Source organism: Mustela nivalis, assembly GCF_964662115.1.
Source record: "Mustela nivalis genome assembly, chromosome: 5".
Lineage (NCBI taxonomy): Eukaryota > Metazoa > Chordata > Mammalia > Carnivora > Mustelidae > Mustela > Mustela nivalis.
In genome coordinates, this window is record NC_139024.1 from 133,604,917 (window position 1) to 133,677,005 (window position 72,089).

At 43.5% G+C, this 72,089-nt stretch overlaps 2 protein-coding genes across 4 annotated transcripts; one reads left to right on the plus strand and one right to left on the minus strand.

Moving 5' to 3' along the window:
* Positions 1–3,263: 3,263 nt before the first annotated feature.
* On the minus strand, positions 3,264–23,671 carry LOC309864542 (uncharacterized protein). Of its 3 annotated transcripts, none has more exons than XR_014311597.1 (4): positions 19,121–19,187; positions 17,739–17,873; positions 5,000–5,082; positions 3,264–4,111 (listed from the first exon to the last, which is right to left on the minus strand). XR_014311597.1 is itself a non-coding variant. In XM_082730164.1 (4 exons), exons 1-3 carry the CDS (start codon positions 23,030–23,032, stop codon positions 5,053–5,055), a joined length of 465 nt encoding a protein of 154 aa, XP_082586290.1. In that variant the 5' UTR covers positions 23,033–23,671; the 3' UTR covers positions 3,264–4,111; positions 5,000–5,052. The 3 variants fall into 3 exon arrangements, 1 of the variants encoding a protein (XP_082586290.1); XM_082730164.1 differs by lacking the exon at positions 19,121–19,187 and adding an exon at positions 22,733–23,671; XR_014311598.1 differs by lacking the exons at positions 17,739–17,873; positions 19,121–19,187 and adding an exon at positions 17,905–18,503.
* On the plus strand, positions 18,601–24,647 carry FOXF2 (forkhead box F2). Its single transcript, XM_082730163.1, has 2 exons — positions 18,601–20,163; positions 23,730–24,647. The coding sequence occupies exons 1-2, from the start codon at positions 18,981–18,983 to the stop codon at positions 23,894–23,896; spliced, it is 1,350 nt and encodes a 449-aa protein (XP_082586289.1). The 5' UTR covers positions 18,601–18,980; the 3' UTR covers positions 23,897–24,647.
* Positions 24,648–72,089: the final 47,442 nt, after the last annotated feature.

Consider the following 72,089-nt stretch of genomic DNA (forward strand, 5'->3'; position numbering starts at 1 on the left):
TGCCATGTACCAGCTCAAACCCATTTGTGTGTTTCCTACTCAATGAGTCCTATGTCCCAAGATGCAAGCCAGAAACTCACCTTCCCAGCTTCCCTTAGCTGGGCTTCATACCTGAGAATTAGACTCTGTCAATCAGACTCACTCATGTAAGACTTGGGTTTAAAAGAGAGTAACACAAGAAACCAGGTGCCACACATGGAATGCAGAAATTCCTTTCTGGGGTGTAGGGGGGTTGGGAGAAGGGGGGTAGGGTTATGGACATTGGGGAGGGTATGTGCTATGGTGAGTGCTGTGAAGTGTATAAACCTGGCGATTCACAGACATGTACCCCTAGGGATAAAAATATATTATATGTTTATTAAAAAAAAAAAAAATTCCTTTCTGGCCAGGGAGGCCCTAGGGGCATTAATTAGTCAAGGAGATCCTGAAGTCCCACAGCAGGTATTAATGGTGTCCAGTAGTGGTGGTCAGTAGAGAAGGGTCTTTCCATAGCTATTTTGTGATGGGGTTTCATTTTGTTTTAGTGATGCAGCAAAATTGACTCTTCAGCCCTCCCAAATCAGAGTCCTTAAATATCTTTTAATAAGTTTATTTTCTGCTGAATCTAGCCAGTAAGGACTTTGTAGTTTCTATGTAAGAATTCAGACTAAAGCATTGTTTCTTTGGATTGTCTTGCTACTCTAATTCTAGCTTCTTGAGTTGAATCATTGGCTTTCTTGCTCTCAGTCTTTTTAAATTTCTGATAATTGATTTTGAAGCTATAAATTTCCCTTTAGGCAATGCTATTTATATTATAATTATGTTAGTCACCACACAGTACTTCATTAGTTTTTGATGTAGCTTCCTTGATTCATTGTTTGTGTATAATGCTTTATCTGTACTTTGGGGTAGAGTTCTTTGTCTGTCATCAGCTATCGGCATTTCATGATTTCCTTCTGATAAGCTTTTTAATTCAATCGTTATTTCATACTTTAAAAAATATACTCCCGAACATGTTTTTTTAGATTATCCTTTTTATGTCCTTGTTATAAACACCTAAATTCATTGTATTGCTGTGAGTGAATATGGCTCATAGGATACTAATTCTTTGGAATTTATTGAGACTTCCTTTGTGGCCTAGAACACGGTCAATTTTTGTGAATGCTCCTTATGTGCTTTAAAATTTTTTCTCTTTTGTATTCATTAACAGTGGTTTTCAAATGGAGCTCAGCTGACAGACCACACTACATTCATATGAATCACTCTTTAAAAATAAAGTGCTTTAGACCTCATTCTAAAATACTACATCCAAACCTCTGAGGTGAGACCCTCAAATCAGTGTTAAGCAGCATCTCAATTAACTCTAAAGTGGAAATTTTAGGAAGCACTCTCCTTTGCTCCTACCCCACTCTGCCCCCACGTTCAGATAGGATCAGAGAGATAATTTCAGACAAATAGAATCCTATAATTTTGAAGAGATTTCATGTCTTTTCATGGTACATTTTCCTAAAATTCAAAATTATCTACATTAGATTATTCTTCCTTATACTTAGCCTAAATGTTTCATGTATACTTTCTATTCTATATGCATTTCCCCCTCCTTCTTTCATAAAGAACCCAGATTTCATTTCTTAACCCCACGACACATGTGAGACCCACGAGATCATGTAATTTGGAGGAAAAGAGCTCCAAAGAGGTAGCCTGAGTAGTCCAAATCAACCCCATGGTACTTGCCTATGACTGACTTACATGATCTGTGAATGACATTCTGCTGGAGACTGTTACTGATCCAGAGAGATGCATGGACCCTAAATTGGCCCTAAAAAGATGAAGAGAGGAATACTTTCATTTCTCTGTGGGAAGAGAAGAGCTTTTTTCCCTATAAATACCCTTCTGAATGCACACCACAAAGCCCACAGTGCTAGCTGATGCTATCTTACAACCAGAGCATAAACAAGTTAGAATGAAGTGGATGGATTCTGTGGCCAGCAGAGTAGAAAAAAAAACAGATCACTGAGCTGATATGACTAGCACAACTCTCAAATGCTCCCTATACCAACATCTCCAGTTACATGAGATAATTCAATTAGCGTATTAGTAAGGCTTTCCGTTCCTTGCAGCCTGAACCATCCTAACAGATAACATTCTTGGTTCCCTTTCACTCTAGATTAAAAACTCAACAACCACTTTTGATTTTCAATGGATCTTTCACCTGAAGACCACAAGTAAAATCTCTCCTTTGCTTTTTTAAACCAAATGCTCCCAACCGTGTGTCATCTTTTTATCATGGGTGTTATCCCTCATCCTTTTAATCAAGGTCCAACTCCTCTCGAACCTACTCAGGTCCTCCACTAGCATTCTCAGTTCCAGATCTGCATGCATGACCAATATCATATGAATAGTTTCCTCCAATCTATCATTTACCTATTCTAATCCTGAAGTCAGACTTCAGTGCCTACACAGGTTATTAAGGTTCATGTGATTCTGTGACTAAAATGAGAACAATCAGCATACCTATAATCATCTGCCTCTAAAATAAACTAAAGAAAGTCAGGTGGTTGTTTTTGTGCTGTATTGTAAAATGTCTGCGTCAATGTCATCTGACCATTAACAGAATGGTAGTTATTGCAGGGATGAATACTTACAAAAAGAAGAACCCAGGTATCAAACCTGATCACTATTTGTTAGCGCTGTCTCTCTCATTCTGAACATCTGGCACCTAGAGTAAAGAATGTCAATTCAGGCACCCAACTCCTCTTGAAATCCATTAAGAGTCCCAAGATCATTCCTTTGTGCCATTATATCTTCTACTTGGTCTTCCAAGATCTTCCTACAGCTGACTACTCTCAGTCATAAATCTCAGACCAATGTCACCTCAAGAAGGACTTTTCTGAACGACCACCCAACATCCATTTCTCTACTGCACCTCTCTGTTATCATCATGTATTACTGAAGAGGAACAGAATACACCACCCCAAAATATGCCACTTTGACATAAGGATTATGTTGACCCAATTATTTTTAAGAAACAGCAGACACAGGGCACCTGGGTGGCACAGTCACTTATAGCCTCCAACTCTTGGTTTCAGCTTAGGTCTGATCTCAGCGTTGTGAAATCAAGCCCCAAACTGGGCTCCGTGCTCAGAGCAAAGTCTGCTTGAGATTCTCTCTCCCTCTACCTATGCCCCACTTCTCTCCTGCTTTCTCTCTCCCTCTCTCAAATAAATATCTTAAAAAAAAAAAAGAAGAAGAAGAAGAGAAAAAAAAACAACAAACTCAGGAGAGGCTCTGAAAACTGAGGACATTTAATTTTATAAGGGAAATCTCCATTTGTAGGTATCTCCTTTCCTGTATCAGGAAGAGAAGGATAACCTAAATCACAAGAAACTCTTAGCACCTATTTAAATCTGCATAACAAACTTATCCTTGTTTACTCTGTTTGCCCTGGTGACCTCCCACAATTGGCTCTAGCCCCCACCCCAAAATCTTTTTTTTTTCCCTTTAGTTTTAGATGATAGTTAAGGTGATGGCTGGGGCCATTTCAGGGAGTTACTCAGTTTTCCTAGGTCTCTCCCATGTATTAAGGAGTCATAGATGTTTTTTTGTTGTTATTGTTTTTTCTTTTGTCAATCTATTTTTTATTATAGGGAGGGGGTGGTCTCAGCCATAGAACTCAGAAGAGTAAAGGGAAAATTATTTTTCCCCCTTTACATTACCATCAGAAAGTTTCTCATTTATCTACTAACTTATTAATGGTCTGCCTTCATACCATTTTCCTTTATCTGAAGGAGGTTTTGTATACTTGTTTGTTGTCTGTCTTCTCCTCCCTCTTTCAGTTTTGAAAGAAGAGACTTTGACTGTCTTTCCCTGAATGTTTCCCCAGCACCTGGTACAGTGCCTAGTACAGAATAGCACTTGTAAATAGTTTGTAGAAGAGAGGAATTGGCTGATCAAAAGAAAATCCCAGGGCCTGGGCCATTCCCAGCCTCCAACAGTGTTGTCACCCCATACTCTTATCTCTTTTGCTTCCTTCTGGGGTTGGTTCTCTTCTCTTGTAAGTGGGCTTCTACCAAGGAGCCAAGGAAGTGACAAGATGGCCACAAGAAGTTCCATGGATGTTTCCTTATGGTTCCTGATCCAGGAGAGAAAAGAGTAAGCCTCTCTTATTATCTTTAAGATATTATCCCAGAAGATTATAAAGTAACTGAGGTTGAGCCCATGCCTATGCTTGGCCAAGCACAATGGCCAAAAGTTGTGCGATATAGACTGGCATAGGTTGCGTAACCATCCCAATCTGGGAGTGTCATAACTCTGTGACTGCACCAGCACAACAGTGAGTGGAAGCAAGAAGTTCTTAAGGATACAGAGAAGTTGCTACCAATAGAAGGAAGAAAAGATGCCAGGTAAACCAAAGAAACATATATCTAGAAAATTATCTAGATATAGCAAGCATTTTTTAAATATATTTTTTTCCTATTCTCTGATGCCCTGCTTTCTTTTGAAACTCCCAGTTATTAATGAAAGTGTTAAATTGTATTGTCCTCCGGGCTTATTTTATTCTTCTAATGACTCCATTGTCATAGTTTCAAAGAGTAAAGATATGTTTACCTCTCTTTAGAGGATTCATGGGAAGGTTAACAGACTTTCACTAAGTTATTGGAGTTCTCTAAAAAAGACAAGGTAAGTCACAAATAAATACAATGTAAGTTATCACCGAAAACTAAAAGTGAAACTTAGAATATTTTAAAATCATTTAAATTTTCAAAGCTTAATCATTTTCTTAAAATAGCATTACCGCCCTTAGAAGCAGATTACATGAAGGTAACTTTAATGATGCAAATGCACTTCTCTGCATTATTTGACTAAAATGATTTCTTCCACTCTCAACCACTAAAATTCCACTTTTAACTCAAAGTATGAAAGTAAATTACACTAAGTCATTATATAAGAAAAGGAGATGAAAAATAAAGGAAAAGTGTAAGTAATATAGCCCAGGAAAAATATTTTTAAGGGGTATTACCTCTACTACACAACACTGATCTTCACTTTGTAGAAATATCTAAAGTCCAGACATCAATCAAATCTTGATCTTGAAACAATTTCCTAGTAAGAAAGGGAAAAGGGATACATTAAAATGAATTCAAGGCACCTGAAATTATGTATTATTCTCACACATGTAAATTATATATTATTCTCACACTACTATGGATTTACGTATAAACCATGATGTTAGAAAATGAAAAGCGAAAAAACCACACACATACACACACACACACACAAATTCTCATCATACTTAACCTGCTATATGCATCTACATTCTTCTCCATTTTGTTAAATCTCTATGCTCATAAAATGCCCACCAATTCAACTACTTTCTTTGCAACTGATTTACAAATGGAAAGGACTTCAGGCTCAGATCTTCTCTGAGAGCCCTCCAACTGCAGAAATGTTCATAGGTAGAACCTACAAAACAAGTTTATTAACGTCCATTGTTTGCTGAGCTCAGCAGGGCCAATTCCCTCAGCCTGAGGCCAACATACACCCTCCATCTACACCACAAAGCAACAAGAGATACTTAAACCTACTTTTCCAGATGGAAAGTGCTCCCTACAACAATCTGTCACTCCCTACTCTCTTTACTTTGCCCTTACTCTGTCACCAGCACAGATTCCCAAATGCATGCCATCCCCTTATCAAGAACAGCATACTGTGTAAAAGACCTAATTGTCCCTGCCTCTCCCAGGCTTCTTCCCAAAATCCTGTCTGCCCTGTTGGCCTGTTCAATTCTCCACACCCATTTTGTTTCATGGCATGGGTCCTGGAGGTTTAGTTTACATTTTCCTGTCTTCAAACAGCATTTCCTTCGATAGGGGAAGAAAAAACCTTTGAGTCCCTCCTTTTTTTTTTTTTCTGGATGAAAAGTTGACAAATGAAAACTCACAGTTTTTCAAATTCTTAGCATTTTAACTCCAGAGACTTGAAGAGTAAATAGGTGAATAACTGACTCATCAAGTAGGTCAGTCTTTTTTAAAGCCAAGAACTAGTCACAGCTGAGTCTCTCATTAGGCTTGGTGCGGGGGAACACTCCACTAGCAACATCATGACCTAGCTAACAACCAACAAGAGCCAAACAAAAAGGACATTTGCTTTTTTCCAAAACTATACCTCCAGTTGGAAAAATAAAATTCTGAATCTATCCTAGATCCATGTTGATAGGGAAAGTCATGTGGATCGTTACAATTAAACAGACAGCAAAATTACATGAAAAAACACTTTGGCCACCAACCTGGACATTAAACCTTAGCTGCAAAGAACAGTAATGAAAAGAAGGAAGAAAAAGAACCAGAATAAAGAAAAACCATTTTTTGTGCCAGATCGTTTAAAGACTAAAAATTTATGTGAATGATTTGTTTAAATGGCTATTAAACTGCTAAGGTGTTTATATATGTAAAATATGCATATTGGAGGAAGTCAACTGGTAGCTTCACCCTCCTGGGGGAAAATCCAAAGTTCATTACCAATCTTCGGTCTACCGCAGAGAAGTCTGCAAACCCCAGGGGCTTGGAATTCTAAAAAGGCCATTCAAGCCTCAGGTGGACTCCGCGTTTCTCCATTTCCCTGTCCTTCCGCTTTTCTTTCCTTAAAAAATTTCTTATAGGATTTGCATTTGATGAGGTTCAAGAGGTCACTTCCCCTCTTACCCTCCCCCTCCAGGGCAGGCAGAACGCCTTCCAAGCCGCAGTGGCTCAGACCTGCCGCTCCGCCTGACGTTTTGCGCCTGGTATCCTGCGGCCGCTGTGGGGGACGTTTTAGCACTGGGAGAAGCCAATCCGCCCTTTTTTACTCAGGGTCCCAGAGAGGCCCCGGCCGATCTCAAGCAAAGGCCTGACAGCAGAGGAAGGGCTGTTTATTGTCTGCCTTTTTCCAAGTAGTATTTGGAGATAGGTCGTGGACAGAGACGAACCTGACCAACGATCACACCGGGGAAACGTCGAGGCACTAAAATGAAAATGACCTCTCCGCTTTCCACCCCCAGCTTCTGAACTTGTCGCCCTCTGTGCCCCGCGTTTCCCTTCCATTCTGCCCAGGATGGGCACCCTTCCTCTTTGGGGTCACAGTAGCGCACCGCCACCCTAGGGAGTTAGTACCCCCGCCCGCAAGCAGTCTGACCGCATTGAGCGAACCGAGTGGTGCGGCCGTGGCACGGAGAAGTAGCCCCAAACCAAGCCGGACGCCAGTCACCAGAGCTCGCCAGTTCCCTTCTCGCAGAGCTGGACCCGTCCCAACGCTCATTAGCCCAGGCTGTTCTCAGAAGCCTCTCCCCCTGGGCGCGTAGCTGTTCGGGGGTTGAGCCTTCGGCCCCAGCTTCCCATCAGGGCCTTTCCGTACTTTCTCCCTGCTCCGTTTTTAACTCTAAATTCTTAATCGAATCCCAAAGTAAAACAAAGCCCAAGAGTTTCGTTGAGGCTGGGACAGACGGAGGGGCCCAATTCGCCTTAGGCCCCCCGCACCACCACCTAAAGTCACCCAGGAGAAAACTCTAGGGCTGCGCTGGAGAAAGAGATTCCAGGTCAGAGGAATCGATGCGGTTTCTGGGCCATTGTTGGTGGAGCGCTTCCCACGTGCTGCACGCTGCTCTACAGGCTTGACTTGTATTATTTCGTTTAGTCCTAGCAACTCTGTGGGTCAGCTGTTATTATAATCCCAACTGCAGAATGACAGAATTGGGCGCCTGAGTGGCTCAGATAGTTGGGCTTCTGCCTTGGGCTCAGGTCACGATCCCGGGGTCGTGGGAGGGGACCCAGCTTTGGGCTCACGCCGGGAGCCTGCCTCTCACTTTGCCTCTCTCTCTGTCTCTCACGAATGAATAAATAATATCTTAAAAAAAGAAAGGAAAGGAAGAGAAAAAGAAAAGAAGGTTAAAAAGAAAAGGAAAGAAATGACAAAACTGAAGTCCGGATCAATAAAGTAACGCTCAAGGTCAGGTTAGCTCGCATGTGCAAGGTGTATGAACGAGGAGATATACGCAAAAATATTAAACGGAATGAAAGCATTTACGACCTCAGTATTTCAAATTGCAGGTTACCTTTTCAGAGTCAGAGCTTTGTGAGCCCAGTGGGGTGGAAAGAATAGGGGTGTCAAGCGGTGGCCCTTTCGTATCCCACACTTCTGTTTCTGGCGCGGTTATGTGGACCGCGAGGGTTTTTTCTCTGCCACTCCACCTCCCACAAGACGGTGCAGAGCCTGCGCCTGTCGCAAACGGGAAATGGGGGGGAAACGTGGAAATATCTGCCTAAAACAAGCAAATGCCACTGGTTGCTTCGCTGGCGGCCCATGACCGCGAGGAATCTGCGAGAAGCCCTTGAGCTCCAGCCGCAGCGCGCAAGCAAGTTTTTCTTCCGCGCTTTCACGCTTTTCCCTTGGGATCTTGAAAACCTCTAATGCCAATCAGCTGTAGGTGGCTGGACCCCCAGTGAGTCCCCCTAAGTCCCACATACTCGGGCCCCTGCCCGCGTACCTAACATTATCAGGCCGGAGCTTCCGCACGACACTCAGACAAGGGACTCTCTACCCTACTCGAGTGAAGTCCTCTGACAGAACTCAACTACACGCGCGCGCGCGCGCGTACACACACACACACACACACACACACACACACACACACACTCACCGCGCCCTGGTCACGTGCCTGCTCGGGCCACCAGGCATTGACCCACCGCACTGAGAGGGCGCGGGACCAGCCCCGATGCTACGAAAGACATTCCTCCAACGGCCGCGTGATCCAGTCCAAGGGAAAAGTCCCCCTACCCCCATCCCCGACCCCACCCTGAGTATTTGCCCTTCACTGTGGAGCCACGCAGCGCCACCCACAGCCTAAGCATACCCGGAGGCCTGAGACCCCAGCCCGCAGAGGCGGACTTAAACTTGTAGATTATGGACCCACCATCATTTCCTTATTAGGGGCAAAACCAAACAAGCTTTTAAGAGATCGCCCAAGGAAGGAAAGATCCCAAGTACTCATAAAATTTACAGAAGTACCTCAAAACTAAACAGCAATTTTGTTGGATTGGGCCAAAATATAACAACATAAATGTGTATATGTAAAAATGTTAATACTTATACAATTTTCATTTCATCTCTATAATCACTGCAGGAGGAGAATTATTTTTAAATTTTTATTATTACCTCTTTACCGGAAAAAAAGCAGGAATTGAAGCACAGAGACAGACATCATCAGGAGCAGGTGCAATTGTCAAACAAAATTTGAGGCTACTTAGATCACCACATCACTATTCATCTGCTCAAGGTTGCCCCGAGGGTGAGGGAAATGCTAAGAACAAAGGTAACCTGTATTACTGGGGAGGGGAAAAATAAGACAATTCAGTAACACATATTTCTGAAATACACAAAAAGTCCTGGTGTGAACTGGGGTTTGGGGATACAACTGGTAGTGTCTCCTGGTCTATCCCCCAGGACCTCTTTTCTCCTCCAGCCTAATCCAAAATCTTCTCACAAGAACTTCCAAATAGTATGAAAAATTATTTCCTGGCTAGCCACTATCTGGGTTAATGATTCAGAAACTACTATATAGTCCACATGGATAAACATACACACATATGCATCGGGATAGATATATTCAATGGTCACATATGCTCTTGCAATAAAATGAATTTTATATAGTGATCTGATATGCATTTATGAAGACAGTGTGGGGTTAACTCTAGCCACAGAACAAATGACTGAACCCCTTTTCACAGCTTACTGCTAAAACACCCACCCAGCCCCAGTGAGGGTGTGGGAGGAAAAGTTTGGGGAGGGAAAGTTTGTCAACTTCTTGACAGTTCCAGCAGCCAGGAGAAAGCCAAGATATTTGAGGCTGGAAGTCAGTTGGGAGGACCAAGTAGCAGGATGGAGAGTCCTATTTGTAGAATACTCCTCCAGAACAATGTCCCAGTCCTATTTCCAACTTCCCCAAGAAGTGTGCTTGTCTGCACCAAAATATAACTTTAGGTATGAGAGAGCTACAACTGGTGGGTGTGTTAAGAAGTAGTAAGTTGCACTTTTAAAACATGACATCTGGATTTATCCTAAAATATTTGAGCAAGAAATGAAAATAGAAAGAGAAAAGAAAAATGGAGCAAATCGAGCAAAATCTTAATAATTGTTAAATCTAGGTGAGGGGTATTGAAAGGAAGCCTTATTATATATCCTCTCTGCTTTTCTGTACTATGAAATTTTTCATAATAAAATTTTAAAAAGAAAAATAAAAGCTCAACCTTTTCATATAAATGGGTGTGCTTTATTGTATAGAAATTACACTTCAGTAAATCTAATATTTAGAGTTTTTTAAATGAAAGTCAGTTGCAGTGAAGAATGCCATACTTCCTAAAACACAAAAACTCAGTTCTTTTCATGACACAGAGGAAGGCCAATGGTTGACATCTTATTCTGGAGTTCCAAACCTAGTGCCTTTGGCCTTCTGGAATCCCAGGTCCACTCCTAGTCTACTTATCATCTGCCCTTCCTATTTAGCCTTCCCCAAAAGGCCCTCCAACGTTCCCTTTACCTTACAAACTTTCACCAGCATTTAGAAGCCGCCTGGCTTCTTCTAGTCAAAAGGATGAGAAATAATAAAAAGAAAAAAAATTATCCCTCTCACTGTAGACCCAGAAGACAACAAGAGGTCTGGGAGCCTCTTCGCGGATGAGAACGCTGAGGCAGAAGAAAGCGCCTTCTCCAAAACACCCGGCTGCAGAGCCTACTGGAACTGACTCCGCCAGACGCTCGGTGGTCTGTTTTCCACCAGACCTCAGGAAAGCTCCAGGAGTCTGCATGTGTACCTTACAAATGAAGACAGCCCTCTGCCCCTTGCTTACAGAAACCAAAATAACTGAACTGAACCCTGAGTTTCTTCAGCATGGCAGAAGCATGTTTGCAACGGAAAGAGCGCGCTTCAATAAAGGAGTATCAAGTTTGTGACTTATTTTCTTCTCTAAATGTTAACGGTGTGAGGGGGTAGCAAAAGCAGAATGTGCCCTAACGTGGCCAACCTAGTACGAGGTAAACGATCATTTTTTAAGTAATCTGGGGTCCGGACCGCGAGGCTGCGGGGACCCCGGACGGCGGCGTCAGGAGCGTCGGACAGGTGAAGCAGAGGGAGCCGCTCGGTTGGAGGCGCGTTGGGCAGTCCCGTCGACCCCGATTCCCGAGAGCCTGGCGCCACCCAGAGGAAACGAAAAGAATCCCTGCTTCTCCGGAGCCGACCACCAAGGAAAAGGGAAGGCGCAGCCCACAACACCGCAAAATCTGAGGATTTTCGGAGGGAGGGAAGGAGACATCATTTGACGAATCCACAGCTTCATGTCCAGCCTTCCCAGTTTAGCCCTTTCCACCAACAAGGACACTATGACCAGATCCCGAAAGCATGTTTTCCTTGAACCCCAAGAGGAGAAACGCTTTCTCCTAAAATGCAACCTACGCCCACGGAGAAGCTTTTAGCGTTGACCTTCAATGCAGAGCAGGGATGTGCGTTTGCCGCGCTGGCCGCGCGACTGCAGGCGCAGGGGAGAGTCAAAGTGGAGGGCGGGAGGAGAGGGCGAGGAGGGCCGCCTAAATCATTTGGAGAGATTTTTGGCCGCAGTCCCTGTTTCCGAAAGGTTGCGGGATGGTTTGACGTTGATTATATAGCTGCTTTCTTTTCAAGTGCGCGCCCCTCCCCACCGCAGCCCGCCTGGTGTTCGAGGATTGTGTTTGAAAGGGAGGAAGCATTCTTGAAGTGGTGGGTGATGGATTGTCTAAACCCTTCTGGGACATATTGGGCTGGGGTTTTTGAGGCAGCTCATCAATAAAGACCCCCCTGGAGAGAGGAAGGGGTGGCTGGAGAACAGCCCCCCACCACGCAGCCTGGAAGAACCAGGCCTGGAAAGGAACACTTGAGGCCAAGGGGGAAGGGCATGGGGGAATGTGAAGAGGATAAGGCAGGTGAAGATGTCTCTTTGCCTGGATACCCTCAGCCTAGGGAGCCTTTTATGCTTCACCGCGTGGATGCGACAGGATGATTCATTGGGGGTAGGGAGTGGTGACAGAAAAAGGGCTGGTGGGCTCCTAACACCAGGTTATCAGGGGAGCAGAAAGGGAAGTGGAGGCGTCAAAGCCACCAGCAGACCATCCTGATGCTTTGGGGGCATTCTGCTATAGACTTCCTTCCAAAGCCCCAACCGAAAATCAACCCACTTCTCCCAAATTGGAGAAGGGAGATGGGGAGGAGGACTGGAGAGGATGATGGGACTCAAGCCATCCCTTAGGTTTCACAGACCAAGACAAGGACAGGCCACAGCCTCTAACACTGAAAAGCCCCCTTCTTTGTCATGGGCAGCAGCTTTCAGAGATGTAGGCCCACATACATGGACTCCTCTGGGCTCTTCTCTAAGAGGAGGCTGCCCTGGGGTTGGGAACACCTATGGGGAACCCCTAAGCTCACGCTCCTTGGGAAGACTCGAAATCTCCAAAGCAAGGCCAGCTTGGAAGGACAGCTTTGGGGCCTCGTCTAGGATGGGTGGCCTCAGTTTCCAAAGATACATGGTCTTGGGGCTTTCCCAGTCTCCTCTTCTGTCCTAGCACTGGTGAGCCCTCACTTCCCCCTCCCGACGGCCTCGCGGGCCTTTGTCCTCTGCCGCCCAGAGCTGCCCTTCTCCTGCTACCAGCAGTCAGGCCGCATCCCAAAACAGGGATCGACTGCCAGACTGGAGGAGGGGCAGAGAGGAGAGTAATGGGGGATGGATGAGAAGGAAGACTCCCAAAACGCAGCTCCTCCAAGGCGGCGTCTGGGCGCCCAAGGTCCCGAGTCGGGCTCTGGGCGCCGAGCACGTTTTATTTATCCCCACAGAGGATGCTGGAGGACAAAAGAAATATTTGGACGTCAGCGCTGATTTATATTTTTGGAAGAGCTACGTTTCCTTTTCTGAAGAGAAGCAAGCGCGCACCATATCCTGAGCTCAGCAGGGAGGACAAGAGGGGAGTTTTGATGCTCCAGGAAGTTCATCCATCGCGGCGCGGCGCGCAGGGCCCGGCGCCCTGCGGAGTTCGCTGCCCACGGAGATATTTATTTATTTGGGGGGCGGGGGAGCGCATGGGGAGAGGAGACGAATCAGACAAGTGAAGAAAACCCAACTACGGCTGGGTTGGAACCTCCAGGGTGCCTCCCGGCCCGTATACCCCTAGCGGACCAACCTAGTTCCTCCGTCGGTGGGAGTTCGAGGCACGGCCTTGCGATCTCCCGGCGCGTTCGGCTAATGCGTTCAGCTGCCCTGGACGCGCACCCTCCTAAGTTCAGTGCCAGAGACTAACCCCTCCTAGGCCAAGGGCGCCTCCCAGGTGGGCCCGGCCCTCCCGCCGGCCCTGCCAGACGCTCAAGAGGCCCAGCCACCTTCCTCCAGAACCTGGGTATATAAGCAGAAGCAGTGGGCGAGAGGCCTTCCAAGACCAAGGCATGGGGCTGCAGAGGAGAGGCTGTGCTCCTGAGACACGCCCTGGTCCCTCCGTTTTCTGTCTCTTCAAGGGGGGCTTCCCTCCCAGCAGCACGAATGGATGCAAAATTAACGTGTTGAGTCAAGGCACCAGCAACCACACTTATTTCCGCCTTTTTTCTCCTATGGTTGGGTATGTGCGGTAGAAGCTTCTCTAATTTTCCTTCGTTACTGGAAACCCACTCATTCCTGCCCCCTTGGGGAACACACGGACTGTGTCTTTTCCGGCACTGCCCCTTTTCTCTCCTCCTTGCAATCACCAGAGCTGCCTTTTAGGAGAATTGCGATCCCTACCACGGAGCCCCTCTTCTCAAGCCCCACCCATAAAAGCAGCTGGCTGTGGACGATACAAAAGGACGGTCCACCGGAGCCCTCAGGATGCCCGGCCTGGTACCACTAGGCCTGCATCCGGGTCAGGTCCTGTGGGCAGTTGAGCCCTGCTCCAGGGAGCATCCCAAAGTCTCGTCCCCAACTGAAGAGCACCAGGGCCTTGAAATCTGAGAAGGGCAGAAATGGGTAGAGGGTTCCGGTAGATTGGATCCTTTTTTTCTTCCTCTCCAAGTACCTCAGACCAGGTCAAGCGAGGTACCCAATCATGACTACCGCCAGGCCCAGGAGAAGGGGGCTATCCGCGATATCTCAAGTCAAGAAGGTGGCTATATAAAGAGCCCTGCCCGGGAGAGGCGTTTGGAGGGGTGGGGGGGGGGGAGAGGCGGGGATCTATCCAAATAAACACTTGCAATTGCGTGGCTGGTGTTCAAACACGGAGGTCTGGGGGTTTCTGGACCGAAGAAGAAGAGCAGACGCCGAGAAGGGTGTAAAATCCCCACCGTTACCCCTCCTCGCCAAGTCCCCCTCTCCTCAGCGGCGGATTTTCTATATAAATTAAAGTTTCTAGAGGGGCCTCTGTGGCGCATAGGCTCTAGGTCTTCCTTGGTTTCCTCAAACAATCAGACACTCCCTCGGCCTCAGCACCGGAGCCCATCGTCAGCAACTAGAAAGGCCTCCCAGGAGCTGTAGAATCTTCTACATACGTTAATTTTGTACCAAAACACGGGGTGAATATAGTGGCCAGTTCCAGACTGATTTGGGAAGAGACTTTGCGCCAGCCAGGCTGGCGGAAGAAGGGAGGGGTAACCAGAGCGAGAAGTGCCTCGAGGAGGAGAGGTCTCGGATGGCGGTAAACAGTGTCGGTGCGGATGCGTCTCTCCGGTGGGTAACTGGTTTAGTCTAAGCCATTTCATGTAAAACCCACGAAGCAGAGGAAGTATGCTAAGAACATAAGATTTAAACCGCAATAATGAAGAGATTTCCTAGAATAAAACGCCGATTACAAAACAAATCGGAGAAACCGAAGCTTCCCGAGGTTTACATTCCCCTGCGCTGGAGCAGGGGCGGGGCCTTGAGGTTTGGAGCGGGAAAAGAACCCGCAGCCCAGACGGAGACAGTCAACCAAAGAGGGACAGAGCACCAGGGACGGACAGAGGGCGGTTGCACCCGACGCTGTGTATTTCTGGTTAAGCGAGGAGCAGCCTGGCCTCATCTATATTTATTTTAACGAACCATACCTTTCCTTCCAGTAAGAAAAAATAAATCAAGATTTGTGTTGTTTATAAGGCAATGAAAGTCAGTCGGGAAGAGCTCACCACCTTAAGAAAGGGCTTCCGAGAGAGGGAACCATCCTAAGCAAGGCTATGTATCAGAGACAACTTTCCTTTTAAACTGTTTTTTCTAAATAGAAATTCAGATATTATTGCCAGGGATAAAGAATTTGACATGCATTCTTACCCAGGAGATCTGTATAAATGAGTAATTAAAACAAAGTTGAGAGGTTTTGATGCAAGGTACTGGAAACAGCCCTAGACTGGGATCCCAGGCCCCCCAGTACAGGCCAGCTTTGTCACTTCCCCAGGTGTGACTTGCAGCAGGTCATCTGATGTTTCTGAGTCCCTGCTTCCTTATGGCTAAAGGGGAGATAACTGTATTTAGACCACGTGGTTGTGACATGATAAGAGTGGAAAGCCTTGTACTTGTGAAATCTATCAGGAACAAAATCGGACGTTTTGTATTTCTAGAACAAACTTTAGGTCTAGGGGAATTTCCATGGCAAAAATGGGGTCTGCAAGGAAGAATTTTAGAGAAGAGCCTCTTCCTGCTCGGATAACTAAGGTCATTAACCTCCATATTTTTGTGGAGTGCAGGGTAGTATTTAGACCCCTGGAGAGAGAGAAAAGCTTCAAGTCAACAGAAGCTGTTCCAGGCTGGGACTGTAATTCCAATGCCGATGGCCTTTTCAGGACTGTCTAGCCTCCTGGAACACTCAGCAAACTCTAGGTGGTATTTCTCTCAAGTCTGAAGAGTTTAGGTAAATGAATACCGTGGTCACTTGGATTGGATAGGGAATGGAGCCTCTAAAACTCCCTGGTATTTTAACCTGCTTAAATTTGAGGGTTGGTGCTTTTTATTCTTCAGTTGCTGGGTCCTAAAACCTTGTAGGGCCTGAAATCCAATATACATTGAATTCCTAGTGTGTACAGAGAGGGTTCAGTTACATTTACTTGCTTGCTGAATTTCCCCAAATTCCATTGTCTATCATCCCCTCCTTCAAATGAGATGATTGCCTTCGTTTTCCTTATTCTTCCACCTGGGCCAATTCTATTCCCACTAAACACACACACACACACACACACACACACACAGAGAGAGAGAGAGAGAGAGAGAGAGAAGGCTATGTCAGTGGGGCTCCTTTGAGTTATTATCTGTCCTCCTGACACCAGCTTCTATTGCATTTAATTATTTTTCAGACACTCAAAGCACTGACTTATGCACCTACTATATATACTTCTATATTTAGTTACTTACATTTAAATTGTCCCATGTAAAATGACAAAGAGGGGTTAGAGGGGAAAAACCTGAAATAAATGGGGACCCATCTCTAAAATATGCTCCCATGTCGTTCAGAAAGAAATTCTTAGAAGTAGAAGCAACTGCAACACCCACCCACCCCCCAACTCAATCAAAACATCCCATCCGGAAAAGACTGACTTGTTTCTTTTTTCTATTGGAAATGAGCGGTAAACTGAGTTCATTTTAGCCGTGTTTTCTTAGCTGACTCTCGGCTACAATCAAGCCATTTTCGGACACATTCCCATGTAGGTACCAGGGGTGCTCTGGAGGAAGCTGTCGACGCCTGTTCAGCTAATTTAGGTTTTCTTTGTCTAATTACTGTGGAGCTTAGGGAAAAGGAGCCCGGCTCAGGGCAGTAAACTGACACTCGGTCTCTGTGTGTGGTATCCAGGCAGGGTTTGATGGAAAAAGCCTGCTTCCACTCAACTTCAGGTCACTGTCTGGGGCCAGCCCCAGCCCAGCCCCCAGCTTCCCCCTTCCCACCCCTCCCTCTCCGCTGCTTCTACAGCCCCACCAGCATGCTTAGCCAAGAGCAGATACTCTTTTTGGTATCTCCAGGGGCACAGATAGCTAGTGCCATTCCTCCCAAAATCTGCTTCGGTTCTGATCCAAGGTTCTTTGCAGCTGGCCTTTCTCTAGATCCCTGACCGATCTCAGATTCTCTTATCCTACCCCCCTTGCCAGGCTCTCCAGCACACATACATGCACCTCAATCCCTTCAGAGTAGACAGAGAGGTGTGTCTAGCCCAGCATCCCATTTGGTCCTCTGGTCTACAGCACCTCCCCTTCTGGGCCTCCTGCATCAGCCCTTGTGTGGCCCAGCCAGCTCCCAGGCCTCAGGCTCTCCTCCTCCCACTTCCAGCCCCTGTCCCTGGTCAGACTACATTTCCTTGCACGTGTAATCCAATAACTAACTGTCGGGTCTCATTGGAAGTGATTCCTCCCGGGGGCACATCCTCTCTCCCAGCCTCACTCTTACTTAGAGAGGAATTAGCTACACTGTGTTGGAGTGTTCTCCTACATAAGGCAGCTTGGAGATGGCACAGCATTTTTGGTGGACAACATGAGACTGAGGAGGTAAATTTAGTGAGAGTTACACAGCCCTTCAGGCCTGAATATAAATACAGCTATCTCACTTCTCTCGCCCAGTGTCAGCCTTCTTTCTGCATTTCTTTTCCTTCCTTCTTCCTTCCTTCCTTTCTTCTTTTTTTCCCAAAACATCAAGTGGAAAACTGAAAGGAAGTGGAAACCAACGCAAACATGAATCTTATTCTAAATCTGGGTTGAATTTACTCTATCTATACCCATCTTCTCAAAGTTCCAAACCTGTTCAGGATCCTCTGGCAGCACGAGGCGGGGGCAGGGGGCGGGGGGGGGGGGGGCAGGGGGCAGGGAGAAGGGTGCTTTGCGGCGCCTCGGCTTCTTGCCCTCTACTAGCAACTGTTGCGGATCTTCCGGGCCCTGTCAGAAAGAGAGAGGATTGGCACTTTACCTTTGGGCGTTTGGCACCCTGGCGTGTGGCTGAGGGCTGTAATGTCTAAATGATGTTGACAGATGGTGTCAGTGCGGGCACGGGGGAAGGCAGCTAAGGAGGCTCCCGGCGACGGCGGCAGCCCCAGCACCAGCGGCAGCACCACTCGGCCCAGGAGGAGCCAGGAGGAGGAGGAGAACGGAGACGGGGTGGGAGACGGAGACGGGGTGGGGGTGGATTGAGGGGACAGGGGGTAGGAGGAAGAGAGGGAGAAGGAGGAGAGGAGAAGAATGGGTGGGTCCTCTCCGAAGGGGGTGGCTGTTTTCTGGGATGGGAGGCAGGGGTGCTGTAAGGGGAGCGAGAAAGAAGAGCTTATAAAGTTATATCGGTGGCCGAGTTTTGCTGGAAATGGGAGTCAACCTAGCAAAATGTGATTCTGTGGTCCCTCCGTTTGAAAGAGGGTGGGTAGGTGAGAGGGAAAGTGGTCGAGAGAAATTAAAAGGCCAAGGAAAACCGTGGAGAGAGAGGAGCGAGATAAGAGACGGAGCCTGCCGCCAGGTTGGGAGGGGGGAGGAGTGAGCACTGAGGCCAAGCGCGCCCTCCCCAAGACGGCGCGGAGCGTGGAGGGGGCAGGGCGGGGTGGGGGTGGGGGGAGGGAGCGAGGGAGGGAGGGAGGGCGGCCGGGGGAGGGCGCGGGAGGGAGGAAGTCTGAGAGACAGAGCGAGGAGCGCTCCTGAAGGGAGACGTCGGGCTCGTCCCCGGGGTCCCTGCCGTGGTCCCAGCTCGCGGGCGCAGCTGCCCGGCACGCAGCCTCTTTGGTTCTACGGGCCCATAGGCCATTGCGCAAGACAGGGGCCAGAGGCTCAGGGGAGGGATGCGCCGGGCGTTGCCTCCGGCCCGCTGCCGCCGCCGCCGCCGCCAGAAGCCCCAGCGGAGCTGAGGGAGGCGACGCCGAAGCGCTGGCTCGGAGTGGCCACCGCTGCAGCCCGGGCGGCCGAATAGGGCGCTCGCCCGGCTTCTGGGCCGACCCCGTTCCGGCGCCTCCGTTCCCGGCCGGGGGCCCGCCCCTGCGGCCAGGCCTCGCTCCCCGGTCCCAGATGACCACCGAGGGCGGGCCGCCGCCGCCCCCACCGCGCCCGCCGCCGGCCCCGCTCCGCCGCGCGTGCAGCCCGGCCCCTGGCGCACTCCAGGCCGCCTTGATGAGCCCGCCGCCCGCCGCCGCCGCCCTGGAGACCACCTCGTCGTCCTCATCGTCTTCCTCAGCCTCCTGTGCCTCCTCCTCTTCCTCCTCCAACTCGGCCAGCGCCTCCTCTGCCGCCTGCAAGAGCGCGGGTGGCGGCGGCGGCGGCGCGGGCGCCGGGAGTGGGGGCGCCAAGAAGGCGAGCTCGGGGCTGCGGCGGCCAGAGAAGCCTCCTTACTCGTACATCGCGCTCATCGTCATGGCCATACAGAGCTCGCCCAGCAAGCGCCTGACGCTCAGCGAGATCTACCAGTTCCTGCAGGCGCGCTTCCCCTTCTTCCGCGGCGCCTACCAGGGCTGGAAGAACTCCGTGCGCCACAACCTCTCGCTCAACGAGTGTTTCATCAAGCTGCCCAAGGGCCTCGGGAGACCCGGCAAGGGTCACTACTGGACCATCGACCCGGCCAGTGAGTTCATGTTCGAGGAGGGCTCGTTCCGCCGCCGGCCCCGCGGCTTCAGGCGGAAATGCCAGGCGCTCAAGCCCATGTACCACCGCGTAGTGAGTGGCTTGGGCTTCGGGGCCTCGCTGCTGCCACAGGGCTTCGACTTCCAGGCGCCCCCATCGGCGCCTCTCGGGTGCCACGGGCAGGGCGGCTACGGAGGCCTCGACATGATGCCTGCGGGCTACGACGCCAGCACAGGCGCCCCGGGCCACGCGCATCCGCACCACCATCATCATCACCACGTCCCGCACATGTCGCCCAACCCCGGATCCACCTACATGGCCAGTTGTCCCGTGCCCGCCGGGCCTGGGGGTGTCGGAGCTGCTGGGGGCGGCGGCGGAGGGGATTACGGCCCGGACAGCAGCAGCAGCCCAGTGCCCTCATCCCCAGCCATGGCGAGCGCCATCGAGTGCCACTCTCCCTACACGAGCCCCGCGGCGCACTGGAGCTCGCCCGGCGCCTCGCCTTACCTCAAGCAGCCGCCCTCCCTGACGCCAAGCAGCAACCCCGCAGCCTCGGCAGGCCTGCATTCGAGCATGTCCTCCTATTCGCTGGAGCAGAGCTACCTGCACCAGAACGCCCGGGAGGACCTCTCAGGTAACGCAGTGCGCGCCTCTAGGTTTCCAGGCTCCAGGGCTACTGCAACTTCCACAGGGTCGCCGCAGCCAGGGAGTCTGAAGGCACTGGGAGGAGTGGGTGGGTGCTGGGAGAAGAGGGAACCTTATTCATGGAGGGGAGAGGATTGAGGTCATACTGCCCTCTCTCATACCCTTGGCCAAGAGCTGGGCCTCCAGAATTTGCACTGCCAGGAGGATGGTGCGACTGACTTCCTGGGGTCCCAGGGTGTCAAATCTCAGGCCCAACTTAGTTTAGAGAGAAGGCATGTGGTCTTTGGGGAGCCTGGCTAAGGAGCTGTGTCTGCTTCCGTGTGTGTGTGTGTGTGTGTGTGTGTATGCGCGCCCGCTGGCGCACGCAGGTGTGTTTAGTTTGTTTGCTGTTGCTTTTCTCCCAAAGTAGACGTCAGAAAGGGACATGTTTTGTATGCTGAGGGTGTGGGTGAGGAGGGGTTGCAACTGGGCCAGAATTGAGGGGAGGGGAAATGAGGGAGGGTCAGGGAAGAAGGCAGAGGGGGGATCCAGGATTGTTCATAGGAGGGAGGTGTTACTAATAGAGAGGGGCACCAGCCTGTGAGGAGTCCCTTGCTTCCCAACTCATGATGACATGAGTCTGTCCTAGGCCAGGAGGACCTGAGGCCCACGTTGTGATTCCCCTGAGAAATGCTTGCCTCTTGGACTTCAGTTGTGTTGCTGGTGTAAATTTTGTTGGTTGAAGATTATGAAAATTTATTGACTTGCCGAAGGCGATGAAAGGTGGGAGGGAACAGATGGGGTGGAGGAGGGAATTTGAATATTTAACCAGGTTTCTCTCGGACAGTGGAGATAAATTCTGTCATATTAACCTCTCTGAAGCACCCACAGGCTTAAAATCAGGCTGATCTGTCTATCTAATGGTGTTTTAGTTCACATCCACCTTTCACCCCAATTAGAAAAAGCCTCAGAGGATGATGCACACGATATATGTTCGGGAATCAGCCTGTGACATGAACTGCAAGGGAGACGGGAAGCCCAGAAATGGGCAAAAGATGTTGGTTCCCTGGACGGTGAAATTTCCCAAATAGGCCTTTTAAATGCGGGTCTCAGAGGTTAACTAAACAAAGACAGTCTCGGCAGGACCACACGGGAGAGGATTTTAGCCTGACTTAACCCACTGAGAGCAGAGTCTTGTTCAATTTTTATGGGAATTTCAACAAGTAACCAATACAGACGACCTTTCCCTCTTCACTTTTTTTTTAATCCCCTGGGACTGGCTGTCAATCACCGCTCACCCCAGGCGGCGCGCACTCCCCCACTCTCCTGCCCACCACTCCTCTCCCCGCCCAGCCCGCTGCCCTCTGCTCTCTGCCCTCCTAGTGTTCCCCATTCCCCTTCTCCAAGCAGGGTCTACTCAGTTTGAACCCAGACTTCGAGGTTTTCCAGCTGCCCTGAAACAGTACCCAAAAATTTAAAAACAAAAGAACTCGCAAGAAAGAAAGAGACTTATGATTGTTCTTTGAGGCCGCCCTCGCCCTACCCAACACACCCAAGCTCACACACAGGTCTCAGAAATTCGGGACCCGGAAACACAAACTTGGAAAACGAAAACGGCAGAGCGGGAGCAGGCCGGCCTCCCGCAGCGGCCTTGCCCGGGAGCCTCGTACGACCTATGGGCAGAGCCTGGGAATCCTGGGGAGGCCGTCATTGGTGCCAAGGCCCGACCAGGACGCTCTGCCCCTTCTTCCCTCGTCCTCTGGCTCCCGTCCCTCTCTTTCCCCGTCCTAGTTGGCATCCCCCAGGCGGAGGAGAAGTGGGGGCTCAGCAGGAGCAGGCTGGGTGAGCGGGCCCAGCGGAGCCTGTTAAGAGTGCGCCGCTGGTGGACCGCGGCCCAACGAGGGACTATGGCCCAGCGAGGAGCTGGGAGGAGGAGCAGACCGAGGGGCTGGTAGTCCAAGAAGTTTCCCCGCAGCATACAAGCACGCACACACGCACACAACACACCCCCGCGGGCAGCGGAGTCCAGCTTGGGATGGGGCGTCCAAGGTCCGCGTGCTCAGGGAGGCCCCGCACCCGTCATTTATTACAGTGAGTCTTTCAAGAAGGAGCAGGGGCTTTTATCTCTCTCTGGTCACATCAAAGAGCTGGCGGCGGCCTTCAGTCGGTCGTAACCCAGAGCTCTAGCTCTAGCTCTGGGTCCTGCCTGGGCCCGCTATTTTGAGCTCATAGAACTGGCACTGAAAAGTGCTGTAACGCGACGGGCGAAGGCACCTGTATGCAGAGCAACAAGCACACACCGGGGCCGCGTGGACGTGTTGCTGCTTTCTGCGATCAATGCGGCGCGCCGTTGGCGACAGTAGGTGCTACAAGGCAACAAACGTGGCTCAAGTCAGCGACCGCTCGAAGCCCTGGGATGCTGCCAGGCCAAGGCGGTGGGAGCTGGGCGCGAGCGCCGCGGGCGGGCGAGTACGGTTTTCACGCACTCAAAATTCGAATCTGGCCTGACCCCCAACATGCAATTTATGGTCCCATAAGGCGCGGGTACCCAGAAAATACGCAGGCGAAGAGGCCTTTACCCAGCTCAGCGCGGAAAGAGACTCTGTCCGGGAGAAGACCCGGCCGCGGCGCGCTCCGGACGCCACCGGCCAGTTGCGCCCCGGGGCCGGGAGGCGCTGAGAAAACAAAAGCAAAAGTCGGCAGCGGGTTGCGGCCGGGCTCTGGGCCTCCTCAGAGCAGCGGCCGGGGAGGAGAGGAGAGGAGAGGAGAGAGAGCCTTCTCCGCCCTCTGCCATCCTGGAGTTTTCTAAGGGGCTCCCCGCGCTGCCTGACACCTCGATGTGCAGAAGGGTCTGCAGCTGAGCGTTTATCGAAGAGCATTATCTGCTCCCTGGAGAAAGGCTTCTCTAAGGGAAGTCTGAGACTTTACTAACTTAGGACGACCTGTACTTTCTTTCCAGGCCCTTTGTCTTGCAAAGGAATTGTTTTCTCTCATCTCTTTTTGTTGTGACCTGCTATTCTGACTGGGCCAGTTAATTGAGAAACAGGCAGGAGGCTCAGAAGAAGTGAGAGCGACAGCGGTGGTGTTTCTGTGAAGGGGGCTTGGCCTCTGCAGCCAGGCCCTGGCATCAAGGGCCAGGAGACCGGCGCTTAGGGAACCCTACAGAGAGTGTGGGTCAAACAGTCCCCTCGCGGTTGCACCCTCCACGATTAAAGCGTTCCTGAGGGTCCGGGAATAAAAGGGGAATTCAGGCGCTCTAGAACCCGGTTTAGAGGAGGATCGTGCTCTTGTGTGCGGGCACGTCAAAACAAAACATAGTGATTTCACAGACCTCCTATGACCCAGTTTGAAACTTTGAGAAACTTCTAGAGGTGGGTTTGCTCTACCCGTTTTCTAACGATAGACAAAAGGCACATCAACCCCTTTCTTACCCTGAGTCAAAATAAGGTGTGAGTTAAATTTAAATTTAAAAAGTAATATGCCTCATCGTAAAAAAAAAAAAAAAAAAAAAAAAGTAACATGCCTCATCGTCTGCTGAGTGACTATTTCTGAAACGCTTTTCCTTTCTTCTTTCAGTGGGACTGCCTCGATACCAGCATCACTCTACCCCAGTGTGTGACAGAAAGGATTTTGTCCTCAACTTTAATGGCATTTCTTCTTTCCATCCCTCTGCAAGCGGACCATATTATCACCATCACCACCACCAGAGTGTCTGCCAGGATATTAAGCCCTGTGTCATGTGAATGGAGGGAAGGAGGCCATGCCCTGGCCACTCTCTGCTCTCTCTTCTGCAGGGCAGAATGAACTGAGGTGGACTCCCCCACTATGCACGGCGCTAGCACTAAGTAGCACACCCGTCACTTAGCCAGAATCCCCAGGCCAGCGCTGTTCACTGATACTTGTCTACCATTGGTAGAAGGACAACCCTGGCAATACCCTAATATGAATATATGCAGGATCCCCACGAGGGAGAGAGCCAACGGAGAACTCAGCTTTTTAGCGGATGGTAAAAAGTCACCACATGAAAAACATAAACCTGTAACTCTGGGATCTTCATTACCTTCAGTCATCAGGGTCTGAAAAACGCAAGTTGTGTGTTTGTGTTTTTCTTTGTCTATGAAAATTTTTGTGCTTTTCAAAAAGGCAGTGCTAAGCACAAGACTTCAAGAAAGCCTCATCTTGTTGCCTAGCCAAAAGAGAGTTCTGTTCCGCCAAACACTAAGTTTGGATACAGGTGCCAAAGAACATTATTAAGAAAGTATTTAGAAACAATGTGTCTAGTTTAAGAAAGTGGTTTTCAGTATTGTGACAATACAACGTTTTTTTACAAGGTTGTTTTCTACCACCATATTTTAAAGATATTTTTATGATTTTCGTGTATACTCACACTTTGCTTGTATTTTAAAAGGAGGATATATTTGCACTTATGTATACTTTTACAGTTTGCCAAACTATTTTGATGTAAAATTTTTTCAATAAAATATATATAACAAATAGCTGTTTTAGAGACCTATTTCCTCCATGGGCATCCTGGGATCACCAGGCTCTCTTCTCTACCAGCCAGCAATGCAACTCTACACTGTTGGGGTTTTTTTCCCCCAAGTTGTATAATTGACGTGGTGTGGGGTCTGTGCCTTGAGTAACACAGGCCAGGTTCTGATTGTGGGTCTTCTCAGGAGAGAAAGAGATGAAGGAACTTTTTCTGTTCTTTTTTTCCTTCACCCTAGCTCCTTCTGGCTAAACAAAAACCAGAAGGTGAAAATAACTTAAAAGAAAACCAGGCAAGATAATGAAGGCAAGAGTCTGACTTGAGGAAACCAAGTTTTGTGCCCCTTTTGTTCTCTTTCCTGTAGCCAGGGAGAGTTTTACCTTTTGCCCCTTTCTCTTTTCCACCAGCAGGGAATGAGGGCAGGGAATAACAGGCAGAGTAGAAAGTCACCACCTTGGGCTCACTGAGTGGCCATCAAGGGATAGGTGTTCAAAGAACGGGACCAGCTTCCCCTTTGCAACTCACAGTTTGGTGGGCGTACTGATCACATTTTGTTGTGGGTGGTGGTCAGATCCTAAATAGTCCAGAGGGGGATGGCTGTGGAGCAGTAATGGTCAGTTTTTGACCATTTGGATCTTTTAATTTCCTTGGAGAGTAACAGAAGCAGGTACTCATCCTCATAAGGTATTCTGTGGCTGCTGTCTGTCCCCACCACTCCCAATTCAGAGCCTGACCAACCCTACTTAGCAGGAGCATTCTCAACCCCCACCCATCTCTGTCCAACTTCCTTTGTCCCCCTTGCTCCTTCCTTCCTTTAAACAAGCAATCTCCTTCAGGGATTCTCTCAGAGCCCCTTTTCCTTGCTTGATATCTGGAGCTTACCCAGTCTCAAATGCTACAGGCAGCTCTGGTAAAGCTCTAAGTTCAAAAGAGAGAAAATAAGCCAACCAGGCAGCAGGACTTTTTTTTTTTCCCCCTTTCCTTTCCTCCTTCTCCTCCTCCTTCTTTTTCTTCCTTCCTCTCTTTCTTTTTTACTTTTTTTTTTTTTTTTTAACAAGCCCTCCTCTGACCAATCCTTCAAAATCATGGGCAGCCTTGGCAGCAGTAGATCTGAGCATGTTCTCAACCCATGATCAAGCTGCGGGTTTTCTTTCCCATGTGAGGGCTGGTATTTTGGGGTCGTTGTTTGTTTGTTTGTTTGTTTTTGTTTTTGCTTTTCCTTTTGAAAACCCACCTTTGTTTCTCATTCCCTAAAAGGTCTCCCCACCGTCCCCCCCACTGCCCCATCAGTTGCCAGGCACTTAATACCGCTCAGTAGATATCTCACACAGAAGGTTTTTGTATTCCAAGTGAATTTAAATCCAAAGACAGTATCATTAGTAAAACATCTTGTTTTCAAAAGTCTGAACCATCTTCCTAATCCTTAGGTTTCCTTTCTATATTTTCCAAAATTAAGCAATGATTTAAACATGTTTTTTGTGTCTCCATTATCATATATGCAGTTAAATAGGGCTTTTTTCCCCTTTTATACTGAGCTACACAAGGGCCTGCTATAAATTATGAAGTCAGTTTCAGAGTTTGCTCCGACCACAGTGCTGTGTTTACATTCCTTCCGAGGCAGCCGGCATGGTCGTAATTTATATCCTAAACACTTGAACGTAACTTGTTTATACAGAGAATGACAGGACCTCAAAGACAAAAACGCTGAGTCTCTTGGGGTGACGGCTTTGGAAATGCTAGCGCGCCTCCTAGTGGTGCAAGTAGACACCAGCACGCAGTAATTCATGGTTGTTTCGAGCTGTGTAAGAGCTTGACCCATTTTAGGGTGCTTTTCCACATCTCTATAATGTGGAGGTGTTGATCCTATTTACAGATGTGTAGTAGGTCATGACTATCAAGGATTCAATCTATGCTTTCTGATTTTGGTTCATTTCACATCTTTCTTTTTTAAAGTAAGCTCTGTGCCCAATGTGGGACTTGAACTCATGATTCTGATATCGAGTCCCATGCTCTAGTACTGAGCCAACCAGGCTGCCCCCATTTCACTTCTTTTAAAGCCGACATCGCATATGAGAACTTCCATCAACATTGCAGACATAGGTACAATGACAGTCTTCACTCTGAACCAGAATAACTTGAAGGGCTTCATAAACAGACTGCTGCCCGCCACCCACCCCCACCCCCACCCACCGGTGTTTTACTCTGTCTGGGGAAGGGCTTAAAAGGTTCTAGTCCTAATAAGTCCGCAAGTGATGCTGATGATGTTGGTCCAGGGACCACACTTTAACAACCACAGGTTTAGAAAAACAGACTGAATTACAGATACAGGTTCAGATGTGTGGGTGTTGAGGCTAGTCCCTTAATTAGTTAAGGAAAGATCTAAAGGCTTTTTTTCTTTTTTTAGTAGTTTGTTCACCCAAATAGTTCTGTGATTGATTACAGGGAAAATACAACGCCTAATTTTGAGCCCTGCACCTGAAAATACAGCCTGAAAATACACCCAAAGTGATAAGTTCTCTTGTTTTATTCTAATAAACTTTGCAAAGACAAGTCAGGTGGAATTATTAAGGTCTACATGCCTTGGTGGAGCAATAAGTCTAGGGACTTACACACAGCATGATATTGGATTTTCCAGATGGAAGGAGGTGGTGCAGTCACCAAACAGGAAAAGATATCCTTTATTAGTTATAAAATCTTTTAAGGGTGGAACATAGAGAAGGCAAAGAAAGGAAGTTGTGATCTCCGCATGTAGAAATAGTGGTTACTAAATATAAATCAGGTGGAACCATGAGGAGTGGATCGAGAGAAGAGAGAGACAGAGGGAGAGAGAGAGAGATGGAGGGAGATAGAGGGAGAGGGAGGAAATAGGAGGGTAGAAGGGAGAGGAGGAGGAGGGGGAAGAAGGAGGGAGGGAAGGAGACAGAGTCTGGAAAGAGACAGACAGAGATCTGGAGAGCAAGAGTCTCTGAAAAATATTTCATGAATCCCTGTACCAAAGCTAGCAGAGCAGGCTTTGGAGCTGGATTCTCATCCTCGGAGGTAACTATTATCTGTCCAAATCTGCAATGCCAAGACAGTGACTGAAAGGCCCACGTACTTGTTTTACTTGGCTTCTGCCCGGATTCTGGGGAAGTAAGTGAGTTCTCTCATTGCGCACGCTCAAGTTTTCTGAACTGCTACCACAACTTCTAGAGAATTTAAGGAGAATAATCTTGAATTACATTTTAGAAAGTGGGAGTCTGATTTTTGGGAAAAATTTTCAGGTGCACTATACAGTTATGTCACTGTATAGTGTGAAATGGAATTAGCACATCCCTCCCAAAGGAAGAACTGTCTGGTGGATTCACATACACCTAATTACTGTGCATAATGGTGATTAATTCAAAATGGGCACCAACTTATTTAGAATGGAAATATATTTTCATGTGTTTTATCGGAACGGAAATACATTTTACCAAACCTGCCTCTAAGAAACACTATATGAGCAAGGAAAAACACTACAGATGTAGACATTGGGCCAGAGAGGGCCACAGCACAAGGATGTCTAGATCATTTGGGGAAAAAAATGAAAGTCCTGAAAGTCCTTTTGGAGTTCAGAATGCCCTGAGCCCACTGCAATCTGACTGATAAATATTCAGCTTTCCAGTTTCTGGGAGACATGACCATCCCAGTGCCGATTCGCCAGTCCTCTTGGCATAAGTGTCTGCAGGAAAGGGAGAGGGGAGGTCTGGGGGCAGCACGGAGGCTCTGTCCCCAATGACATTCCCTCTTAAAGTATCACATCTTACTCTTCCAGCTTGAGAGCTGCTCCTACAGATGGGAGAGCCAAGGAGCCTCTGCCAGAGCCAGTCAGTGGCTTGGTCCCCCAGACCGTACCATGTCACACCTCCAGTAACTGACAGAGCACCTCCAGCACCCCAGACTGCTTTGCATTAGATTGAGTTGGGCTCCAGAGTGTGTGGGGAGAGGAGGACTTTCTCCGTCTCCCTCTCCCTCTCCTTCATCATTGGGACTGTCATTTCATCTCCTACTCCCTGAAAGCAGTCCCTCATCTGCAGACAAAATAATTAATCTCTCATCACTGGGGCCTCTAGCTACTATCATTTGGACTTTATCTGGGACTTCCCACTCCCATTTCCTAAGTACTTCCCCGTGGTACCCCTCCCATGTCCCAGGAGGCTGTCTTTGTCACCCTCACTTTGTTTGTAGAGAAGATGGAGGCTTGGCCCAGGAGCAGTGTCTGGCAGTGGGCTCAGGAGGCAGCTGGTATGTGTCCCCTCTGCTCGGAGGCCCTGTCCATGTGCAGAGCCTCACACTCGGCTCTGTCTCCATGATCTCATGTCATCTAGGCTCCCCTTACTTAATCTATTCACCTCAGAACTAACCAGACGGAGGTAACCTTAAATCATGGTGTGTGTTTATGGGGTTGGGGGGACATAGTGGATGAGCCAGAAGATGATCTAGGCCAAGGGCTAATCTTCAAAGTGAAGGAAAGAAACTCCTATTAGGAAAGAACTGCTTTACTTGATTGAAACACAAGGTAACTAGGCCAGTATTTGGTTTCTGAATAGGGACTCCAAAGATATCAAATCAGCTAACATGCTCCCATTTTGAGGGCCCGCAGTTACTTGAAGAGGCATTTGCACACACTATAGGGCATCACTGCCCAAGTGCATGGTAGAGGGACATGGGCAGCTTTGAAAACCACCCATGGCCATCCCACTGCCTACCCAGCCAGCTGAGTTGGCTCCTTGGAAGGGGTCCTGGGCCTCAGGGTTCTTAAAAGTTCCCCAACAGTGCTTCTACCTCTTAGGCCAAGACTGAGAACCATGAATGAACATTATCTTATTTATGTTCTACAGAAATCTTTTGAGGAAAGTGTTACCGACATAAGCTTGCTGGTTTGCAGGTGAGAAAAGGCTGCCCCAGCTGTTTAGCTGGTGTCCTCACTAGTTTCTCTGTCAGTAAAGCATGTGGCCTACACCTTGGCATCTATCATGCCACCTGGACAGCTTTGGCAAATCACTTCTCTGCATTCTTTCAGCTGGTGATACCCAACCTTGCTCCACACGTCACACAGACTCTCTGGGTGGGACTGAAACCTCAGGAGCCTTGAAATCTGCACAGGTGAAGCCCCAGCTCTATCCTCCTGTAGGCTAGGCAGAATGGCAGTCTGTCCTCAAAGTCTTCCTTTGTGGTCAGGGCAGGAAGGAAGGTATAACCCAGCACGGCCATCAGATGTAACTTACTAAGGTTCTTTCCAGGAGAAAAGTTGAGTTAAGGGAAGGCACAGGGTGAAAGAACATGGACATTGGTTGGGGGAAGACACCAGGTCCCTGGGTTTATCACCCAGACGTCCTAAGCACTGTGAAACATTGCGGTGATGCTTTCCACAGGGCAGTCGTCAATATTCTAATTGGATGGTGGTAGTGTCGGTAATGATGCAGGGGCCCCAGCCCTGGCCCCAGCCCCGGCCCCAGCCGCGGCCCCAGTTCCATCAATATTGTCAGGTAGGAGACATCCTGCCTTGTGTGTAGGGAAGAGGCCAAGAACATCAGAGCCATTGCTTAAAGAAAAATAACACGAGCAGACATGCACACAAACACAGAGGCACTCGCAGACACATACATACACCAACACACTCACACACACAATCTTCTATTCAGTTGTGCTCTAATGCCCAGTAAGGAAAGGCTGACATCTTTCACACCTGCCATCTTTCCAAATCTCCAAATTCACTGCAACTGTGTAAAATTCACCTTTAGAGGTTTTGTTTGTTTGTTTGTTTTTCTAATGGTGGGACTTTCTTTACCCTCCTCTAATTCTAGAAATGTAAAGACAGCTGGTTTTAAATTAAATGGTGGCTTTTGTTTTCAGAAAAACTCAGCCCCTCTAGCCCACCCCAGCCATAGACAAGACTACTGGCTGGAAGCAGGGCAGAGTGTGAAGTTGTCCAAGACATGCACAACAGAGCAGTACCACAATGACGTATGGCTACTGATGGCATGGCGCTACGAGGGTGCTTGTGGGCAACAGCCATACCCTTTTCCTCGGGATGATCCCTTCTTTACAGGCAAATCCCAGGTCTCTAAAGGAACCAGACAGATGACCAGGAAATCCTCAATCTAGATGTGAATGAACCAATGAATGTCCAAGCCAGGAACACACTAAGGATGATGCACCAGCTTTGAGTCTTCCCTAGCAGAGAAATAGCAAATGAATGACCATGAACAGTCCACTCCAAGCTGTAGGGGAGAAACCCTTTCCTTTATTGTGTCCTGAAAATATCTCCTGCAGAGAGTACGTAGGCTCAAGAAAATGTCTCCCCACTTTTAATCCCACAAGTCTCTTCCAAGCAGCACACCCCGTTCCGTGAGCAGAGATGTCCGAGGCTGGCAGAGCTGGCTTTGCTGACATTTTAGCCCTGCCGCTCACTGCATTCCTTCAGTGGTGGTGCCTCCGTTTCCTAAACTGGCCAAGGGGGTTACTGACACCAACCTTAAATATTTGATGGGATCATTAAGAGCTACAAAATAGTTAGTTCCTGGCACAATGCAGTGGTCAAGACACAGTTCTTCAGTTTTCTGCAAAAGTAGAAGCAGGACATGGTAAAGCTGCAAAAAGCCTGATGTCATTTCATGTATGAACCAAGTCCCAACTAAATCCTAGGCAGAGGGAGGAGAAAGGTTACTGTTATCAGGGTATGCAGAGGGAGGAATTGAGGCACAGGTTAGTTAGAAGTGTAATTTTGCTAAGGCTGTCATAAATGGGTGATTAAAACAGCAGGAGTTTTTTGTTTTGTTTTTGTTTTTTTCTTTTCTCTCAGTCTCTGAAGCCAAAAGTCCAAAATCAAGGTGTCAGCAGGGATGGCTTCTTCTGAAGCCTCTCACCTTGGCTTGTAGATGGCCATCTCCTTCTTGTGTCTTCATGTCATCTTCTCTATGTGTGTGTCTGCCTCTGTGCCCAAATCTCCCTTTACATAAGGACACCAGTCATATTGGATTTGCACCCACCCTGATGACCTCACTTTAACTTGATGACCTCTGTAAAGACCCTATCTCCATATTAGGCCACTGGGAGTTAGGGCTCTAACATGTCTTTTTTGGGGGAACACAATTCAACCCATTACAATTATAAACCAAGCTCACAGCTGGACAGAATACATTTGATTTATTAAGGTCCCCCACACAGGGCTTTCTCCATTGTCCAAGAAAATTTAGAATAAATAAGCTCTCTTGAAGAATGCTTATGACAGTTGGGCCATTGAAGTCCCTCCTTTCAGCCCCTTGAGTGCTGAGTGGACTGGATGCTAAACTTTGTTTCCTTCAGCTAGAGGATACTCTGAAGTGGGTGTGTAGAAGAGCCCTAGCTCCTGGCTAATCTTAATTTTTTCGGAAAAAGCCTCCAAAGTACTACTCCACAAGTCCCTGGGAGGGGCTGGGGTTGGCCCTGAAACTGTATCGGACATTGGCCCTGCAAGGATCACACCTCCCAAAAGAGAAGGAAGACCAGCAAAAAGATTTTTTTTTCCCTTTTTGAACTGGAGAAGAACTAGTATTTTATTAAAATTGGTGTTATGAACATTGGGAGTTAATGAGAAACAGCTCTCTGTAGGGTTACTGGATGTTCAGGTTCTCTGCTAATCAGCATGCAAAATTTATAAATCCTTAAAATAGTCTTATAGGGTTTGTATTATTACTAAACCCATTTCCTAGATGAGCAAACTCATTCACCAGTACAAAGCTAGCAACTGGGAGGGCGGAAACCCCAACCCAAATCCATCTGACCACACGTGTCTGTATTGGGCAACTGGAAAAGGATGGGATAGCACTACAGTGGGGGAGACTTTGTTGAAGGGCAGGGATGCCCAGCATTCCAGGGTGTCCACATCGTCTACCCTAGCGATTCACAAGATGTCATGACCTTTGTCCAGGAAGATCATAAATCGCACGAGGCACAGCTGAAACCATGGCAGACATCACCCTTCCTCAACCCACGTGAAGAAACAGACCATTGAGGAGGTCAGGCAAAGGCAGCGGGACATCCAGGAGTCCTACCCTTTCCTGTAAGGGCCCAGCTGAAAACCCGCCACGCAGAGACAGCCCCCAGAGCTCACACCCTCGGCAGAAGTGTTGATTCCCTGGGATCCCACACAGAGCAGTCTGATCTGCCCTCTGGCCAACTTCCCACCCTGGGTATAAGCTGGTTCTGCCCAAAAGAAAGTAGGGTTCCCAGTCCTGGCCAGAGGCGGGTTGGGAGATGTGTTCCAGTATGAAAAGGGACTTCAGGGAAGCGTGGAGTAGAGGAGAGCCAAACTTCGATGTAAGGATTCAAAGTCTATTCCCACTGGCTCGTTGCCACTGACATCTCCTCCAGGGAATTGAAAGTCCCCTAAATGCTCAGGGGTCACAAGGTCTGTCCTCAGAGGGAGGCGGGGGAGAGGGAGCATAGCCCGGCACTTGCTGGAGCTGCAGTTTCCTGTCCTTCCATCTGCCTTCTGAAGCCCAGATTGTCTCTCAAGCTAGCTCTCCCGATAGTTCTTTGTTTCTCAGACCATAGCGGAGGCTGAGTCATTGAGGGATTTTAATTTGGAAAACAAGATTACCAAAGAAAGAAAGAAAGAAACCACGATTCTATTAACAATTATGTGCAGAACAAGACCAAAGTTACAACTTTCCTTTTTTTCCCCCCTCCAAATTCAGTGCTGACATTAGATGAGGCTTTTCAGAATTTCAAAGCAGGCTCCGTTCTCATAGAACCAGAGGCGACGGCAAAAAGAGCAGAAAGTTTGGTTCTAGAACTCTTATTTCCTTTAATGTCAAAGCCCAGATGAAAATGAGAAATCTGATTTAACTGTTGGGGCCAGGAAAGAGCACGAGGAGGCTTTTTAGAAGGAACCAGGGCACAGGGATACTCTCTGAGAAAAAGACACATAAACCCTGAAAGCAAATGTCAGTGGGGGATAAAAAATAAAAAAAAATAAAAAAAATAAAAAAACCTGATAAGCTTGTTCAAACCCTCAAGGCCACCCTGGCTTGTTATTTTGGACCCTGGAGGAAGGGTGGGACATCAGGACCCTCATCTGACTGTGACTCGAAGACCACCCTGCATTCTTGCCTCTGCAGTTTTAAAAGCAGCCCCTGCATCTCAGGGCAGAAGCTCAGCACGGGGTGAGCTTTGTTGTCCTGTCTTCCTGCCAGTCCTCTCCGAGCTGAGCTGCCTCTGTCATTGCCTTGTTTGATATTCTCAAATCCGGCCTGAGGCAGATGATGGGGCCACAGGAGGAGAATCCTTCAGGGTGTCTTGTTTGGTTTGGAAATATTTAAATGTCTGCTGCATTTCCTCAGAGAGGGGAAAAGTCAGGGCCTGTGGGAGAGCCCTGCACTCTGGCCGCAGCCCTGCAGGGACCCCAGCTCCTCTGCCCCTGACCTGGGACTGAAACCCCGGGGGGGCCCCCCCTACATTTCCACCCTGAGCACCATGAGAAACTCAAGACCATCCAGACATTCCCCACAACCTGTTTACAGTCAAGTGACTCAGCCCGTCACTCTTTTCAAGCCAATGTAGCAATTGTCCATGATTACAGAAACCTTCTCTGCTCCTGGAAAAATCGCCAACACATTATTAACCTAGGCAATGAGACACATGTTTTCCATAGATTTAACTGCTAGTGGTCACCGCAGATGAACAGAGCCCTTTAGGAGGAAGAGCGTGTAATTAAGATATAATCTATTCTGCTTTGTAATATATGAAGCAGTAAATGGCTACGAAGACTGATTAAATTCTGCAGCTTCCCTTTGGCACGTAAGCACCCTCGAAGCTGGTGGAACCCTGTGTGCTGTAAAGGTGGCACTGACTTCACAGCCTGCCTCCTCCTGGGGTTCTGGGAGCGCAGTAGTGGTCCATCTGAGACTCAGACTAACACCCATCTCAGGAACACAGCAAGATTGACAGAGCGACGTGGGAAAGCAGGATATGATACTGATTAACTGATACGGAGCAGGCTTTGCTCAGTCAAAATATTGATGGAGGCAAGGACTTGTGGTAAAAGGAGATTTGATTGTGTAAACACACAGCTCACCATCGAGGCTCCCAGCATTAGGCTCACTGCCTGCCTTTCAGGGATAAAAAGCACAACGTGGTTTTTTTCATGTTGTCAGGAGTCTTTTGAGGCCTGCCTTTGATAGGTTAAAAAAACTGAACACTTTTTACTTTATACCACTCCACATGAGGGGAAAATTCAGGCATTTCCCGTGGCTCTGTGCAGAGTGGATGTGGCCTGTGGCTAAGTTGTCCAGGTAGCTGGACCGGCACCTCATGTGCAATGTAGAGTCTGCACCAAGGCTCTTGCCAGAGAATCTAACCTTAATCTCTCTGCTGTTCGAGTCTTATCGAAAGCTCATTTTTAAGAAAGAGCATTCATGAGAGATTACCCAAAGATATGCAGTCCATCTGACCTACATTCCATCCTAAGTGCACAAGCCCGGCCAAGAGCAAAGGATTTAGGAAAGAACGTGGGACTCCCATCAAGTTGCCCCTGTGAATGGCACTTGGGTGTTAGCCTGAAGCCCACAATGGGGGATATTAGAACGAGCAGTGATTTGATTCTCATTGGTTTATTTATTGGGAAGGTTGTTAAGGACACTTTCCGTTTCTTCTGGGCATCCTGTAAACACCCATTTGCTTCTAACTTATGAACTTCAAATCATGTAAGTGATCACATCTCACTCTTGTCTCTGGTCACAGAAAACTTTCTGAACTCAGCCCCCACCCCCTCACCCCACCATGACTCTAGAGCTCTCCTTGGTAAGCCTCTTGCTTGCTGGGCCTGCGTGCCTTCCCTCGCCCCCGACTTCCTCTCTTCTGTTAAATATATCTCTGCAAGCTGCCTCAACCTTTCTTTTTTCCCCTCCTTATCTTGGAATGCTTTTGATTCAATTTTTAGTTTTTGATTTTTTTTTATTTTAAATTTTACTCTATTTTTTAACGACCACATGCACATCACAGATGTGCAATAGGGTCACTAATCTAGAGGCAATCTACCCCTCTGTGTCAGAAACAGTCCGTCTTCACTCTCTGTGTGTCTCAGAGATAGTCTGCACATGCACTACACTTGCACGTTGGAACGAATTCAACGTCTTCATTATAATTTTGATATGTACTGAAACTAAGCAAAATTTTCTCTAACTTCCCAGTGGGCTATTTCCTTTTTATTCTTATGCACTTCCTGATAAGACCTTGGAGGTCTTGCTGAAAAAAGCTGTGCATTTCCTTAAAAACACACACATGTGCACACAAACTGCTTTTTTCGTGTGTAGAAATGGGTAAAAAAAAAATTCTACCTGAACCGTTACCAAGCAAGATTCAAAATCTAGAAAGAGAGGAGAGGACCACGAGGCCAAGGAATTCCAGCAGCTGGTATCTCCTACTGTAGGTGAAGGTAGATCACAAAAGCAATTCCATCTCTGAAGGCTTAGTGAGGTTTCCAGCACCGGCAGAGGAAGTACAAGGACCTCTGTAGCCTGGTGCATCTCTTTGGGCTGCTGGCTCCCATCCTCAGGGACCCACCGAGAAGAGTGCAGTGATCTGTGTTGCTGCCTGTGTCCACGTGGTCCAACGGGAATGCGCTATGGGAGGGAAACCTCAAGTCATCGGTTTTGGAACTTCAAACACAATCTTGTGGCTTTGGATTTTCTTACAAGAATCAGAAAAGTAAATACACTTTATTTATGTGTAGAGGCAGAAACCATCGAACTGCATTATAAAATGGCAATCTCAGGAGGGTGTGGGGGTATTACAACAAGCATCATCTCTGTGCCCAGCTGGGGCTGAGCTCTGAGTCATCATGGTGACCATTCAGGTGAGCCCGGGCAGCAGTCCTCACTAAAAGCAGTCTGCCCTTTTAGAAAATAACAAACAAATCCTCTCAGGCTTGAGGAGAGAAGCGCTCTAGGGCGAACCAAGTAGCCAAGTTCTCAGGCAGGTTGACTACCTCCAAGTGGAGACAGGACACTGTTATTCTAACTGTTGTGCTTTAGAGAAAGCAGACGATCTTGTGGGGGAGCTGACCGGGGGATGTGCAAGAGACAGTATGACAAGAGCCCAAGCACCTGCAATATAGCCATCCGTTCACACAGATCAGCTCGTTCAATTTTCTTTTAGCCTTCTCAGACAGGCCTCCTGCTATTTTAGTAAAAGGACATGAGGCTAACATGGGTTAAGTGACCCATCTGAGGCCATAGGGCAGAGCACTAGAGGAATGGGAGAGGAAACCAGGCTCTGTGCTTGGATTTTGGAAGTTGCCCATTGTCCTTCAGGCATCCAGAAAGGGAACACACTTTTCCTGACTTACTTTACAAGTCCTTTCTGAGATCTTTGAAGACAAAATCTGAACCCTCTGGCAAAATTCAGAGATCTTGGGAGGTCTACAGCAGTGATTCTTAACCAGGGGCCATTTGGGGCCCCAGGGCACAGCTGGCCATTTTTGAGGATGGTTTCGGTTGTTGGGATGCCTGAGTGGCTTGGCTAGTTAAGGGTCTGCCTTTGGCTCAGGTCATGATCCCACGGTCCTGGGACCAAGTCCCAAGTTGGGCTGCTCGCTCAGCGGGGAGCCTGCTTCTCCCTATGCCTGCTGCTTTCCCCTACTTGTGCTCTGTCTCTGATAAACAAATAAAATCTTAAAAAACAAAAAAAAAAGTTTGGTTGTTACTGTGTAGGAAAGGGGAGTTGGTACTGTTGTCTAGTGAGTACAGACCAGGAATATTGCAAAATACCCTGTGTATGCAGGCCAGCCCCACAAGGAGGAATCATTTGCCCTAAGATATCACACAGATTGACAGAAGTGGAAAAACGCTGGTCTATTGGTATAAAAAAGTCAAAACTTGTAACTGATTCAACACTCTTTAAGAAGTCTTATAGATCTTTAAGGAGAGCATGCTTCTTTGTAGCCACATTGTATCCTTCTAATTAAATTTTTTGTGTCTTTAGCGCCTATCATTAAGTGGTGTTAGCTCCTATCACTGGAGATCTTATTGCCCAAATAAGTATATTCCAAGTAAAAATCTACCTAAAGAAACAGTTCATTTTGCTACAGATTTATACAATACAGTGGAGATGAGGCTTCGCAGAAATCTGGATGCCAAATGGACAGGAGAGGATATACACTATACAGGAAGAAAAAGGATGGGATACTTATGCAAGAGAGTAGGACACTTTTCAAAGGTATAATTAACATGTAAAAGTGTATGACATAATGATTTGATATTTACACACCTTATGAAATGATCACCACTATAAGTCGGGCTATCATCTGTCACCATAGAAAATTTTTACACTATTATTGACTGTATTCCTTATGCTGTACTTTATACCCCCATGTCTTATTTATTTTATAAGTGGAAGATTGTACCTCTTAATCCCTTCACTTACTTTGCCCATCCAACCCACTCTGGAAACCACCACCTTGTTTTCAGTGTTTGCGAATCTGTTTCGGGTTTCTTGTTCATTCTTTTTGCTATTTAGATTTTATATAAATAAAATCACATGATATTTCTCTTTCTCTGTTAGACTTATTTCATTCAGCATAATAGACTCTAGGTGTATCCATGTTGTCACAAATGGCAAGATTTCATTCTTTTTTATGGCTGAGTAATATTCCTGTGTGCATGTATCACATCTTCTTTATCCATTCATCAGTTGATGAACACTTAGGTTGTTTCCATATCTTGGCAATTGTAAATAATGCTGCAGTAAACATAGGGGTGCATATATCTTTTCAAATTAGTGTTTTCATTTTCTTTGGTTAAATACCCAGAAATGGAATTACTAGATCATATGATAATTCCATTTTAAGTTTTTTTTTAAAGATTTTATTTATTTATTTGACAGAGAGAGAGGTCACAAGTAGGCAGAGGGGCAGGCAGAGAGAGGGCCATGAAGCAGGCTCCCTGCTGAGCAGAGAGAGCCTGATGTGGAACTCACTGAGGTCATGACCTGAGCCGAAGGCAGAGGCTTAACCTGCTGAGCCACCCAGGTGTCCCCCATTTTAAGTTTTAAAGGAACCTCCATACTACTTTCCAGAATGGCTGCACCAATTTACATTCTCACCAACAGTGCCCCGATGTTCCCTTTCCTCCACATCCTTACCAACAATTGTTATTTTTTGTCTTTTTTTGATAATAACCATTCTGATAGGTGTGCAGTGACTTCTCATTGTGGTTTTCATTTGATCCTCAGCTCATTTGGGTTTTTTAATAGTGAGTCCTGTGATTTTTTTTAATATATTTTGAATTTTAATCCTTTGCCAGATAGATTACTTACAAATATCTTCTACCATTCAGTTGGTAGCCTTTTTGTTATGTTGATGATTTCCTTCACTGTTTTTAGTCAGGGCACTCCTTGTGCATGAAGGGTATTGACTTTGAATACATCAAAACCTCAAATGATAGCAGTTGTTAGGGACTCTTGATGAAATGATTTTCCCAGAGTTCCCTGAGTCTATCGTGGATTTTACATCACTTCCATGGCAGCTAATTTATCATCATTCCACATCTATCTCAGACACAGATGCAGCTCCCACCAGACAACCCCACAGAGGACACAAGAGGAGTCCCAGCACAGTGACGACTCATCCTCCCCCAGATGAAAAAGGAGATGTTTGTAACGTGGCTGCTTCCCCGCCTCTTCACTCCAGGGCATTCTTACATCTGGCAAGACTAGAAACCACAAGTCAAACACAGAATAATTCAACTAGCTAACAAAGAGATGATCAAGAGAGCTTTTGGCAATCTCTATTGCTATCATTTCACTTCTGTTCTTCTTTTTCCATTCTAAAATGTTTAGTAGTTCTGGAAGCACGATGACTAGAGAATATGCATCTATAGATCAATTCTTAAACAGATAGTGTAAGTTCCTCAAAAGCTACTGTTTTTTATTCATTGTCATAACAAAAGAATTGAAACAACTTTAATTAAAATTTGAAAAAGAAGCAAATCATCTGTAGTCCCACATTTTCAGAAATTTAAGCAATAGACACACAGGGAGAAAGGAGGGCAGAAGTGGACCCACAAAATGCAACAGTCACAACCTATGAAAAGCCATACTCAACTGTAGCCAGTTGTGGACAGACAAGATATGCTGATTTCCCACAAGCCCAGATTATTATGTAAAATCTCTCAGTTTTTAAATATTGACATATTTTTTTAAGCACTCTGCCAGTTAAAGAAAAACACATCTGAGTAAAATTCAAACAATAGGCCACCAGTTTGAAATCTTGGATATATAATTTTGCATCCAAACGAGGGTGAACAGAAGAAATTGGTGTGAGTTTATATATTTTTACAACTTTAATGATCATGTCATTAATAATATAATCATATTATTAAATGTACATGAAACTATATTCTCAATAATATTAATGGGCTTTAGGCCTCTGAACTTGAGAAGTCTAAAGTGGCAAAGAAAGATGTTGGTGAAACTTCTGATTTTTACCAGGAAAACATGCCTTGGTCCACCATAGTTTCTTGCATATAACTTAGAACTCATCTTTCTGAGAGAGAAATCTACTAATAATATGAGTGTGTAGCAATTGAGGATGGAACTGAGAAGATTCTGGGACAAGTAGTGAAGGCGCTCTGAGACCATAGGGCCAGGGCTCCTGCTGCCCAACACAGCTGGAAGGAACACCTTTGAAGAATCATTAAATTATTAAGAATATGAAAATTTCCTTTTCAATGCCCAATTCAAATGAACTAATTTGTAGCCCATATCATATGTGGATGTAACTGTGGAGCATTGCACACCTACTTCCGCAGAGTTTTCCATCCTTACAGGAAGCGGGGGAAAGGTTGGCCATTTCAAGCATAAACAACAGAGTGTATCTGCCATAACTTGGAATTGGAAAAAATGATGAATTTATTCATAAGTCAACTTCACTCAGGTGTTAATATTTATCTATTGCTCACTCTTGAGCATCTTAGACCCTAGAAATATAGAGATAAACAAAATTGATACTGTCCCTGCCCTCACAGAGCACATGTCCTGGTGGAGGGGACATAAAATAAATACAAGTATCCAAATGCTCATATAATTGTAAAAAAGTGGCAAATGTAATGAAGGCATTACAAAGCCCCTGCAGGGGTGCCTGGGTGACACCTGCATTAAGCATCTGCCTTTGGCTCAGGTCATGATCCCAGGGTCCTGGGATTGAGCCCCGCATCGGGCTCCCTGCTCAGTGGAAAGCCTGCTTCTCCCTCTCCCACTCCCCCTGCTTGTGTTCCCTCTCTCTCTATATCTCTCTCTGTCAAATAAATAAATAAATCTTATAAAATAAAATAAAATGCTCCTGCAAAAGTGCTTGTGTGTCCTGTCTTGTGTAAGCAATCTGAAAATCAATGGGCGGGGCAACACAACCATCTACTGGGGCTATGATGGGCACTAATCCACAGCCCAGAATTCTCGCCTGAAGCTCTTCAGGCAGCAAACCTTGAAAGTATGGAGGTGAAAAGTATTATGTGAATTGCTTAGATGCTGTCATTAAAATTACACTATTATGTCTTTGAAAGAAGTAACTCATTACCACAGGAACACAGAACAAGGGTACCCTAATCAGATCATATGAGGGGCAACCATTTTTCATAGCAATAAGCTTGTACATCAATGGCTAGAGGCAGAGTCACTTTTGCTGCTGGCCCTGGTAAACCCAAATGTAGACTGGTATTTTACCACTAGTCCCTGAAGGATACCGTGAAGACCATCCCCCACCCCAGACTCACTCAAGGATGAGGAAACCTCCATCCAACCCCCAGACGATTTATTAAGTATCTGCTCTTCTGAAGCAATTTCCTCTTGAGCTTATGACCCACCATCACCAAAAATGATTTGCTATTGAGGACATACAGACAACCAACCCTTGATTGTAAAACATGAGCATCTCCAAATAAAGATTTATTTTTGTTTCCTGCTGTGCAAGCTTTGAGTAAGAGATTGCCAATGAGATGTTGCAGAGTGTGTGACCAGCAGAGCCCCAAGGCTGACTCCAGTCATGAGAAGGACTAAAATTCAAACTTCTTCCTATAATTCCCTTCTGACTACTTTATGAACGGAGGTGAGAATCAGGCTGTGTGGTTTTCATAGGCAATACGGATCTTAAATAAGAATCTGGCTATGCTTCCTCCCTCAGCTGTTTGCCAATCACAATATGGTTCTAGCAAGGCTGCCAGAAAAGAAGCAAATTAGCATTTCTTGTGCTCCTTCTCAAGACCCACAGTCCAGCTGATGGAGCAAGAGGGCCAAGTGTAAGAGTAAAACACTGACAGCTGCTTTCATTGATTTGCATGCATGTCTTGAACGTCAACAGTGTGTAGGTCCTTTCCACACATCTGCATGGAAGCGGGTGTCCTTGTTTCCTCATCATTACAATAGGGATAAGACATGCTTTATGAAGATTAGATAAGATCATTCAGGTCAAATATTTCAAACAGATCCTGGCACATAGTTAATGCTAAATAAACTTAGCCAGGAGTACGATTTCCTGCTCACCTTCCACTGACTAGTCATTTACCATTTCTGGCCCCTCCACCTCAAAAGCAGAAATTGGCCAGGTGACCTAAATTTCTTCCTGACTTTATAACTCAATAATACCAGAAAATACTACTTCAATGGCTTTCAGAACAGAAATCTCTTGAAATCCCAGGAAAGGATTTCAAGTTCCTGAATAAAATGGGGGAGTGTGGTTCAAACAACCTCATGTGAATGCCAAGATGTGTTGCAAACTCAGACTCCTGTGGGATCATAAAGTGGCTTGGCTGATGGAGGTGACGGAAACTGTGTACTGGTCCTACATTCACCAGGGAAGAAATAACGAACAATTCACAAGCTATAGTATTTATATAGATAATTTTTGTCTTTATAATAATGACTATGGTCGAATATTTATTTGTGTTAGGTCCCATATTGGGTATTTCATATACATTTTCTTTTATCTTCCCATTGACCCCATCAGATAGATTTTTATAGGTAAGAAAACAAGCCTCAGAAAGGGCAAGTAACTTGCCCAGGACACAGAGCTATTATCTCCATTCTCAGTGGTGCAGCCTGGAATTACACCCAAGTGTATGAAGCTTTGAAGCCCACTCTCTTTTCACCGTGTTATGCACCCCAAGTATTTCTTGAATGTTTTTACAGGAGGAAATTTTATTAGTGTGCATGAGAAACAACAGTACCCCGGCCACATTCATTGGCCAGCCTCAGGGAGTGTGTGTGGGTAAGGGATGCTGCAGGAACGACATGAACTGCACAGCCTCCCTGGACCAGGTCAGAGAGGCAGCTGGGGTCAGCAGGGACACGACAATTTTGGGGGGAGTTATTGTCCATTGTGGTAAACAGGAAGGCCGTTGATGCTGACTATACAATGAAGAAAAGCCACTCTCAAATTTCTACCCCATGTGGCTTCTCATGGTTGGAAAAAACCAAGCCTGCCAATATCATCCACCACCAAAGAGAAAGGAGCCCCGAGGCCTTGGAAGATGGACCACCCGTGAGAAGTCTAATCAGGATCAGGCTTCCCAGCACTGAGGAGAACGGGGTGCATCGCGATGAGAAAGTCACCACCGTGAAATGCCTTCCAAACCTCCCCTCTACGCAAAGCCCAAGTCAACTGCTCTAGCAGGGAGAGGGCTGTCTGAGGGCATTCCACATGGGTCTCACCCCAGTTACACTCAGGGAAACTCCACCCAAAGCATGAAGCATAGTATCTTCTCTTCACTCAAAATACAGCATTCCTTCTCAAATCCCCAGCTTCCAGCTCTGCACCAACACTAACTCATTCTCCCAGCCCAGAGTCATCAGTCCACTTCTCTATGAACACCTAAATGGCCCTTACAGACCCTTACCAAGTCTGTAGCTGACACTGCTTCCATGCAGAGGCAGGGGTTAACAGCTGGTTTTTACAGATGACCCAAGTGAGATTTAGAGAAGTAACGAATCTGCACCTGGCCAATGGCCACCGAACGAGACCATGGTAGGGTTAGGCTTCGGCTTCCAGATCATGTTCTGCTGTCTCACTTTTATACCAAGGGAGAACAGATACAAACATGTGAAAAGCTAAACAAACAAACAAAAAGAATCCAAAGAAGCCTAACCCAGGGCTTCTCTGAAATGCCCATGAGGCATCCAGTATCAGATGGAATTGGGGGACTAGAGTGGCAGCAGGTCATTTCAAGGGTTTGCTTTTCATTTAAAGATGCATTTGCATTTTATTTACATATTCATTTGTATCTAAATATACATTTACATATAATATGTAAAGGAATGACATGGCTGTGTACCAATAAAACTTTATTTACAAAAGTTCTTTGTTCCTCCCTATCCCTCCTGCTCCTGTGGACAGCTTTCTAGGGCTCCTTCTGATACTGCCTACCCTGTCCATTCCCAGCAATATTCTCCAATGCTCAAAGTCCCAGCACCTCTGCCTTCTGTGGGGATCTCCATAGTTTCACTCTCTTCACTCCTGCTCTATCTCATTATTATCATTTCTCATTCTGCTCACCAGCTCTTTCCTCATGCTCCTCTCTACCTCCATCCTTACATGGATACTTCCCCTTGGGCATTTCCTTCATGAGCCCCAAGCATCCATGTGGCAGTTAAGTTTTATTGTCTATGTGCCACACATCACATAGGTTAGCATGAGAATCCTCCCTCATGGTTTCTCCCAGTGACAACTTGGTCTCAACTAGCCTGGTAAGCAAGTTGATTGCGAGAACATATTTTACATTTTCTAAATTTTTACATTTTCTAAATACAAACTTTCGAGCACAGATTTAAATGGTATCATTTGAAGGGCTTGTTGGCTTCTAGAATAGGGGTTGGCAAGCTTTTTCTGTAAAGGGCCCAATATTAAGTATTTCAGCTTTGCAAGTTGTATGGTCTCTGTCACAACTACCCAACTTTGCTACTGGAGAAGGAAAGCGGCCTTATATAATATGTAAATGAATGGCATGACTGTGTACCAATAAAACTTTATTTACAAAAGTGAGCTGTAGTTCTCCCACCTCTACTCAGAAGTGGAGATCCTTGACTGGGACCCTTCAAATGTGGATTGCTGATTAGGACACTTCGAAAGTTAACTCACATTCCATCAGACATTGTTTTCAGGTGTACCCATATCACAACATAGTGAAGTATATTAGGGATATAAAAGATAGTATGGCAATACTTACCATACTTAGGCTATTAAAAGCTAACATCCATTGAGCATTCGTCATATGCTAGGGAGAGCACCTTAGAATATTTATTGTTTAAAGCCACACAAGAACCATCATAAGCATTACTATTGTTATTACTATTTTATGGATGAGAAAGCTGAAGCTCAAGAGGGGACAACTGATCAACCTTATAATCAGGGTTATAAGAGGGGTCACCACAGACAGATGGGCTCCAGAACCCACATTTAGGCTACCTCCAAGTGGCAGATTGCAGATCAGGGTCTGACTCTTTGTGTCACCACAGAGCAGCTGCATGAGTCTGGGCATAGCACACTTAGCCTCAGTTTCCTATTCTTCAAAATGGGGATGATCATTGCTCCTTTTGGGGGCTTTTGAGTGTATTTTTAAAAAGATTTTATTTATTTATTTGATAGAGAGAGAACACAAGAAGAGGGAGCTGCAAGCAGAGGGAGAGGGAGAAATAAGTTCCCTGCTGAGCAGAGACCCTGCTGTAGGCCTGAGTCTCAGGACTCCAGGATTATGACCTGAGCCAAAGGCAGATGCTTAAATAAATAAGCCACCCAGGAACCCCTGGCTTTTGAGTATATTATATAACATGTGTGAAAATGTCCACTACAAGGGCACCTGGGTGGCTCAGCCATTAAACAGCTGCCTTGGGCTCGGGCCATGATCCCAAGGTCCTGGGATCCAGCCCTGTATCAGGATCCCTGCTCTGTGGGAAGCCTCCTTCTCCTTCTACCTGTTTGTGTTCCCTCTCTTGCTGTGTCTCTCTCTGTCAAATAAATAAATAAAATCTTAAAAGAAAAAAAAAAAAAGAAAGAAAAGAAAATGTCCATTACAGAGTCAGGCAACTGGTGCAAAGTACAACCTAATTGAAATGAAATATGCAACTCAATGGCTTCTGGTATACTCACAGAATTGTGCAATCATCACCATAATCCATTTTAGAACATCGTCATCACCCCAAATAGAAACCCTGTACCCATTAGCAGTCACTCCTCATTCTACCTCAATACCCATACAACAGCACCAGGCAACCATGAATCTACTTTCCGTTTCTATGGATTTGTCTATTCTGGCCCATTTCACTTAAGTGGAATCATATAATATAAAGAATTTTGTGTCTGCCCTCTCTTAGTTAGCATAATATTTTCAAGACTCATTTATGTTGCAATTTGTATTAGTACTTCATTTCTTTTATTGCCAAATAATATTTTATTGTGTGCATTACTACTGTATTAATTTATCCATTCATCAGATGTTGGACATTTGGGTTATTTTCACTTAATTGGCTGATATTAACAATGCTGCTATGAATATTCATGCACAATAGAAAAATATACATTTATACAATATATGATATAAAAATATACAGTTTTATTTCTCTTCAGTTATGCTCAGGAGTGGAATTTCTGGATCATGTGGTTATTCTATGTTTAACCTTTCAAGGAACTGCCTAAAGGTTTTCAAAAGAGGCCATACCATGTTGCATTCTCACCAGCAATGCATGAGGTTCTGATTTCTCCATATCCTTGTCAACACTTGTTATTATGTATATCTTGATTTATAGCCATCCTACTGTGTGTGAAGTATTATCTCATTGTGCTTTTGACTTACATTTCCCTAATGGCTAGTGAAGTTGAGCATCTTTTCCTGTCCTTATTGGATATTGCCATGTCTTCTTTAGCAAGTACTTATTCAGATCTTCTGTGCATTTTCAACTGAGCAATCTTATTATTAAGCTGTTTTTTATATATTTTGGCCATAAGATCCTTATTAAATGCATGGTTTGAAGATATTTTCTCCTATTCTGTGGACTGGCTTTTCACTTTCTTGAATGTTATCACTTGTGGCACAAAAGTTTTACATTTTAATGAGGTCTAATTATTTTACCTTTTCTCACTTGTGCTTTTGGTGTCAAGTCTAAAAAGGGTTTGCCTAAACCAAAAATGAAAGTCTCCTAAGGATTTTATAAGTCTAACTCTTACATTTAGCTCTTTGATCCATTTGACTTTATTTTTGTATATGCTGTTAAGTAGGGAGTCTAACTTCAATCTTCCACACATTCAATGCAAAGTTCTTTCCCTCATCAAACGGTCTTGGTGCCCTTGTTGAAAATCAGTTGCCACAAATGTAAGGACTTATTTCTGGATTCTCAGCTCTGTTCCATGGATCTACAAATTTGTTTTCCTACCAGTACTACACTGCTCTGATTATTGTAGCTTTCTGTTTTGAAATCAGGAAATTTGAATCCTCCAACTGTGTTTTTATTTTTCCAAGAATGTTTGACTATCCAAATTCAGTCCTTGCATTTCCTTATGAATTTTAGGATCAGCTTGTCAATTTCTGTAACAAAGTCAGCAGTATTTGGAGAAGGATTACATTTAATCTGTAGTTAAACCTGGAAAGTATGTCACCTTAACAATATTAAGTTTTTCAATCTATAAACATGGGATGAATTTCCAGATTTAGATCTTTTAAAATTTCTTTCAGCAATGCATTGTAGTTTCCAGATACGAATATTGAACTTCTTTTATTAAATTTATTTATAAGTATCATATTATTCCATATTATTTTGGAAGCTCTTATAAGTGAAATGATACTTTTATTAATCTCACTTTCAGAGTAATTATTAGTATACAGAAATACAATTGACTTGCATATTGCTCTTATACCCTACAATATTCTCTGACATTTAGTTTAAAAAAAAAAAAAGCCAAAGGGGGGAGGAAAAGATTGTCATACTAGAAGGATAGAAGCAATTTCATTTTTTTAAGGTTTTATTTATTTATTTGTCAGGGAGAGGGAGCACAAGCAGGGGGAGCAGGAGGCAGAGACTGAAGTGGGCTCCCCACTGAGCAAGGAGCCCAATGCAGGACTCCATCCTAGGATCCTGGGATCATGACTTGAGAAGGAAGATGCTTAACTGGCTGAGCCATGCAAGAGTCCCATAATTTCATTTTTATAAATGAAGAAAAAAGGGTTACTGGCACTGAGGGGGCCCTGCTGCAGCAGGACAATTATAAAATTAATTAATTAACTAATTAACTAATTAATTAAGCAGTACCAGCCATAAGTCAGTCTGCTTAGGTTTAATTTCCAGCTCTGTCGCTGGCCAGAGGTACTGAATCTGCCCATGACTCTGTTTCCCCAGTTGTAAGATGGGTAGAAAAGCACCTATTTCATAGGTTTTTGTACGATGTAATTGAAGCCCTTAAATAGTGCCTGGCTGGGGCGCCTGGGTGGCTCAGTGGGTTAAGCTGCTGCCTTTGGCTCAGGTCATGATCTCAGGGTCCTGGGATTAAGTCCCGCATCTGGCTCTTTGCTCAGCAGGGAGCCTGCTTCCTCCTCTCTCTTTGCCTGCCTCTCTGCCTGCTTGTGATCTCTCTCTGTCAAATAAATAAATAAAATCTAAAAAAAAAAAAAAAAATAGTGCCTGGCTGAATATAAGCGCTTTGTAGGTCTCAACTATTATTTTTATTATGACCAGACACTGGACATCAAAGTCAACAAAGACAAATTCCTGCACTCGTGGAGCTTACATTTTAATGGCTGGGAGGGGTGAGCAAGAGGGGAAACAGAGAGAAATAAAACAATAAAGATGTCAAGTGGTGATGAATACTATGGAGAAAAATAAAGTGGGGGAAGAGGAAGAGACGAGAGGGTCTAAAGGGGTTGGGGATTAGACATTTCAGGTGGAGGTAGGTTAGGCTTTTTAGGCAAAGTGACTGAGAGCAGGAAAGTGGGAAGGGTGAGGAAGCCAGCTCAGGAGCAGGACATTCCAGAAGAAAGAGCAGACCATGCAAAGCTCTGAATGAGGGCTTGTTTGCCTTGGGTCGGGTGTGGGGTTGGGGTTGGTCTTATGTATTCTAGGAACAGATGAAGGACCAAGGGAACTAAAGGGTGAAGTTGTGAGGAAAGGCGGGATGGGGTGGGGGGGGGGCAGTGCTGTTTAAAACCATGTTGGCCTTGCAGGGCAGGGAAAGAACTTTTTAGTTCTTAGTTTCTTTAGTTCTTTAGTTCTTAAAGAACTTTTTAGTTCTTTAGTTCTTAGTTCTTTAGTTAGTTTCTTAGTAGGAAAGTGCGCCAGTTATCTTGATAGATAACAAACCACAGTAAATGAAGTGGCTTGCACCAAAAATCTATTATTCACCAGGCGGGTGTACTGACCTCAATCCCTGGTGTAGGGCCTTCCATTGGACCCCTTCTCCACATGGGCTCTCACGACTCAGTTTGTCTAATCCAGGGCTTCCTCACTGGCGGCTGGAGCATTCCGGACAGTAGTGGTACAAGTGCAGAGCCCCCGGTGGCCTCGGCTTTAAATTTACACAACATCACTCGTTTACAATCCATCACTAAAGCAAAACTCAGGGCCAGTCCAGATTCAGGAGGTGGGAATACAGGAGGGGCTGCCATCTACCATAGAAGGTGTGTCAGATGTTGGACAGTCTCCTGTTGGAAGTGGTGGAATTAATGTTCTAGAGCTCTTTAAAGGCAAGCTCCTGGGGGTAGATTAAATGTACCAGTGCCATCTGAATTCAGGCCATATTTTCACCTAGGGGATCAATCACTGCCATATGTCTTCTTATGGCAAATTCTACCCAGGACTTTTTTCTTTTAAGCTTTTCATGGATCAAAAAGGGACACTTTGACGCTCCTTGAAGAACTGCTGTTTTCCTAAATCTGCTCTGCATGTTTTGACATCTCCCATCTTGCTATTTTTCTCCTGATTGTGGTGGCCTAAATTGTGACATGATGAAATGATTCTGAATGTTTGAGTTGGAAGTCTAGAGACATCCTCACTGCTAAGACCGACATCGGGTTGTGTGATTTCTGGAAGGCTTCTGGCTACTTCCTAGTGGACAGGACTCACTGATAATTCTCTTTGATCTGCTTTAGCACAGCCTACAGGGAGGACAACAGACCTGGTGCCTTGATTGCTGTCTAGTGGTTGTGCCCATAGAGGGTGCGATTATATTTAGATTGGGTATAATGCAAATTATATATGGAAATGAGATTTAGAATTTTTAGTTTTAATTTAAAGGTGGTAAAGAGTACTGGTTGAACGACTGCCAAAATATGGAAAGATCTCAGATGTTCATACACAGATGAATGGATAAAGAAGATGTGGAACGTGCACACACGTGCGTGCACACACACACACACACACACACACACACACACACAATGGGATATTACTCAGCCATCAGAAGGAATGAAATCGTACCATTTGCAACAATGTGGATGGAATTAGAGAGCATTATGCTAAGTGAAATAAGTCACTCAGAGAAGACAAATATGATATGATATTACTCATATGTGGAATCTAAGAAACAAAATAGATGAACATAAGGGAAAGGAAGAAAAAATAAAATAAGATAAAAACATAGAGAGAAAAACTGTAAGAGACTCTTAACTATATGAAACACACTGAGGGTTGCTGGAGAGGAGGTGGGTCAGGGGAAGGGCACTTGATGTGATGAGCACTGGGTGTTATATACAACTGATGAATCACTAAATTCTACTTCTGAAACTAATAATACACTCTATGTTAACTGAACTGAATTTAAATATGTATTTTTTAAAAAGAATAGTGGTGGAGAACCTGAGCTCTAGAGTCTGAATACTGGTTTGAGTCCCAGCTCTGGCGCTTAACAGCTGTGTGACTTTGGGGGTGTAACTTAACCTCCCTGTGCACAGTATCCTCATCTATGAAGTGGGTTGGTAAGAGTACCTGCTTCATGGGAGCTGTGCAGAGTAGTAACTTAATACATCTTAAAGCACTTATGACCCTGTTTACACAAAATGCTATACAAGTATTAGCACTTATTGTTAATGGTCTTGAAAGTCCAGAAAGAGCTTCTGGGTAAAATACAAAACTTTGACACTCATACTCCAGAGATCATCGATCAAGGTGTGGTGCACATGGAATGCATTTCAATGCATAATAGCTGGAATTAGGCCCACGAAATCTGGGGAGGCAAGGAGGGAAACAAAGACAATAGAATCACATAGGAAGTATAGAAACCATATTTTTATGTTTATGGTCTTGAAAAACCTCTAATGTACATTATCATTCTTAGTGAAGAGGGCAGGAAAGAAAAGTGGCTTTTGGCTAAGGCAGATCTGAGTTGAAGGGTTGTCCTTTTCCTGTTGTATGTGAGCTAATGTATTTGTCAATTGTAATGGATATGGGTATAAATCATGATGTTAGAGATCCTGTGTGACCACGGACACTTGCGTTCACAGGGAAGACTAGACGATGCATAATCCTGAATCCTTGAAACTAAAAAAAGTTGACATGTGTTGACCCATCAGATTCCCCCCTTTCCCTTACCTGTTCAAATGCCTGCTTTGTGTAAACACATGAAAAATCATACACACTCTTAATTGTATATGAGTAGTTTTTGTTATTGTTTTGGGGATTATGTTTCTTCAAATAGTTGTAGATATAAGATTGGCTTTCCTCTTTCTGGCCAGAACACTAGTTCTGCTACACAATTAAAGCAAAACAGAGTTCTTGAATATAGAAATAAGATACCTCCATTTTTATTCCATTACCCAGCTTTACTCTTCTTGTAAAATGTTTTTTAACTTTAATTTTTAAATTATATTTTAGAGAGGGATTGAGAGGCAGGGGAGAGGGGCAGAGGGAGAAAAAGACAGAATCTTAAGTAGGCTCCACACCCAGCACAGAGCCCAGTGCTGGGCTTGATCTCACAACACTGAGGTCACGACCTGAGCCGAAGTCAGGAGTCAGTTGTTCAACCGACGGAGGCCCCCAGGCATCCTGTCAGCTCCACTCTTTAAAGCATTTTCATCTGAAGTACTTGACTATCTTAGATTTAATTGTTTAAATTTTCTCTACCTTTTAAATGTCCATGGAAAAAAATCCACAGTAAAACTGTCTCGAATCATTCATACCTATTGCTACAAAGGTTTGCTAGAGATTACTACAAAGAAGTGTTGTTCACCGCCCATTTGGCCAAGAATAAAAGGCCCTTGCTTGCATCAGTCTCAGTACATAAGATTGGATCTTTGTTCTTTGTATGGAACCTACCCCAAAACTGGATTCACTGCTTGGGAAGATTGAGGAGAATATCTCGGGGCCCTACCTGCGCTATATAGCTCTTTCTTCAGAACCCGCTGAGAGACAGATCATCACAACTCTTCAGCCAGGATCCTTATGGAAACTGCCAATGATAAGGAGACAAGAGAGTGTCTCTATTTCTTTCCCAACTGAGTAATAACACTGTAGAAATTAAGGAATGTATTCCCAAATCAGCTCTGCCTGATGATCATGGACAATCACACTCTCCTGCTCTGGCCCACTGTCTCTGGATAGTAACACCCTTGCCCTCCAGGCAAATACACTCTATCATCAAAGACTGTGCACACATTATTTCATGTAATCTTCACCTCAGGCCTCTTGACTTGATCACAGGAAGTTTAGACAAATGTGAAGTTGCATGGTTGGTGAATGGAGCAGCTAGAATTCCAAGCTCTTTCAGCATTTAGGAAAAGTCTCTGAAGAAAATTTTGAGGCAAGAGAGAGACATTTTCCATCATGTATAATTTAGTGAGTGTAAAAAGGTTTTTATACTCTGGTTGGCCATGCCCTTCTCAGCATGTCTTTACCAGAGTCTTGACCGTGGACACACAGCATTTCAGGAGGGAGATATGGAGAAACTGAGAGCCTGAACCATTTACCTGAATAAAAAAATTCCTATCAACCTATGCATAGTCACATACAATTCATGAAACATCTTTTATACATGCTGCTTATATGTGTATATGTCATATAAATATATATGCATAGATAAAAGATGTTCTTTAAAATTACAGATTTTAACTTAGGGCTTTTTAAATTTAAATTCAATTAGCCAAATATCTTACTACAATCAGAAAAAAAAGAATAAAGGAAAAGGAACTGATCTGCCATGAGAGGACTAGTACTTCTTGCCCCTGCCTTGGCCATCAGGACAGCCCTCTCTATTGTCAGTCAAACGGCTACTGAGATGCAATAGAAGTCTGCAGCTCTAGATACTGTGACAACACCTCTGACCCCTTCCCGCCATTCCAGAGTTATGTTCATCCGGGCAGATAGACAAAATTAGCCTCAAAAATAAAACAGCCCCAGAGAAGACATTGATAAAATGGTAGAAACATACATTTTGCAAACAAATGGATTCAAGTGAATGTGTGCAGTATAAACATTGGAAGAAAGCCATTTACTGGCTGAAAACATGAGGTCAGAAGCAGTCTTCAGATTTTATGGAAAAATAAGGGTATTTTGGGATGAGGGAGTGTGACCTCTCCTTTTTTCTCCAGCTTTATTGAGACAAAATTGACATATAGCATTGTGTAAGTTTAAGGTGTACAATATGTTGATTTGATACACTTATATATTGTGAAATGATCGCCATAGTAGTGATACCTCTATCACCATTCCTTTTTTGTGGTGAGAACATTTAAAGATTTACTCTTTTAGCAACTTGTAAATACATAATACAGTATTGTTAACTATAATCACCATGCTGTACGTTAGATCCCCAGAACCTACTCTCCTTTTTCAAGTGCTCTTGGGGTTTTCAGAGCTATAAGAAAAAGGGAAGTTTCCTTTTGTGGCACAACAGCGCCATCTCATGGACAAAACTTATATGACACAAAGTTTTGCTACTTTCAAGTGAACATTTTCCAAGTCTCTGCCAGGAGCTTTTTGCATTGATCCAAAGAGTTCAACTCTCTTTAAATGTCCAGTATTTTCAGAGAAGGTCCAGAAAAGATGATTTCAGTTTTTCAAGTCAAGTATTTGATGCAAAATTGAATCTCATGTTGTCTCCACTTTACTTTAAAGATTAAAAATGTAAATATTTTTTAGATTTTATATATATATATATTTTTTTTTCTGGGAAGTAAATCAGGAAGATGGAAGAGTAGGCGGACCCTAAGCTCACCTCGTCCCACAGTTGCAACTATACAACACTCACGTTGGTATAAATAACCCAGAAAATAACCCAAAGACCAACAGAACAAACTTCACAACTAAATGTAAGAAGAGACCACATTGAAGAGGTAGGAAGAGTGGAAGTATGGTAAGGAACTAAACAGACCTATAGGGATTGCCCACAGGAGAGAGAGGCCCACAGACATGGAAAGGGAGGAGAACAGACTATCACACCTGGGAGCCTGCCAAGGGAAGAAAATCCTCATAACATTTGCTTCTAAAACCAGAGGGGCCAAATTTCATGAGTTCTTACAACCAATGGGGCTTAATACCTTGAATTTTAAAAATAAGTGGGCTCAGCTCTGGGAGAGCTGGGAGGGCGAGAAGAAACTGAGTCCCTGCCCTTAAAGAGGCAGCACAATGAAGAGCCCATGGAGATACAGTTTAGAAGCAGTAGTTTGAAAAACACTTGTGGCATATAGGAGAGAAAGTTGTTTAAGAATCCCAGAGCATATCTCATAGGGACATATATCTAAGAATAAAGGAGATGGCATGTGCTATTTCCCTTCTCCAACCCCCAGCCTAGATACAGGGACACCTGCAGGAACTAGCTTGGTGCCAACAATTTCGACCTAACTTGTGAACACCACCAACCTCCCCCTGGGCTGTGCTTCAGCAGATCCACCTGTTCCAGCCAGGCCTGCCTCAGTCCCTGTGCTGCAGGTCTGCTCCCGCAGAGGACCAGGACATAAACCTTGTAAATACTGTGCATCCCATCCCCAATCACATTGCAGATCTGCCCCCTCCAATATGCTTTTAGTTGGCCCATCCAAAACAGTGCCACAATCTTAACAGTGTGCAAGCAGCCCCAACAGGAGACAGCATCACTTCAAAATAACTCCTACCCACCACACAGAGAAAGATAACCACATATAGGAGTCTAACTATGGCCCTAACAGTGGGCTGGGAGCAGACAACTCATCTGACTACAGGCCCCCTCCCCACCAATGAAAGCTTCTCACAGCACAACACAGGGAAAGCACACTGCTGTTGGGTACTACTGAGTCTCTGGAAAATGCTTGGTCTGACTCAAGACCAAGAAAGCCCCAGATTGGCTCACTAACACCCTGGGGACCAAACACTTCCCACAACAGGTAAAGAGAACCATGGCAGATGACGGGACTAAAGGAAAAAGCAGCATAGCCATAAGAGAAGGCTGCACACAAAACACACAGGAGACACCCCTGAAATGCGAGAGGAATATATCCCAAATCAAGGAACAGGACAAAACTAAAGCAAGAGACCTAAGTGAAATGGAGACAATTCATTTGCTTGATAGAGAATTTATAGTAATGATTTAAAGATACTTACTGGACTTGAGAAAAGAGTGAAGAACCCCAATGAAACCCTTAACAAAGAGATTTTTTAAAAACCAATCTGAGATAAAGAACACAATAAATGATATTTAAAATACACTAGGTGGAATAAATAGATGAGGAAGAAGAATGACTCAGTGAACTAGAGGACAAAGTAATGGAAAGTGATCAAGCTGAGCAGGTGAGAGAAAAAATATATATATGCAAAATGAGAATAGACTTAGGGAAACCAGGCACATCATCAAGCATAATAACATTTGCATTTTAGGAACCCCAGAAGGAGAAGAGAGAGTAAAGGGGGAGGAAATTTATTTAAAGAAATAATAGCTAAAAATTTCCCAAATCTGAGGAAGGAAACAGAAATCCAGATCCAGGAGGCACAGAGACACGCCCCCCCCCCCCCCCCCGCCCACAATCAACCGAAGCAGGGCCACACCAAGACACAAAGTAATTAAAATGTCAAAAAGTGGTGATAAAGAGAGAATTTTTATTTATTTTATTTTTTTAAAGATTTTATTTATTTATTTGACAGAGATCACAAGTAGGCAGAAAGGCAGGCAGAGAGAGAGGGAGGGAAGCAGGCTTCCTACTGAGCAGAGAGCCCAATGCAGGGCTCCATCCCAGGATTCTGGCATCATGACCTGAGCTGAAGGCAGAAGCTTTAACTCACTGAGCCACCCAAGCACCCAAAAGAGAGAGAATTTTTAAAACAGCAAGAGAAAAGAAAACTGTTGCATATAAGGAAAACTCCATAAGACCATCAGGGAATTTTTCAGTAGAAACTGTGCAGGCCAGAAGGAAGAGGTAGGATTTATAAAAGTGCTAAAAGGGAAAAATCTGCAGCCAAGAATATTCAATCCAGCAAGGCTACCATTCAGAATAGAAAGAGAGAGAGTTTCATTTATATCAGGGAGATCATATGATAGTTGTCTTTCTCCAATTGACTTATTTGGCTAAGCATGATACCCTCTAGTTCCATCCACATCGTAGCAAATGGCAAGATTTCATTTCTTTTGGTGGCTGCATAGTATTCCATTGTGTATATATACCACATCGTCTTAATCCATTCATTTGTTGATGGACATCTAGGTTCTTTCCATACTTTGGCTATTCTGGACATTGCCACTATAAACATTCAGGTGCACATGCCCCTTCGGATCACTACGTTTGTATCTTTAGGGTAAATACCCCAGTAGTGCAATTGCTGGGTCATAGGCCAGTTCTATTTTCAACATTTTGAGGAACCTCCATGCTGTTTTTCAGAGTGGCTGCACCAGCTTGCATTCCCACCAACAGTGTAGGAGGGTTCCCCTTTCTCCACAACCTTGCCAGCATCTGTCATTTCCTGACTTGTTAATTTTAGCCATTCTGACTGGTGTGAGGTGATATCTCATTGTGGTTTTGATTTGTATTTCCCTGATGCCGAGTGATATGGAGCACTTTTTCATGTGTTTGTTGGCCATCTGGATGTCTTCTTTGCAGAAATGTCTGTTCATGTCTTCTGCCCATTTCTTGATTGGATTATTTGTTCTTTGGGTGTTGAGTTTGCTAAGTTCTTTATAGATTTTGGAGAGTAGCCCTTTTTCTCATATGTTGTTTGCAAATATCTTCTCCCATTCTGTCAGTTGTCTTTTGGTTTTGTTAACTGTTTCCTTTGCTGTGCAAAGCTTTTGATCTTGATGAAATCCCAATAGTTCATTTTTGCCCTTGCTTCCCTTGCCTTTGGCGATGTTCCTAGGAAGATGTTGCTGTGGCTGAGGTCGAAGAGGTTGCTGCCTGTGTTCTCCTGAAGGATTTTGATAGATTCCTTTCTCACATTGAGGTCCTTCATCCATTTTGAGTCTATTTTCATGTGTGGTGTAAGGAAACAAGATGGGATTGGGAGGGAGACAAACCAGAAGTGACTCTTAATCTCACAAAACAAACTGAGGGTTGCTGGGGGGAGAGGGGCTGGGGGGGGGTGGGGTTATGGACATTGGGAAGGGTATGTGCTATGGTGAGTGCTGTGAAGTGTGTAAACCTGGTGATTCACAGACCTGTACCCCTGGGGCTAATACATTATATGTTTATAAAAAATAAAAATTAAAAAAAATTTTTAAAAAGAAAGAGAGATAGTTTCCCAAATAAATAAAAGTTAAAGGAATTCATGACCACTGAACCAGGTCTACAAGGGACTTTTTGAATAGAAACAAAAGACCATAAGTAAGAGTGAGAAAAGCCAAAAGCACAAAAACAATAAAAATAAGTATATCTGTAAAAATCAAATATAAGGATATAAAATATGATCCTATATACCTGAAAAAGGGTGAGGAGAGGAGTAAAGAATAGGTTCAAAGGTAAGCAGCCTTCTACTTAATATATAGACAGCTATATGCAGAAGAGTGCAAACCTAAAGGTAACCACAAAACAAAAATCTGTAATAGATATGCAAAAAATAAAGAGAAAAGAATTCAAGTAAGTCACTACAGACAGCCAACTAATCACACCAAAAGAGAGCAAGGGAAGAAAGGAACAGAGAAGAACTACAAAAACAATCATAAAACAAGTGACAAAAAGGCAATAAATGCATGTGTATCGATAATTACTTTTAATGTAAGTGGACTAAATATTCCAATCAGAAGACACAGAGTCACAGAGTGGATTAAAAAAAAAAAAAAAAAAAAAGACCCATCTTTATGTTGCCTACAAGAGACTTGTTTTAGACCTAAGGCACCTGTAGATTGAAAGTAGAGAATGGAGAAGCATTTCTCATGCAAGTGGTGTCAAAAGAAAGCCAGAGTAGCAACTAGACTTTAAAATAAAGACTGTAACAAAAGACAAAGAAGATCACTGTATAATAACAAAGGGAACAATCTAAGAAGAAGATATAACAATTGTAAATATTTATGCACCTACTGTGAGAGCACCCAAATACATAAAACAGTTAATAACAAACATAAAGGGGTGCCTGGGTGGATCAGTGGGTTAAGTCTCTGCCTTAGGCTCGGGTCATGATCTCAGGGTCCTGGGATTGAGTCCTGCCTTGGGCTCCCTGCTCAGGTGGGAGCCTGCTTCTCTCTCTCTCTCTGTCTGCTGCTCTGCCTACTTATGATCTCTCTCTCTGTCAAATAAATAAATAAAGTCTTTTTAAAAAAAATAACAAACATAAAGGAACTAATTAATAGTAATACAATAAGTGTAGGGGTCTTTAACACCTCACTCACATCAATGAACAGATTATCCAAACAGAAAATCAACAAAGAAACAGTGGCTTTGAATGACACATTGTACCAGATAGATTTAACAGATATATTCAGAATATCCCATCTTGAAAAAGTAGAACACATTCTTTTCAAGTATACATGGAACATTATCCAGAATAGATCACATATTAGGCCACAAAACAAATCTCAACAAATTAAAAAAAGATCAAAGTTGTACCACGCATCTTTTCTGACAACACCATGAAACCAGAAATCAACCACAAGAAAAAAATCTGGGAAGACCATAAATAAATGGGTTACATGACATGCTACTAAACAATGAATGGGTCAACAAAGAAATCAAGAGGGAATTAAAAAAACACACGGAGACTAATGAAAATAAAATGCAATAGTTCAAAATCTTAGAGATGCAGCAAAAGTTGTTCTCAGAGGGAGTTTCATATCAATACAAGCCTACCACAAGGAACAAGAAAAATCTCAAATAAACAACCTAACCTCACACCTAAAGAAGCTAGAAAAAGAGCAAAAAAATAAAACTCCAACCCAGTAGAAGGAAGAAAACAATAAAGATCAGAACAAAAATGAACAAAACAGAAACTAAAACAACAACAACAACAACAAAAAAAAAACAATAAAACAGATCAATGAAGCTAGGAACTGGTTATTTGAAAATATCAATAAAATTTATAAACCTTTAGCCAGAATTACTTAAAAAGAGGGAGAGAGAGGGAGTGAGAGAGAACCCAAGTAAACAAAATCAGAAATGAAAGAGGAAAGATAACAACCAGTACCACAGAAATGCAAAGGATTTTAAGAGAGTTTTATGAAAAATATATCCCCCAAAATTGGACAACCCCCCAAAAATGGATAAATTCCTAGAAACATATAGCCTACCAAAACTGAATCTGGGAGAAATAGAAAATCTGAAAAGATAGATTACCAACAATGAAGTTGAATTAGTAATCAAAAACCTCTCAATGAGAAAAAGTTCAGGACCAGGTGGCTTCACAGGTAAATTCTACCAAACATTTAAAGAAGAGCTAATACCTATTCTTCTCAAACTATTCCAAAGAATGAAGAGGAGATGTAAATGTCCTAATTCATTCTATGAGGACAGCATTACCCTGATACTTACACCAGTTAAGGACACCACTAAACAAGAGAACTACAAGCTAATATCTCTGATGAACATAGATGGATGTATAAATCCTCAACACAATACTAACAAACAGAATTCAACAATATCTTTAAAAAATCATTTACCATGATCAGGTGGGATTTATTCCCAGGATACAAGGGTGGTTTATATTCACAAATCAATCAGTGTGATAGATCCCATCAAATAAGACAAAGGATAAAAACCATACCATAATTTTAATAGATGCAAAAAAGCATTTGACAAAGCATCATGATAAAAATCCTCAACAAAGTAGGTTTAGAGAGACCATACCACAACATAATAAAGGCCATATATGAAAAACTCACAACAAACATCATATTCATTGGGAAAAAATTGGAAGATTTCCCCCTAGGTCAGGAAGAAGACAAGGGTGTATACTTTCATGCCTTTTATTCAACATAGTACTGAAAGTCCTACCTGCAGCAATCAGATAACAAAAAGAAATAAAAGGCATCCAAATTGGTAAGGGAAGAAGTGAAACTGGCACTATTTGCAGATGACATGATACTATATATAGAAAACCCAAAAGACTCCACCGAAAAGCTACTAGAACTGATAAATTAATTCATTAAGGTCACAGATAAAAAATCAGTATATGGAAATCTGTTGCAATATATACACTATTTACTGCTTCATTATGAAGCAGCAGAAAGAGAAACAATGAAAACAATTCCATTTATAACTGCACCAAAAACAATAAAATACCTAGGAATAATCTTAATAAAAAAAGTGAAATCCCTGTACTCTGAAAACTATAAAATACTGGTGAAAGAAATTAAAGACAAAACAAAGAAATGGAAAAATATTCTCTGCTCATGGATTGGAAGAAAAAATGTTGTTAAAATGTCCATACTACTCAAAGAAATTTATACATTTAACGTAATCCTTATCAAAATACCAACAGGATTTTTCACAGAACTAGAACAAACAATCCTAAAATTTGTATGGAACCACAAAAAACTCTGAATAGCCAAAACAATCTTGAAAAAGCAAAACAAAGCTAGAGGTATCACAAGTCCAGATTTCTATACTACAAAGCTGTAGTAATCAAAACAATATGGTACTAGCACAAAAATGACCACATAAATCAATGGAATGGAATAAAGATCCCAGAAATAAATGCACAATTGTATGGTTAGTTAATCTATGAAAAAGAAGGCAAGACTATGCAATGGGAAAAAGACAGTCTTTCCAACAGTGCTGGCTAAAAGGGACAGCAACATGCAAAAGAATGAAACTGGAACATTTTCTTACACCACACATAAAAAGAAATTCAAAATGGATTAAGAACCTAAATGTGAGATCTGAAATTGTAAAAATCCTAGAATAGAGTACAGGCAGTAATTTCTCTGACCTGGGCCATAGCAAAATTTTTAAAATATGTCTCTTGAAACAAGGGAAATCAAAGCAAAAATGAACTATTGGAACTACATAAAAATAAAAAGCTTCTGCACTGAGAAGGAAACTATCAATAAAAACTAAGACAGCCTACCAAATGAGAGAAGAAATTTGCAAATGATGTATATGGGTGACGGATTAGTATCCAGAATATACAAAGAACTTAAACAACACCAAAAACCCCAAATAGTGCAATTAAATGGGCAGAAAACATTAACAGATATTTCTCCAAACAAGATATCCAGATGACCAAAAGACACATGAGAAGATATCAGCATCACTAATAATCAAGGAAATGTAAATCAAAACCATAAGGAGATATCACCACACACCTGTAAACTAAAAAACACAAGAAACAATAAATGTTGGTGAGGATGTAGAGAAAAAGTAACCCTTATGCACTGATGGTAGGAATGCAAACTGCTCAGCAGCTACTGTGGGAAAGAATATGGAAATTCCTTAAAAAATTAAAAATAGAACTACCAAATGATCTAGTAATCACACTACTGGATATATACCAAAGAATAAAAAAACACTAATTTGAAAGGATTTACACACCCCTATGTTTGTTGCAGCATTTTTTACAATGGTTAAATTATGGAAACAGTCCAAGGGTCCACTGATGGATGAATGGGTGAAGAAGAAGTGGTATATATACGAATATTATTCAGCCAAAAAAAGAATGAAATATTTTGTCATTTGCAACAGAGAGTATAATGCTAAGTGAAATAACTCATTCAGAGAAAAACAAATACCATATGATTTCACTCATATGCGGAATTTAAGAAACAACAAAAGAGCAAAGGGAAAAAAAGAGAGAAACCAAAAAACTGATTCTTAACTATAGAGAACAAATTGATGGTTACTAGAAGGGAAATAGGTGGGAGACGTGGGAAATAGGTAAAGGGGATTAAGAGTACCCTTATCTTGATGAGCTTTGAGTTATATATGGAATTGTGAAATCACTATATTATATACCTGAAACTAATTTAATTCTCTATGTTAAATATACTGTAATAAAATAAAGTAAAAATTTTTTTGGCATTTGAATTTCAGATGAGGGTCTGATGCCTAGTAGTAGTTTCACATTGAAAACTCCCTGAAAACTCTGAAGACACCACAGAAACAATCAATCCTGTTTGTAGGAAAAGGCAAAGGAAGCTGTACCTAGCCAGCAAGATGTAACACAGTGAAGAAAAAATGCTCCTTCAATTCTCATCACCCTTACAAGTCAAATATGAGCTCTCTCATTTTCAAATTTAAATTTTTTAAATTTAAATTTAAAATTTTTTAAATTTAAAACAATTTTATAAAATTTTAAATTAAAAATTTTTTAGATAGTAGTCTATGATGTGTCACCATGCTGTTTTTTTTCTGTGTTTTATTTTTAAATAACTGAGAAAACTTATCTTGAAAGTGTATGATATTTGTTGTATTTGTCCAAATCAAGGCTCAAATGGAAAAGATATTTTAGTGACAAAAACTGCGTATGTTTAAGATGTACAACATAGGGGCGCCTGGGTGGCTCAGTTGTTAAGCGTCTGCCTTTGGCTCAGGTCATGATCCCAGGGTGCTGGGATCGAGCCCCACATGGGGCTCCCTGCTCATTGGGAAGCTTGCTTCTCCCTCTCCCACTCCCCCTGCTTGTGTTCCCTCTCTGGTTGTCTCTTTCTGTTAAATAAATAAATAAAATCTTTAAAAAAAAAAAAAAAGATGTACAACATAATGATTTGACACCCATATACATTGTGAGATGATTACTATAGTCAAGCTATTTAATGTATAGGTTGGTTATCTTTTTTGTGTGTGGTGAGAGAAGCTGAAATCAACCCTCTTAAGAGATTTCTAATATTCAATGCAGTATTATTAACTAGTCATTGTGCCGTGCAGTAGATCTCTACTACTACATATTTATCCTACAAAACTTGAATTTTGTACTTTTTGATCAACATCTTCTAATTTCCCCCACCTCCCCATCCCTGGTAACCACTGTTCTATTCTCTGCTTCTATGAGTTTGACTATTTTAGATTTCACATGTAAGTGGGATCATGGAGTAGTTGTCTTTCTGTGTCTGTCTTATTTCATTTACCATAATGTCCTCCAGCTTCACCCATTTTCTCAAAAATGGTAGGATTTCCTTTTAAGTTAGGTAATATTTTCTTACCTGTATATATATATGTATTTATATTATATATAGCTATATATATATAATGGAGTATTACTATATATAAGGAAATATATATAATGGAATATTATGTAATTTATTATATGAATTTATTTTATTAAACATTTTATTAAATATTTAATAAGTAAATATTCATTTATTGTATAAATATAATTAATATATATAACACATCACAGTTTCTTTATCCATTCATCTGTTAGTAGACACCTAGGTTGTTTCTACATCTTAGCTATTGTGAATAATGCTACCAATAAACATCGGACCACAGTTCTCTCTTCAAGGTACTGATTTCATCTCCTTTGGATATATACCCAGAAGTATATATCATTGCTGGATCATAAGATAGCCAACCATATCTTAAATTTTTTGAAAAGCTTCCATCACACTCTTTTCTAGAATAGGTGCCCCAATTCTGTCTTGGCATTCATTCAACAAAGATTGCTGAGTTCCTGGGGCATGCTTCTTCCTCTCCCTCTGCCTGCTGCTCGCACTACTTGTGCTTTCTCTATGTCAAATAAATAAATACAAATCTTGGGGAAAAAAAAAAAAAAGGTTGTTGAATTCCTACCATTCCTACCATTGCAAGCTACTAGAGATACAAATGTGAGCAAAAAACACCAACTTTGCTCCTGCCATTAGGAACAAGAACATGGAAGATTTGCTCCATAAACTAAATCTGCCCCAGAATAATTTTCTTCTTAAATTGGAAGACATGTCCCACCTGGAAATGTAGTGTGCTGTAAAGATCTGGTCTTCCAGGACCTCAGATATGAAGTTTCCAGGTGGACAGGGAAAAATTACCTGAGTCACTGAGGGATAACTTAATGTCTTTGAATTACTTAAACATTTCTCATATTCTACCTGGGTTTGTGTCCAGTCCCTCACTCCATGACTTCTTGGACCAGGGAAATGAGTATAGGTTGGAAAGAACCTTATCATTTCTGCCACTCCAAAGGGCTGCAATTGTGAAGCATCAGGGCTCCCTTCAGGATCATCAATCCTTCCTCTTTTGGGGATCATTCCCACCAACATACAAACATGCTGTCATTTCTCTTTTTAAAAAAAAAATTTTTTTCCTCATCACGTCACAATTCTATGCTCATCTCTGCAAAATTCTCAGCTGAGCTGTTTATGATCTCTGTCCCCACTTCCTCTTTTGAAGTCCTCCACCACCCCCTGGGACAGCTCCTGTGAAGTCCCCCTGCCTTCCCAGTTCTCAGCAACTTCCCCTTCTCAGCAGCACCTGACACAACCAACACCCACTCCCTCCTGAAACCCTTTCCTCCCTGGCTTCCAGGACTCAGCCCTCTTTCTTGGTTTTTCCTCTCACTTCGCTGACTCCTCCTCCAGGACCTTCTTTGCTTTTCATCCTCCTGAGTGTTGGAGTGAAGAACACCAGGGAGAAGGTGTTTTTCTATCTTATTCAGAACTATGTCTTTAAATACAACCTACATGCTCATAACACCCGAACTTGTACCTCTTGCCCAGATAACCTCTCCTAACCACAAGCTCCCTCCATGCACCTCTATGCATCTTATAGACAACCCATAGTATAGTTTGCCCAAAACTAAACTTCTGGTCTCCCCCACAACCCTACCTAGAGTACAGCAACTCTGCATTCCCATTTGCCCAGACCAAATGCCTTGGAGTTTACCTCAACTGTTCTTTCTTTCATGTGCCACATCTAATCCAACAGAAAATTCTTTTGATTTTACCTTCAAAATAGATCCAAATCCAACCACTTTTCACTACACTTTTCATGCTGACTCAGTGATCTCTCACCTGGATTATCACCAGGTGATAATCCTCCTCTTGGTCACCCAGTTTCTTACCATTCTATTCTCCATTTGGCAGCCAGAGCCTATCATCTCCCTGCTGTATCCCTCAAATGGCTCCCTCTTTCACCCAGGAAAATCCAGGGTCCTTGCTTTACCCATGAGGTCTTGACATGAGATGCCCCCAAACACGCCCTTTGTTATCCCTACATCACCTCTTTGACCTTATTCCCCTCTATTTCCCCTCCCCCATCTGCTCCCCCAGCCACAACTGCTGCCCTGCTATTCCTCTGGCACATCCTGCCCCAGGGAGTGCTGACTCACTCCACTACTGCTTCCAGGCTTTTCCCTCTGTTCTTCCTACTCTTCTCTGCTTGACCCTCTCTCACACAGCAAGAATTCTGTGCCATGTTTTGACTTTAGTGGCCTTCTCTCCTGTCAATACATTATGCTCCCTCAAGGCAGAGACTTTGGTTTGTCTTAGTGCTGTGTCCCCAGCACCTGGATGGAGCCTAGCTTGTGGTGGAGAATCAATCATATCTGCTGATAAAATAATGGGCACACTGTGACTTTTAGGGCCAAGTTATGGGTTTGAGCCTCAAATTTGACCTTTATGTCAATAATTTCTATGATACAACACCAAAAGCATGGTCCATAAAAGAGCAAATTAATAAATTAGATTTCACCAAAATTAAAAACTTTCCCTCTCTTAAAAAAAAAAAAAAATAAAGAACTGCCATGAGAATGAAAAATCAAGCTTCAAGCCAGGAGAAAATACTTGCAAGTTATCTATCTGATAAAGAACTTATATCCAGTATATATAAACAATTCTCAAACTCAATAATAATAAACAACCCATTTTTTTAAATGGAAAAATATTTAAGCAGAAATTTCACCAAAGAAGATGTAAGAATGGCAAATATGTATTGAAAAGATGTTCAACAACATGTTTCATTAGAGAAATGTAAACTTAAAACCACAGTACAGTAGCAACTCACCCCTATTTGCTAAATAGACTGGTCACATACAAAATGGAAACGTGGAGACACTAGAACATTCATGCACTACAAACAGGGATGAAAAATAGTGCAGTCACTTTGGAAAAGAATTCTTAAATATGCAAACAGATCCCTATCATATGACCCAGATGTTCCACTCCTAGCTTTTTATCCAAAAGAAATGAAAGCATATATCCACACAAAGACTTATATGTGAATGTTCCTAACAGCTTAGGAGAGCCCCAAACTGCAAAAGGAATGTGAATGTCCATCAGTGGGTAGATGGATAAACAAACCATCACTTGTTCATCTAGTAGGATACTACTTGGAAAATAAAAAGGAATTTAGTACTGCTTCTTTCTACAACATAGGCAAATCTCCAAATAATTACAATGAGTGAAAAAAAGCCAGACAAAAATAAAAAGAGTACATACTATTTGTTTTCATTACTATGAAATTTTTAAAAATGCAAACTAATCCACAATGAAAGAAAGCAGATCAGTAGTTCCCTGATATTGGGAGGAGAGTCAAGGGCTGGAAAGGAAGATTTATAGAGATCACAAGGAACCCTGGGGAATACTCTTTTGTCACCTAGATTGTGGTGGCTGTTTCACTGGTATATGCATGGGTCAGAAACACTGAGCTGGACACTTTAAACATAGGCAGTTTATTGTATGTTGACTATACTTGAATAAAGCTGTTAAAAATAAAATGTAATAATAAATTAATAAAATGTGGGTGAAAAAACAAGAAAGTTTTAAAATGTGTATCATATTGTCCTATATTCTAGCAACTGTAGCTCAAAAATTTGATTCTAAGTGTTCTAGGAGTGAAAGCAAAGAAGAAAACATGAAGCAAAAGAAAAGAAGATAAAACATGCTAATTGCTTTAAAGTACCGAGTTCTAACATTTCTGAGGTTCTAAGAAAGCCTTCAGAGAATTTCCCTACAGGTCCTTGGGGAGAGCTCTATCATATTACGAGCAACAGCCTTGGTAACACTAACATTCACCTCCCATGCTCCTCTTTCTTACATCACTGCTCAGAGACATCAGAATGTGGGAACACAGTGCAGTCCAGCATCCACACATCTTTGGGAGGTCTAAGAGATGTAGCACAGGGTGCCCCTTCAGATTGTCAAGCTCCATCAAGGGTGACAAGTTAGTGGAAGAAGGGATGTGCAATGGTGGCATGGCAGGGAACCACAGGAACTGCCATCCTGTAAGTGGCAGCACGTCAACAAATTTAAGGTAAAATGTTTCAGCACAGTTATTTATAAAAGCATTTGATGATCTCTGAAGAAGTCTCATGAAGGCTAGACTGAGAGATTCATGCAGAAGGAATCTAAGCGTGCTGTTCCTCCGAGAGCCAGCTCCCAGCAGTGAAGCAGGCCTGCCCACTTGGATGTGCCCCAGGGCACAACCACCTCCCCTCCATCTCTGTTCACAGAGGCAATTCTTAACAAATGGCAACTTCAGCAACCAAGCCTTTGAGAAGTGAGCAGCAGAGTTCAAGGTTCTAACTAACCTCTGGTGAGAATCTGAAGTTAACAGAATTTATTAAGGCTTTGGGGATGAAAATCCCTGCTCTATTCCAGTCCTTTGGAGGTAGATTTATGCCGTGCACAGCTCTCTGTAATCTCTCTTTTTTTTATTTTATTTTATTTTTTGTATTATGTTGTGTTAGTCACCATACAGTATGTCATTAGTTTTTGATGTACTTTTCCAAGATTCATAGTTTACGCATAAGACCCAGTGTTTCATGCAATACGTGCTCTCCTTAATACTCATCACCGGGCCAACCCATCCCCCCCACTCCCGTCCCCTCTAAAATCCTCAGTTTGTTTTTCAGAGTCCACAATCTTTCATGGTTCATCTCCCCCCCACTATCCCCCCACCTTTAATTTTTCCCTTTCTTCTCCTAATGTCCTCCATGCTATTCCTTATATTCCACAAGTAAGTGAAGCCATACGATAATTGACTTTCTCTGCTTGACTTGTTTCATTCAGCATAATCTCCTCCAGTCCCATCCATGTCGATGCAAAAGTCGAGTATTCATCCTTTTTTTTTTTTAAGATTTTATTTATTTATTTATTTGACAGACAGAGATCACAAGTAGGCAGAGGCAGGCAGAGAGAGAGGAAGGGAAGCAGGCTCCCCGCTGAGCAGAAAGTCCGATGCGGGGCTCGATCCCCGGACCCTGGGATCATGACCTGAGCTGAAGGCAGGGGCTTTAACCCAGGCGCCCCGAGTATTCATCCTTTCTGATGGCTGAGTACTATTCCATTGTATATATGGACCACATCTTCTTTATCCATGCATCTGTTGAAGGGCATCTCTGCTCTTTCCAGTTTGGCTACTGTGGACATTGATGCTATGAGCATTGGGGTACAGATGGCCCTTCTTTTCAGTACATCTATATTTTTGGGGTAAATGCCCAGTAGTGCAATTGCAGGGTCATAGGGTAGCTCTATTTTTAATTTCTTAAGGATATTCCACACTGTTTTCCAAAGTGGCTGCAAAAAAAAAAAAAAAAAAAGTGCAAAGAAGAGGCACCTGGGGTATCAGCCAGTCCATTAAGTGCCCAACTGTTAATCCAACTGTTGATTTCAGCTTCGGTCATGATCTCAGGGTTATGAGCTCAAGTCCCATGTGGGTCTTCTCCGTGATCAGCATGAATTCTGCTTGCCCCTCTTCCGCTGCTCCTCACTCCACTTGTACTCTCACTGTCTCTCTCTCTCTCTCAAACAAATAAATACATCTTTTAAAAAGTACAAAGAAGTGAATAAAATCTCACATCTCAGATGTGACTTCTGTTAACATTTTAATGAATATCCTTCCAGTTGCCTCTTTTATGACCCAAGGGTGAAAGAACCATTTGAGCTGAAAGGAAAAACGGGGAGGTTTCCTTTGGTCAAATAATTTTGAGAGCTGTCTGTATGTTACATTCTTCACCTGAAGGTCACAAAAAACACTAGCATTTTAAAGGCTCACAAAACTGCATTAAAAATATTTTTCCTTTTTTGAGTTCTTCAATAAAAAATAATCTGTTAATATGTGGGTTGCAAATATTTTTACTGATTTGGTTTTAAATATGCTTGTTTTATTTCATTTTTTAAATTTATGTAGTTTTAAATTTGTATACCATCACATAGACAAGTTGGGGGAACTTCTGACATGACTAGTTGAAAGATCGCCACCAGCCAAGATTGTAAAAATATTCACCCATGTTTTCTTGTAACACTTAATAATTTCTACATTCACAGTTAAACTCTCAGTCCATCTAGACTTTATTCTAATGTGAGGACTAAGGAAAGAATCTGCCCTAATTTTCTCTAAATCACTAGCCTGTTACCACTTCCCAAATATTAGATAATTATTTACTCATAGATGATGTAATGTCTTTTTATTTTTATTTAAACGTATTTGACTTATAATATTGTATAAGTTTAATGTATACATGTTAATTTAACACATTTATATATTGTAACATGATTGCCAATATAGTGAGAGTTAGCACCTCACATCACCCTCAGATTGTGTCTTTTTTATAGTTGGAATTATATAATATATATATATATATACACACATATATACACACACACATACATATATATATAAACAATTTTATAGTTGGAATATAGTTAAGATCTAGTCATTTAGCAAAAAAAAATTAGTCTTTTGGCAAGTATGATGATTATAATATAATATTGTTGTTTATATTCCCCACACTATACACTATCTTTTTAAATTTATTTTATATATATGGGACGCCTGGGCAGCTCAGTTGGTTAAGCATTTGCCTTTGGCTCCAGGTTATGATCTCAGGGTCCTGGGATGGAGTTCGATGTTGGGCTGCATGCTCAGCAGGGAGCCTGCTTCTCCCTCACCTTCTGCTGTTCCCCCTGCTTGGGTGCGCTCTCTCCCTCTTTCTCTCTCTCTGACAAATAAATGAATAAAATCTAAATTTATTTTATATTTTACATTCAGTAGCATTCACTTTTGGTGTGTAGTTGCATGAGTTTTGATGAATGTATAGAGTTACATGATCACTCTCACAAATAAGATATAAAACAGTCCTAACACCCAGCAAAATTCCCTCTCACTTTATATTGAAACCTCACCTCATCTCTAACCTTTGGTGACACACCAATCTTTTCTCAATCCCTATAACTTTGCTTTTTTCCAGAGCCATATAAAAGGGATTTTATGAAGTTTGCAGCCTCTGAGTATGGCTTCTTTTATTTAGGGTAATGCATTGGAGTTCCATGCATTTGTCGTGTGCTTATCAAGAGTTCATTGCTTTTTATTATGAAGTGGTATTCTGTAGTACCACAGTTTGTTTATCCATTTCTAGTTGAAGGATATTTGGGATGATTTGCATTTTTTTGTGACTATGAAAAAAGTTATTGCTATGGACTGAATGCTCTTGCCCACCCCACCCCCCATTTATATGTTAAAATCCTAACTCTCAATGTGATGGTATTAGGAGATGGGGTCTTTGATAAATGATTTACTCATGAGGGTGGAGCCCTCATGAATGGGATTAGTGCCTTATAAAAGAGACCCCAGAGAATTTTCTCACTGCTTCTATCATGTGAGGACACAGGGAGAAGATGGCTGTTTGTAACAAAGTGGGCCCTCAGTAGACAGTGAACCTGCCAGCACTTTGATCTTGGACTCCTGAGGCTCCAGAACAGTGAGAAGTATCTGTTGTGCCAGTCCGCCAGTTCAGAGTATTCTGTTATATTAGCCCAGGTGGACTAAGACAGTTGTTATGAACCTTTGCCCACAGGTTCTTGTGAAAATAGACATGTTCATTTCTCTTAGGTAAATACCAGTAATGGGATTGCTAGATCACATGGCTAATGCTCCTTAACTTTATAAGAGACTGTCTTCCTGTTTTCCAAAGTAGCTACCATGCCATTTTGCCTTCACCAACAATGTAGGAGAGTCCTAGTTGCTCTTCATGCTCATCAGCACTTGGGCTTTTCAGTTTTATTGTTTAATCCATTTCAATAGGGATTATCTATATCTATAATGCTATCTGGAATGGAATATCTATAATTGTAATCTTGTGATTTTAATTTGTATTTTTCTAATGTTAATGATATTGAACATCTTTCTCATGTGTTTGACATTTGTATATCTTCTTTGGTGAAATACGTTTTTGAATCTTGTGCTAAGTTTTTTATTAGGCTGTTTATTTTTATTTTTGAGTTGGCATGGTAACTTTCTTATGCACTGTTTTTTCATATCTATGCAAGTCTATTTCTGGATCCTCTTATTCCAGACCATTAATCTACCTGTCTCTTCCTGGAGCAACACTACACTTTTTTTACTGTAACTGTTTTATTACTGTAATAATTTATTTCATTCATATACGACAAGTCCTGCTTTATTTTTTTTCAAAATATTCTCAGCTATTTTCAAATATTTATTACCAGATTAACTTTAGAATAATTTTGTCCAAGTTCTCCCCAAATTCTGTTGAGATGTTTACCTGAAGTGATATTGAATAAAATAAAATAATTTAGGAAAAATAACCCTTTATAGTACTATCTTCCAATCCAAGAAAAGACAGATCTTTTCCTTTATTAAAATCTTTATTTGCGTCTGATGGGTCAATTTTTTCCAGGTATTTGTATTTAGTCTGCTTTCATATTCATCATGCACAGTCAGGGATAAAATCAGAAATGAAAACAGGACACAGGACACTTTTTGGCAGAGCTCTGGTTCAGTCCCAAACCGGACAGGCTTGAGTCTGGACCATGACAATGATGTTTTTTACATCTGTCCTATTTTTGCTATTTGTACAACTTAGAGCATTAAATTTGAGGCTTAGAAAAGCAAATAGCCCCAGTTACAGTTAAGACGCCACCTCTTTATGCAGCCCATAACTCTTTTCAGTGAATGAAAACTCAGTTCTTTTTTAACCCAAGGGAGAGCTGACCTTTTACTGAGACATTCCAGAAGGAATCTGCATTGCCACTGTGGATTGCAGCAACTCATATGTAGCCAAACATTGTGACATTAAAAAGGACACTTTCCTACTTTTTAGTATAAACATAATCCCATGTGAACACTTTTTTATTTTCTTTTGAAAAAAGCTATTTACCTGATGTACAGAAGAATTCTTGTAGGGGTGCTTGGGAGGCTCAGTTG

Excerpts from the sequence above, each read along its gene's own strand:
- FOXF2 (XM_082730163.1), top strand. The coding sequence starts at position 18,981 with ATGACCACCGAGGGCGGGCCGCCGCCGCCCCCACCGCGCCCGCCGCCG. Across the intron at positions 20,164-23,729 it reads CGCCCGGGAGGACCTCTCAG|TGGGACTGCCTCGATACCAG; the intron begins GTAACGCAGTGC and ends TTCTTCTTTCAG.
- LOC309864542 (XM_082730164.1), bottom strand. The coding sequence starts at position 23,032 with ATGCTCTTCGATAAACGCTCAGCTGCAGACCCTTCTGCACATCGAGGT. Across the intron at positions 17,874-22,732 it reads CTCTTTCCGCGCTGAGCTGG|GGCCCGGAAGATCCGCAACA; the intron begins GTAAAGGCCTCT and ends TCTTTCTGACAG. Across the intron at positions 5,083-17,738 it reads TGCCAGAGGATCCTGAACAG|GAAATTGTTTCAAGATCAAG; the intron begins GTTTGGAACTTT and ends CTTTCTTACTAG.